Raw genomic sequence first — 70,117 nt, forward strand, 5'->3', positions numbered from 1 at the left:
ACTTGTTCCTGTTTGCAAGAGACAATTATAAAAAAGATGGGTTTGTCTCAAGTTGGCATCCACTTCCTCCCCCTTGTTGGAGGAAGTGGGGGATATTACTCCTATCCCTACTGAAAGGGATAGGATGGTGCTCTATTGAGTAGCTCACCTGCATCTCGTCCTTACCCAGCAGGGTGACGACCGTGTCCCTCTACCCAGAGGTAGAGGGGAAGAAAAAGGGAATGAGGAGCCAGTCACACTCTCATTCACTCATCCATTCTTACGGTCACACCAGGACTCGATGCTGTTCAGCCTGCGAGGGTCTGGGTTAACTACACAACGTGTTGAGTCACCACCACGGTTCCCAAGGAAAAAGATCCAAGGACCTGTGGGCAATATCCCGAAGGTAGAAGGAGGTGCATGCGGTCCGGTTGGACCAGGCCCCTGCCTTCACTACCTGCGCCACGGAGGAAGTTCTTGCGAACGCGAGAATGATGGAGAGGCGTCCACACTCATCCTGGGTGTCGAGTTTCTTCAGACAGCTCCGTCGCGCCTTCACAGGACAAAGCAGCATAGCCTTCGTATCGGAGGCGGTGAAGTCCATTAGGGAGGGTATTGTGAAGGACTCGAACCAATCGTCAGTTTACCGAAGGGTTCTGAGTCTTCGCTACGAAGATCGGTACGAAATCGAGCGTCACAAATCCCCATCCCCTTGTGCTTACTTCGCAAGAAAAGTCATGCAGTTACCTAAGACGAAAAGAAGGGAATAGTCGTATGACCTATCCCTCTTCTCGACTTTGGTTATGTAACAGTACTCATACCGACAAAGCTATAAGACGAAGTAATGATTGCTCTGGAACAACCGAACTAAGTCCACAGCATAGTTTGTAACTGACTCGGGCGCTTTGACAGCTGCCGACTGACTGGTTCGGAATCGGTAGAGGCAAGTTTGTCCAAGCATCCTGGTAAGTCACGTGACCTTCGCCCTTTAAAGAGTTTATGCTGAGAGACCAAACAAATAATATATTTGTTAGTCACCGATGCCGGACGGCGCGGTGATGATTCTCTTAATGCATAAGCTCAAAACAAAACGAAAGTCAATTGCCTTCAAAAGACTGAGGTCCCTGATGGCAAGATAATCTCATAGACGTTGAATCTCAGCTTAAGGAGAAACAACACTATGTGACGTTGAAGACGAAGGTAGGCAATGAATGCAACCTACGTCTTCCAGCTGAATCGAGAGAAGGAATCTCAGATTCTGAACCTGTGCTTACAAGCCATTTCATTGCTGTCCGGTGTGCAATGAAAGCGGGGAGTTCTTCAGTAATGAAAACACAGGGGAGAGCCGCCTGAAGAACTGCTTCTCATGGGCTGAACGTTTGGAAGTAGAGCTGGCAGGTGTGGGAGTAGGCGATGTCTTTCAATACATCTGCTATCCGGGTGGACAATTAACAATTTGCACACCTCCGAATACGAGAATTTTGAGGACAAACTCAGATTCCGCAAAAATCATTCGCATTATCGCGATACGATGCAGCAAGAGACTATTACAGAATTCTGTTACCGTGCGGTAAACAGAAAGATGAGAGTCGAATAGATATCTCTGTTTTAAATTCTCGCAATACCGAAGACGATGAATACTAGTGTCACAGCAGTAGATGTCATTCATGTATGCGAGAATCCCCGTTAATCAAGACTTAAGTCTGTGATGTTGTTGGGCAGAGATACGGTTGGTATTCAATCAAAGCAGGTGAGAAAGACATAACCAACCGTGCATCTCGAAGCGCCAGCTGGTACTGAAATGCCTCTGCAATTCAATACGCAGTAGCTGTCGCTGACACTCGTCATCCTGAGTTGCCAAGTAATCCTTTCCACGAAGGAATGCGTTCGGCTAGAACCCACCGAGCATAAAAAGATATGCTCGAGCAATTATATTTATGCGAAATGAATTTGTTTCGGTAAATATAAAGCTTAATTGGTTGTTGTTGTGACAACACCATACGTATATTAAAATTGAAACTGGAAACTCCAGGCAGGTTGCAGGCAACCCCGAGTTGCAGTTCAATTAGAATACTTCTCGTCTATGTCGCAATCTGTAGAGTAACCAGGATAAGCGCCTACCCCTCGGACCATTCAACTGCTTAGCAGAATCATGTCGCGAGGTTAATATACATAGTATATTTGTAGGATTCTGAACAACGATCTCCATCCTAAATTCTTTCCCTTCAAGAAAACAAAATAAGGATTGGAGATCGACCGCCTTCGATCTCTAAGAAAGAGAGAGAAGGAGAAGTCTTCCCCGAAGGAAAGCTTCAATGGTGCACAGAATAACGAAGACGAAAATTCAAGCCAAACTGGATATTCCCGTCCGTTCTCTCTAATCCAGGGCTGGCCGCCACTGTGAGATATCTTCCTTGGGCGACAGTCTTCTTCCAACGCTAAGAACTCCAGGAATTCGAGCATTCGGCGAGATCCCCTATTATCGTGGTAACAATTATCGGGAATACTCGTCTAACTCCCTTGGACAGTGGTCTCGCCATGTGTGCTAGAAATTCTGCAGAATTCTAAGCGCCCAGCGAAACTCCCACCGGATTCGTTAAACGAATATCGGTTGGTTGTCCTCTCGATTCCCGTAGAAATCGGAGATGGTGTAGGTCCCTCCTCCACGACCGGGGTTACGTCAGGTAGGACCCGAAGGTCCCCCCGGCAGCGCAGTCCCCACCTCGTGGAGCCTACAGAGAAGTCTGTAGGAATCCTACCCCTTTCCCTCGTAGTCGTAAGGAGAGGGAATGGGGAAGGAAAAGGATATTGCTCGCCGTTCCAGCGGCACTAGCATTTGGAGACGAGAGTAGGAGCAGCCATCACCTTGCGGCGATGGCCTTCCTCACGCACGGGGGTGAGACATGCCCCACCCCGAACGCAAGGAAGACCCCAAATACAAAATACAATGAGGAAGCTGAGCGGGGGTCAGGAAAGAAGATGAAGAATTGGATACCAAGGGAGTCGCGGGAGAGCTTTCCGACGACTTCCCGGCAGACCTTCGCTTCCTCTACCCCCGCACAGCAGTGAAAAGTAATATGAAAATGAAACAGAATACTGCACTTGCGATTCACTTCATAGAACTTAAAGGGGGAAAGATCAATTCCCGGGTAAGAGCGGAAACTTGATCCTTAATAATATGATGCTATCATAAAAAATATATGAAAATGAAACAGAATACTGCACTTGCGATTTCACTTTCACAGAAAATAAATCGTAAGGATCAATTCCCGGGTAAGAGCGGAAATTGATCCAAAATTAAATTTGATGCAATTAATAAATGAAAATGAAAAGAATACTGCATTGCGCATCCACTTTCATGCATTCTATCCATAAAAATAAGAGGCTCGTGCTGAGCGCAATCACGCTCTCGGCAACGAACGCACAGGGCAAAATATAATGAAAAGAGTACTTACATCTTTCAATTACACACTTTCGCCCAAAATACATGACTCGGGGCGAACGCACCCGCCCTCGGCACCGAGACATAATTCAAGGTTATCAATTTCATGAAAAGAGCGGAAATCGCCGCATCTACGGCGATAGCTCCATGTTGGCTCATAATTAAGTAATGAAAATGAAAACAGTGTACTTACAGTTTCATTTTCCAAGTCAAACAAACCATTAGTAGAAAACACAATATAAACAAAGCATACGACGATGAAGCGGGCAGAGAGCGATGACGAACACGTCCTTCACACCCGCGGCCGAAAGCAAAAGTGATTCTTCACCTCTCGGCCGCACGCACGATCGGACAAGCAGTTAACTACTGTTCTCCCTTTGTTTGAAGCTTGCGACCGTCCCAGCTGCCGCTAGTTACCTTCCTATTGTTAAAGGACCGAGGGTTTGTATTACGTATCGGAACAAATAATATTTTGCACTTGTGATGGATATAATTTATTTTCTTTAATTGTGAATAAATTATTGATACAGATGTATGTTTTCAGTGACGCCTTGGATGCCCTCGGTCTAAAGCGATATTGTTGCCGTAGGATGCTCCTAGGCCATGTTGACCTTATTGAAAAGTTACTCAACTATGCTCCTTTGGAAAAGTAAACAGGTAATTATTATTATTTTGTTCAACTGTTGTTGTCTTATACAAAAACCCTTTACAAGGAACCAGGTTTACAAACATATACCTATAGATTTCCATAGTTCACTAGTATCTTGTCTTTTAAAGTTGTGTTTGTACAATGAAATAGTTGGGAAAGGTCATGAATTCACATTAATAGATCATGTTGGGCTTGTCAAAATGATTCCTTCTTAATATGTGGAAAAAGGGATGTAAACTTGCTATCCATGCCACTAGCATCTTCATTAAATAGTATTTTACAAGGATGGTGACTTAACATATAGCTTAAGATTTTATAGTCAAATACATGCAGCATCTAAAGAGATCATTCACGTTTGAATAAAAAGTATTTTTATCCTCTTACTCTATTCGCATTTTATGAATAAAAAGTATTTTTATTATTCGCATTTTATGAATTAAAAGTATTTTTATCTGCTTACTCTCATCAGTTTAATATTTGTATCACTGTTGCTACAGGAATTAGTAAGCATGGTGTATTTTGCTTATATTGTTCTGTAATTTTGTCCACAGATTCCAGAAAATGGGTTTCATTATGCATCACTTTTCTTGCCGTGTGTTTGGTGCAGAGCTACTTCATATCATTTTATTGTAAGGTATTAGTAATAAATTTTCAAAGATAGTGTATATGTGTTGCATTTTTTACCTCTGTAACAGAAACGTAGTTTCTGTATCACCCTGTTAAAGTACCATATGACACTAATAATAAGAGCTATATTATTTGGATAGATATATTCATGATAAAACATTTTTCCAAAGATGTATACAATCGACTGCATTAAATAAAACACGATTTCAGTTCAAATTCTTTAATAATAATTAAAAAACATTCTTATCAAAAGAATTTTATAATAATTAAATGGTACACTAAATAAATAGTCATTAATTTTTCCCCTTGTCAGCTTTGATTTCACAAGTCCTGTTGAACACCAAGTAATCTGGCATAGAATCAGGATCCACACAAAAGAACCCAACCCGCTGAAACTGGAATTTCTGGTACGCTTCTGCTCCCTTAACCGAACAGTCTGCGAAGGCCACTTTAATTGTCAGGGAATTAGGATTGATATCCGTCAGGTATCCACCAGGAACCACAGCTGGGTCCTCTGGGAACTCGTGAATGAACCTAAAAAGGGTAAACAAATAAAAAGTTATAACACTGATCTCATGAAGCTGTCTTGCAAGGACTACTCTCATGACAGTCAAAATGCCCTGTCTGCTGTCTATTTCACTTTTGTAAAAAAAAGAAGAAAAAATGCAATTCTTCAGCACTGGTTAATCATGCAAATGAAAGATTGTAAAATGTTTACATATCTCAAACATTAAAAAACTGTGGGTAAGTATGTAATGTTTAAAATGAAAGCCAAAAATTTCTGTACATAAACTGTACTTGGTATGTTAGCTTCCAATATGACATTTTAACTGACATATTCCCTATTTTACTCATATCCAATTTGAACTTTAAAAAAAAAATCATAGGGTCTAAAAGACTTCCTTTAAAAAAAAAAATTGGAACAAAAATTAAAAATAGGGTAAAAAGAAAACTTCCTTTAAAAAACAAAAAAAAAATTGGAACTAAAAATAGGGTAAAAGCTTCCTTAAAAAAATTAAGTTTGCACTTTTAAGGTTTTAAAACAATTCAGTACTCACAACTGCTCATACAGACGAACTTCACACTTGACAGGATGTGCAACCCAGTGAATGAAAGATTTGGGCTTATTCTCCTCTGAAACTGCTTCGCATGTGACTTTCAGGTAATCTACTTCACCTGATGGTGTCCTCACAACTTCCTGGAGCTTGATAATAAAGCCACTATACTTGAGGCCAACACTCTGCTCGGGGGTCAGCCCCCGGTAATCTCCATCTGCGGTCTGGAAATGAAAATCACAATCTTTTCCAGCAAATTAAGAGTATGAGTATGCATATTGTACTAGAGAGCCAATGACCCAAGGTAATGGGCCAGCTCTAGAAAAGTAAGACATAAATCTCATCCTCTGAGAACTGCTTGTTTGCCCTCTCTGAAGATGCAGCCCAGATGCAAATTACTTTTAAATGAACGCACTTTCCTAGATATTGTCTACAATGTTTACGATAAGAAATGTTATTTCAAACCGCATTTTCTGCTTAAAAACGAGATTATGCTCCAAGTGGTTGCAACTCAACACCCTTTCATCCGATATCAATAGATTTTGGGCTCCAAATATGATTGAATGCATCAACTTCACAGATGAAATATTAAACTGAATGCCTCCAAAAAAAGTAATATGAAAGGCAAAGTATATATAAGCTGAAAATGGGGAAAATGTCTTTTCATACAACAATGATGTTTCAAGGGCCACCAGTCTTGTATTGCACTAGAGAAAAGACCCACTACTCTGGGTCCTCAGCCAAGTCCTCCACACTGGAAAAGTATGCATTTTCCTTTAACCAAAACACACCATTCAAAATATATGGGGATGATCTTGACAATGCCAGGAAGATGGTAAAAGATTGAAGTTCCATATACTTAACTTGGGATGGGGAAAATCTATAAACACTGAATTTCTCCTTCCTTACCTCACGGAAATCAGAGCGCTCTAACCACAGCTCCTTGTCGAATGGGATTGAATGTGAACCTTCTTCATCCAATCCAGGAATATTTGGAACGTCTAACATAACAGGTCCGTTGTTCGGGTAGTTTGTGATGACTACTTTCATGGGGTCCATCACTACCATAACCCTGAAAAATAAGGAGAATGATCATATAAATAAATAATAAAATTTGGAAGCTGTAAATTACTGAAGACTGGACAAAACTGAATTGTAAGACCGGACAAAACTGAATTGTAATTTTCACAGAACAGAAATTTTGTGGTTTCAGAATCAAAGTTCTGTTTAGCAGAACTATTAGGTTTAATTATTTACATCCTTCAACAGTTTATCATTATAAATGACTTGAAGAATGCTATGTCCACAGTTGGTTCTAGTTACCTTGTCCCTAACAAATTTTGGAAACCCTTAAAATCTCCGATTTCATATGTAATCTATTGCACTACTGTTACTGTACTTGTAAACTGAAACACCTGCATATCAATAAAAGTAATGGCAATAGCAGTGGCATAAAACAATACAAAAATGAAAAATTACATCACATTGGCATATACATAAATTGAAAAATATTTACAAAGGGATATTAGTAAGAGACCTAAATGTCCATAAACAATAGGACAGAGGGTGATGCCTTACTGGAATTCTGTCCAAACCCAGGATTAAAGTTTCTATACATAGTACTGTTCAAGAAAGCTAATAAGATACAGTAATGAAACTGAAAGCATGACTGATTCTTCCCTTTGAACTGATGTGATTACTGGATATAAATATTGGAAAATAAGGCAGTCAAAATAAACCTGAAGAAATAAAAATAAACTAAAAAAACAAGGAGTCAAAAGAAAAGAATAAATATAGAACTGAATAAATCAAAGGAATAAAAACACTAAAACTAAGAAGGAGCATTTGGCACATCCAGAGTCCAGACTATCAGCAAATACGGCATCGAACAGTGGTGAGTGGGAACCACAGAGAGAATATACGTAAATAAAGTAGAGCAGAAGTAAAAGTAATATGAAGTGTAACACTGAAGATGGGACAGATACAAGATCCTTTAAATTCAGGCATAGGACAGGCAGGGAAGATAATAGAGATGTATAAAGCAAGGTGGTAAGGGCAAAGAAACTTTGGAAAGAATGAAATTGGAATCTTTTAGCAAGAGAGAAAATGTAAAATATCCAGGATAGCAATGTAGCCAAATGTGAATGGGCCTCTGGGAATGAAAAATGGTGGAGGAACCCAAAGACCTCCAGAATAACAATTGGTATACATTATAGCACAGTATATAATATTACGCTGATAAGGGGAAAACACCAACAACATGAGACACCTTTTGTATGATTATCACAAAGGTATTAACCGATTAATTACATCACAACTCAGGCAGCAAATCCTCTCACTTAACCTCAGGGCTAACTGCTTACATTAACAGATAGATGGGAATTATAAGAATGTCAAATGAAGACAAGAGAAAACATTACTATTAAGAGACGTTAAAAATACAAGGTCAAAACCAGTTAAGTAATCCTTATGAGAAACTGAGGCTACTACTAATTAACAATAATAATAAGAATGATTAGTTTTTCCATACCTCTGAGTCTTATATAGACTCTTCTTGGGCTGGCTGCTAATTTACATAAATTTTAATAACTTAATGACATTCAATGATTCTTACAGAACCTTATTTTTAATACATTACCTGCGTGCTGTCATATTTAAAACCCGGCGAACACAGGCTTCTAAGGCCCTTGGGTGAATAGAGATCTGAGCTCCAGTTAATCCCAGAGTGGCACAGAAACTGTTAATCGCTTCAGCTGGGAACCCTCTTCGTCTAAGAGCAGTTAAGGTAAAGAGTCTTGGGTCATCCCAATCTGAAATTTGACGAGCAAGATGAACAGGAAATCTATAGATTTTTAAGACTTAAAAAATTTATGACAAAACTGCAACTGGAATATCGCTTTGCATGAAATAAATGCGGGTAAAACTAATTAAAAAAAATAGCTGCATGTAACATTAGCTGGAAACTTAAATGGTAATATGATTTTCTTGAGATTTCAACTGTTCAGAGGCAAATAATGATTGTCAAAATCACTGGATAAATCTTCCCTGCTATTCAAAGATTGGTGATTCAAAAAGAATACTACAAGCTTGAAATACCTACTTTTAGAATTCCACTAAATAATTATCAAACTAATAGCAAGTCTAAGTGGCAAGCATATGAATATGTAACCTGAGTAACACATTAAGGTCCTTGAATGCTTCAAGAACCCTAAAAAAATCTAGAAAGATGGCTTTGCATTCCATCAACCACTTTTCAGCCATTTTTACTTCTGTGGAATGATTACATTTCTTATTTACGATACATTTTCATATTTTACTGTTCTGAAGCAATGTTAAGATATTAAGCAAATCTAGTTTAATAATATTAAAAAAATGTTAACCTGGTTATATGTCAAAAAGCAACCTTTCCCAAATGAGAATGTTCAACTCCGTTGCCATGATAATTAGCTAGCATTCTTTGTGTGCTCCACATGTATGAGCATTAATGGTGCCATCATAAATAGCAGGACAATATAATTATAATAATAATTATGTGTAAAATCAGGGACTCCTGAATTCTGTAACTGGGTGTGTAAAATTGTAAAAAGAAAATGATGCCAACAGTATGTCAAAAATAAAAACCAAATTTCAAAAGGATTCTACTTACCTCTTACATGTCCCTCAGATATCAACTTTGCAATTTTCCTTTTAGAAACTACAGTACAGTTCATATTCAGTCTCCCATACTCCCACTGGACGGGGCTGTAAGTTTCCACTGCATTACAAAGCCAATAATATGAAGATCGTCTGTGAAAAAACAAATACATCGACTTGAAATTGACTCGGGATTCTGGAAATTTATGCATCTTAGATGCAAAACACTTTTAATGTCTAATACAGGCCCTTATGCCAAGTTCTGAATTGCAAGCCATTGCAGTGTATGCTTCTTCAAAGATGGTCACTCTTGTATTTGAGGACAGAACCAACCCTGCTCTCTTCAATGCAAAGGGAATGACCACATCAATAACCAAAGTCATATGTGGAGGGCATCACTTTAAAATTATCCAGATTTAACCCTTCCCTTTTCCAACCTTCTCCCTTTCGTATATTCACACCAACCTCCGTCAACAAACCTTGTGTGACCTCAAAAATGCTGACATTCCAGCTCTCACACTTTTCTATACGGCTCAAAAATGAGTAGATGATTTCCAAAATTGCTCTTAAAGGATTATTACCTGTTTGCACTTTCTGTAATGTGTCATTTGTTTCCATTCACTTAGCTTTTCTCTATTCTGATGGTGTTTTGTCAGGATTAGTGAACTTTTGTTTACTATAGGACAAGAACTTCCAAGATAAAAGTGTAGAAATGATTTGAGATTCAAAGTGCATACTAAAATAACTTTGCTAAACAAAGATTGGTCTTACCTGGACTGGAATTCTTTTGTGCACAGGCTGTGTGTAATATTTTCTAGGGAGTCACACAAACAGTGAGTATAATCGTACGTTGGGTATATACACCATTCATTGCCAGTACAATGGTGAGGGAAATACTTGATTCGATAAGCCACTGGATCTAACTTGCCTTCCTCCAAGGTTAACTTCAATCTCAATGTTGCTTCCCCTTCGTCAAATTTTCCATTCTTCATATCCTGAAATGCATCCCAAGTAAATTTATGATGTTTGTACATAACATTGAAAAACAAACCATAATATAGTCATCTAAAGAGGTTTTGCAGGTTTCTCTATTTCCTGTGGGAATCCTTGCAAAAGTATGATGTGAAAAAGCACAGAAAATAATCTGAGTAAAGGAGACCAAACATCAACATCTTAACAAATATAATAATTCTAAAAACCAACTGATTGTTGTTAAACTTCTACTAGGTTTAAAACAGCTTACAAGATGATATTGTTAGAATACAATAAAGTTTTGTACATACTTACCTGGCAGATATATACTTAGCTGACGTCAGAGACATAAGCTAAGTATATATCTGCCGGGGAAGTTGCATGTACAAAATCATATTTTCCTGACACATTTAAATAAATCAATATGAGCCGCCTCCCACTCTTCAAACGCTCACTCAAATACAGAAACTCGCTCTTAAATAAGTAATGACAGCTGGAACACAAAATAGTTGAGGCTGGATAGTCAGGTTTTAGGAATGCAAAGCAGAAGATAAATCACAGAGAAGATCATAGAATTTAGGCCCAAGGCCAAGTGCTGGGACCTAAGAGGGCAATTAGCGCTGAAAGGAAAATAGACAGTTCAGGATGCAAACCTCGCAGTTGCACTAAGAAACAATTGAAAAGAGAAAGTGGAAAGTCAGATGGATGAGAATACGAACGGAGGTATATATTAAAAGGAATGGAAGAAGGTGATGAATCATACGATACGTAGAAAAGCAGCTGAAAGCTTCATGAACACTGCAAAAGACATTTAGTGGCACTTACAGATCACCATATAGGGTATATAACAGTCCATTGATTCCCGACTGTCACCCAAGTTCATTCTTTGTCTGCAGTACAAACCACATATTGTTCCTAGACTGTTGTCAATTACAATGTACTGCCTTTTTCTCTCAATCCATTTTGTTCTGATTGACCATTGATTGTAGTGTACTTGGTAATTTTTGTCGTTTATTAATACCTTTCGTCTTTTGGTCTCCTTTCTTAAAGTTCACAAAGTACTGTACTACAATTATTCGTTGATTGAAAGATGAGAAAAGCTGGTGATTTTCCTTAAGAATTCTATTATTTCAATACTATTTTTAGGATTAGACAATCTAGGTTACTGCTGGAAGAACAACTAAAATACCCTTTGCTAAATATCAACACAAGAAAATAAAAATTCTAACTACAGCATACCTCAAACAACTGACGTGATTCTTCAACAGGCCTCTCCCTCCATGGTGAAGGCTTGGGGTTAAAGCCTTTAAGTTCTTCAGCCTTCTGATGGCATACATAGGCCATATTTTTCTCTATTAATAACTTAGCCCATTCATACAACTGATGGAAGTAATCGGACGAATGTGTGATTTTGTACGGTTTGTAACCTGAAAATTACAACCAATTAAGAAAGATTAACTACAGTAGTATTTGAAGGGCTTAGATAGGCAAATCTTCAAAATAATGTTTTCATTTGCTTCATGACCTAAAATGTAACAAATGTTATACAATATATGTTTAACCATTGCTTATAATTAATTATAATCTCCATTGCTTACACCTGATAAATTCTTGTATACCCATTCTTAGCATACAGTTATTCATGCCGGTGGTGCTTCGGATAAATTTTGGGCTGTCATTTGTGTTTCATCCACAATGTATATGAACCACTAAATTTGTGATCCCTTGATATATATGAACTGCATCTGATAAACCTCTATTGGAGGGCAAACAACCTGTACTATATACTGTATATACTCGAGTAACGTGCGATCTCGCATATCATGCGACCCCAAAATTTTCACCAATAAACAGTGGTTTTGTCATGTATCTCATGTATCATGCGAGTTCCTTTTCTGAGGTCAGTTCATAAGGTTGGTGGTTTAGCCTGCTAATGGCCGAGTCGTTCAGATGTGTGCTGCTGCTAGTGAAGTTACGGTAATTTCTTACTAATCTCGAGAATTGAATAGAAGATCTCAAGATTAAAAAAGAATACCAAGATAATAAAATAATTGTAAAAAATAACACGCCTTGAAGTCCTAAATCATTCTCTCTCTCTCTCTCTCTCTCTCTCTCTCTCGCTCTCTCTCTCCTCTCTCTCTCTCTCTCTCTCTCTCATCTCTCTCAGAAATAAATACTGTAATTTGAGTCTTTCACCAACGGGTATCAGTAAATGTGTAGACATTGTGTGTTTAAAAAAAGTGTAGTACACACACATTCCGATGTTTCGGTTTTTGGAATTTTACAATTTCGGAAATGTGAGGTCAGATGCATAATCAAACAAACATCACTACTGCAGAAAAAAATTTTCCCTTTATGTTTTTCATTATTGTTATTTATTAATTACTGTTTATTTAAATAAATATTAATATAATACTGTTACATGAATGTGAGATAATTAAGATCACCTATAATAAAATAGTGGGACAATTAATATCATATGTTCACTAATAGCTATTATTTTCAAAACAAACATTCCGTAAAACACAAAAAATATATGTACATAACAATCAAAATCTAATGTTTTGCAGTTCAACTTGTGAATTTCAACAATAAGTAGGACTATAATAATATTATTCACCATATCGATCTTGCAGTTTGAAGAGTCGTAAAATTTTGAGGATGGTCCGGGAAAAGGATTTGTACTTTGTGATTACGTATCGCTACAACACCATGCGGTATTTTCATACCACTATATTGATGACGCATCGCTACGACACACTGGTATTTTTCATACCACTATACATTAAAGTTAAAATGATCATATTATATTATTGTTTTCACGAAGAAATAATTATATAAAGAAAATTATCGAGTAATTTTTGCCGTCAGCAGTCAGAAAATCACGAACATGGTAACGTTCAAACCTAGTGTCATCCACGGCATATGTCTATAAATAGAACAGAAGCAGAGGGCAGTCATTGGATAACAGATCTCCATGGCTACCAACCAGCCAATCAGGTGTTAGTTATACTACTCTGTGAATTTCTTAGAATGAACGTTTACACGTAACACACGGGAAGCTAACGATGATGTGTGTGCTTTGCATACAGTACTTAGTTTTGTTTTTATTAGTGTATTTTACTGATTACATGAATACTCTCTCTCTCTCTCTCTCTCTCTCTCTCTCAGGAAAGATACCGTCAATTCAATTTATCAGTATCTTCCTGATAGACAGAGTAAATATTTAGGACTCCAAAGCTTGGCATATGTCAATTATTTTATTATCTTGGGATTTTTGGTTAATCTTGGGATTTTCCATGGTCAACTCTTGGGATTAGTAAGAAAATGCGATTATTTGAGTAGCGCACACCCAAATGAATCGGGGTAAGCCTAGCACGCCAAACAATAGTATTTACAAAATGAGCGGAGCTCTCTGGCTGGGCTGTTTTGGTCCACCCACGTGTTTGATCGCATATCTGCCAAATTTATAACAACAACAGAGATAAAACCATTTCTCCCATTACAGATTTCAAATATTATCTTTTCAATTGTGCAGAATTCTAAATAAATTACGTAGGTTCACGATTGATAAAGTTTTTTTATGCAATAACAAGAACGGAGTCAGATATTCTATCAACAGGGCATCTCATTTTGGTGCTGTTGCGAATATTTCAACCAGTTCCACGTGCGTTTAAATCCATACTGACTGTACAGTCTGGAGGCATTTCTCCCTTCTACACATATCTTGATTTCTTAATATCGTAGGTATAGAATAAATTGGTGAGCAAGGAAATATGAAATAAAGCATAACAGTAAGTTTGACGAGTGAGAAAATAAACAATCGTATACAGACACTCTCTCTCTCTCTCTCTCTCTCTCTCTCTCTCTCTCTCTCTCTCTCTCTCTCTCTCTCTCTCTCTCTCTGAGAAAATAATAGATAGGAAACAATGACTGAATATTGCTTGAAAGCGATATGGCCAAGTTTTGGCCTGACTGAAGAGTGGAGTGACTTTGACACCGACTTACAAGTTATTCCTGGTCATCTCACAGCCATAGATAGATATCAACTTCACAGCCGAGAGAGGGCAATCGTATACGAAATAAATAGGTATGGAAAATGCCGAAATGGCGGGCCTATGTTGTCCCATAAAAAAAGCTCTTGCTCCGACAGCTGTAAGATTTAGGAGAGAGAGAGAGAGAGAGAGAGAGAGAGAGAGAGAGAGAGAGAGAGAGAGAGAGAGAGAGAGAGATGATGACAGGAGAGAGAGAGAAGAGAGGGCCGAATAGGAAGGAGATTAAAGTACCTGGGAAGGAAAAACCCTTATAATCTTATAATTATAGCCTCGGGGTTTGTCTCAAGGACATTCAAAGGTCTGTCACACACGGGCAGTTGTTGTTTTGTAAAATTAGCATAAGGGCAGATCTTTAAAAGCCACGCCAGAGAGCTCGCCACGGTGACAAGACTATACCTTCCATATGAATTGACGATGTCCTATACGAAGATGCAGGAGATGAGGATGAAATGATCAAAGATCTGGAAGATGACGAATACGATGACTGCCTTGATGGCAAAGAATTCAGAGCAGTATTTGATGATACGGACACAGAGAGCGACTTTGGAGGATTTTAGTTTATTAATTTATGCAATTTTTTTTACTTTAATCAATTTTCACTTACCTGCGTATCCTAAAAGGAAAATAATAGTTCAAGTAACAAATGTTTCTTTTACTGAGTAAAACAAAAAGATTAAAAAATCCTTCGGTGTTGTGCCTTAACTGATTGGAAATTATAGATGGTTAGTCTAGAACAGTTAAACATGTTGCATAAACCAAAATAATGCAAATGGCGCACGATCGCTCTTTTGTATTTTAAAATACAATAGTAATATGAGAATGCATACAATATTATTGGATATAGTGAAGTACAAGTAAAACATAACTTTTTAAAAGATCTACTGTTTTCCTCCAGTAGTAACTATCGCGATCTGCCGATTTGGGAAAGCATAGACGGTACGCTAATTTTATACCGCGTGTATGATGCGACCCCTTTAAAATTAGCTTAAAAATTAGGTTTCAAAAGTCGCATAATAATGCGAGTATATACGGTACATTAAACTCTAGTAATCCTACTTTTTACATTTTCATATGTAGGTATTAAATCCTGGAAGTGTGGTAAGCAAGTTTAAGGGTCTTTGATACTTTCTTCACGAATGCAGTCATACATTATGAGAAAAATACTCCAGCAGTCATACAACATGAAAAAAATATTCAATCTTGGTTGATTTGTTATGCTCTGAGCAAGAAGTTTAACGAGTAAAGTATAGTAACAACTCAACTTAAAGGACTTTCGTACTTATCCAATACTGCAGCATGATTATCTTTTGCTTTGCTGTCATTTTAGATATGATACATTTTAGATAAATCATTTAAATTCAATGTTAAGTGCACAAGATAGATTAGTTTAGGTTAGGGATTATGTGGAGTGGAACTGCTGTTAGCTGTAAAATATCTGGAAAACATTAAGGTGCATGATAAAAAAACAGGGTGTTTGCTCAGGATATAATATGTACATATACAGTTTTGTTGGCTAATGGAATACTGCTTATCAAACAGCTAAACCCCCATAGCATCTGTTAAATTCAGGTGCTAGTGTAGTATATTGTACTAACACAATAGATAACATTGCATTTTAAAATTAATGTAAAAATCTGTAACTAACAGCAAACCTAAAATGATATTGTTATGATACAATAAAGTTTTATACATACTTACCTGGCAGATATATACTTAGCTATTTGACTCCGTCATCCGACAGAAATTCGAATTTCGCGCACACGCTACCGGTAGGTCAGGTGATCTACCTACCTGCCGCTGGGTGGCAGGACTAGGAACCATTCCTGTTTTCTATCATATTTTTTCTATACCGCCTGTCTCCTGAGGGGAGGTAGGTGGGTATAAATCGTATATATCTGCCAGGTAAGTATGTATAAAACTTTATTGTATCATAACAATATCATTTTTATACATTCAACTTACCTGTCAGATATATACTTAGCTGATTCACACCACTGGAGGTGGGTCAGAGACAGCTAAATACAGATTTAAACAGGAATCACAACAATCATTGTAGGTAATAAATAAATAAAACCTTGGTTCCTACCTGTTTAGACTGAAGACTTCATGAATACAACCCAGAAGTCTAGTCAGTCTCAAGGGCCTCAGCGAGATATTGATCTATGGCTAAGAGTTCGTTGTGGGTCTGCCAAAGGGGTCTTATCCGCTTACTCGGCAGAGCCTGGAAGGACTATGTCAATGGGTGCTTATCCACTTACTTGACAAGAACCTTATACAAGGAGCACAACACCAATCCCGATCACCTTAACCTAACCATGTTAGTTCTAAGATTGCAAGAAGTTATCCCCTAACTCCTTGCAAACAACCACAAACTCGAATCACAAACATTCGTACACTTAAAAGTACAAAAATAAATTAAAAAAAAAATATTTGTACAATCTAGCCAGTAAGACGCCTCCTGATTCCCTACTGACCCAAGCAAGGACGCCAGTGCAACAACAAAGCCATTCTAGTCAGCACAAAAACCAACAACCCGTCTCACAAGGGGTAGATCTACGTACCATAAAAAATTAAAATACAAAATTCAAAATTTTCTAAGGATCGTTATGTGTTCCAAGCCCCAGCACTGTATCCGCTGATACAAAAGGACCCAGAGAGAAACACTTTTCATATGTCACTTTAACGTCCTTAAGGTAGTGAGATGCGAAAACTGAATCACACCTCCAGTAAGTCGCATCCACAATGTCTTTTAAAGACATGTTCTTATGAAAAGCTAATGAAGTGGCCACAGCTCTAACCTCATGAGCCTTCACTCGGAGAGTCCTGAAAGAGTCTTCAGTGCAGTTTACTATTATGGCAGCATCAGTAATAATGCTGCCTAACAAAAATGCGTTACTAGATCCCAGAACTGGCACACCCACAGGCTTTGTTTACATCCCCGGAGTTCGTTCTTCTTCTTTAGATAAACTTCAGGGCTCTAACTGGACATAAGGATCTTTCCAATTCCTCTCCTGCGAGATTTGAAAGCCCTTTAACTTCAAAACTCTTTGGCCAGGGTTTTGAAGGGTTCTCGTTCTTGGCCAGAAACAGAGTCTGGAAAGAACAAATTGCCGCATCACTCTTAAATCCTACCCGAGTATCTAGAGCGTGTATTTCGCTAATTCTTTTCGCAATCGCTAAGGACAACAAGAAAATACATTTTCTCGTTAGATCCCTAAACGACGCGTTGTGAGGAGGCTCAAATCTATTTGACGACAGGAATTTTAGAACCACATCCAAGTTCCAGTTCGGAGTAGAGGAGAAATGGCTTTTGAGGTTTCGAATGATCTTATAAGGTCATGGAGATCCTTATCCTCTACTATCTTCAAACCTCTGGTTTCGAAAAAACAGCAGAGAGCATACTCCGATAACCCTTAATGGTCGAGACTGATAATTGAGATTCCTCCCTAAGGAAAATCAGAAAATCACAATGTTGGTCACAGAGGTATCGGAGGAGGACAGTTTATTCTTCTTACACCATCTTCTGAAAACTTCCCACTTGGATTGGTTGACCCGAATCGTTGAGGATCTTCAGGCCCTAGCAATTGCTTTCGAAGCTTTGCTTGAAAAGCCTCTCGCTCTGACAAGTCTTTCGATAGTCGAAAGGCAGTCAGAGCGAGAGCGGGGAGGTTTTGATGATACCTCTCGAAATGGGGTTGTTTGAGAAGATCTCTCCTGTGTGGAAGAGATCTTGGGAAGTCCACTGTCCATTCCTGTACCTCTGTGAACCAATCTTGAGACGGCCAAAAGGGGGCGACGGAGTGTTAGTCCTCGTCCCTTTGACGCCTCAAAAACATTTTTTAAGACCACTCCTAACATTTTGAAGGGGGGAAAGGCGTAGGCATCTAGGCCTGCCCAGTCCAGCAGCATGGCATCCACCGCTATAGCTCTCGGGTCTTCCACCAAGGAGCAGAAGTTCTCTATCCTTCTGGATAGGAAGGTGGCAAATAGGTCTATTTGAGGTCTGCCCCACAGGGACCACAGAGTTTGACAAACCTGAATGTGAAGGGTCCACTCTGTGGGGAGCACTTGGTTTAACCTGCTTAGCCTGTCTGCTCTGACATTTTTCTCTCCTTTCACGAATCTTGTGAGGAGAGTCACATTCTTGTCTTTCGTCCAATATAACAGTTCTTTTGTTATCTGGAACAGAGAAAAAGAGTGAGTTCCCCTTATTTCCTGATATAGGCCAACGCTGTGGTGTTGTCCGCGTTGACCTGTAACACTTGACCTATTACCTCTGTTTCGAAGGCTTTTAGGGCTAGGAGAACAGCAAAAAGTTCTTTGGTGTTTATATGCCAGTCTTGTTGATCCTTCCTCCATTGGCCTGATACTTCTTTTGTCCCTAGAGTCGCTCCCCATCCCTTCTCTGAAGCGTCTGAGAACAAGATTAGGTTTGGGTTCCGAACCTCTAGAGACAAGCCCTCGTTCTTTTCCAAGGGTATCAGCCACCACTTTAGATGATTCTTCACTTCCAGAGGAATTCCGAAAGTGTCTGAAAAGGTTGCCGTTCTTCCACTCCAAATTCTTCTTAAGAAGAACTGAAGCGGCGTAGGTGGAGTCTTCCTAGAGAAATTAACTGTTCTAGTGAGGAAAGGGTCCCCAGAAGGCTTAACCATTCCCTTACTGAACTCCGTTCTTTCTCTAGGAAGCTCGAGACTTTCTGTAAGCCCCGAACAATTCTTTCCTGGGATGGAAAAGCCTGAAAACCCCGAGAATCCATCCGAAGAATCCCGAATAAACTAAGTTCTGGCTGGGGACCATCTGAGATTTCTCGAGGTTCACGAGTAATCCTAAAGTCCTTGTCAGGTTCAAAGTAGTCTGTAGGTCCTCCAAACATTGTTTCTCCGACTTGGCCCGGATTAGCCAATCGTCGAGATACATAGAGATGTTGATCCCTTCTAAATGAAGCCATTTGGCCACGTTCCTCATCAGATACGTAAATACCTGGGGAGCGGTGGATAGGCCGAAGCACAAGGCCCTGAACTGGAAGATTTGTCCTTGTACTACAAATCTGAGGTATTTTCTTGACGATGGGTGAATCGGAACATGAAAGTAAGCATCCTGAAGGTCCAGGGAGACCATCCAATCTCCCTGACGCAGGGCTGACAGAACCGAAGCTGAAGTTTCCATGGAGAACTTCTTTTTCTCCACGTAACGGTTCAGGATGCTTACATCCAGAACGGGTCTCCATCCCCCCGAAGCCTTTGGTACTAAGATAAGGCGGTTGTAAAACCCCGGGGAGAATGGATCCCGCACTAACTCTATTGCATTCTTGTCCCTCATCGACACCACCGTCTGCAGGAGTCTCTCTCAGTCCATGGTCCTTGTATCTCGTCGACAAATCCTTCGGAGATGTTGCTAAAGGAGGTCTGTCTACGAAGGGAATGATGTAACCCTTCTGTAGAACAGACAGAGTCCAGGGATCTGCTTCTCTTAAGGACCAGGCCTCCACAAAGTGTTGAAGTCTGGCCCCTACCTGTGCTTGGAGGACATGGCTGCTACTTGCTCTTTTTAAAAGAGCGGAAGGAAGACCTTCCTCGCTTGTCGAAGGGCTTTCTCTTCGTAGTAGGTCGAGTCGAGGATGTTCCACGAAAGGGCACAACTGGAGTACGAGAAGACTTCTTCTGAATAGGAATTGCAGGTCTATTCTTCTTCGTGGATTGCACCAGAAGATCCTGCGTTGCCTTTTCCGAAAGGGATCTAGAAATATCCTTTACTAAAGGCGAAGGGAACAGGACAGAGGTGCGAAAAGTAGGGCGGACCTCTGTGAAGGCGAAACTCCTTTTGTCAGAAACGAACTGTAAAGAGATCTTTTCTTTACCACTCCAGATCCGAACAGGGCAGCTAACTCGCCAGAACCTTGCACAGCCTTATCCATACAAGATAGGACACTGTGTAAGGTTTCCGGATCAAGAAAATCTGGCTCACTCGTCCTTTTAGCTAGCAGCCCAAGGGACCAATCCAAGAAGTTAAAAACTTCTAATACGTGGAATATTCCCTTAAGGTGCTGATCTAATTCAGACATACTCCACGATGCCTTTGCAGAATTTAGAGTGTGTCTTCTAACCGACTCTACTAGGCTAGAGAAATCTGAATCCGCAGAAGAGGGGAGCATCAAGCCCATAGCTTCTTCCGTCTTATACCATATTCCTCTCCTCCCTGTCAGCTTGGAGGGAGGAGAGCAATAAACTGTTCTAAGAGTCTCCTTCTTAGACAAAAGCCAGGAATCCAAAGACAGGAGGGCCTTCCTCATCGAAATAGCAGGCTTCATCTTTAGGAAAGCCGAGATTTTGGAGTTTTTGTAGTACTCGAAAACAGCGATCTCGGTGAAGAAGGAGCAGCAGGACTAAGAGAGTCCCCATATTCCTTTAGAAGTAACGAGGCTAAGACTTTATAATTAGAAAGTCCCTCGTTGGTAGAGACTTCTTCTTCAGAAACCTCTTCAAGGCCAAGGTTAGATGGGGATCGCTCTCTCCTGATCGATTCTCTATCATGCGATGTAGGATCTCTAGGAGAAATACTTCTAGTAGGGGAAGGACTAAGTAAGTCAACGTCCTTACAACTAGTAGCCGCTTCGCGCCTGATTGCCTCACGCCCAGTTGGCGCCTTGCGCTTGGCTGGTTGCTCGCGCCTGGCTGGCTGCTCGCGCCTGGCTGGCGCCTCATTCCTTGGAGGCGTCACGCACTTGGCTGGCGTCTCGCGCCTGTCACGATCCTCGCACCTGGATGGCGCCTCGCGCAAAACTGGCGTCACGCGCCTGGCTAACGTCTCGCGCCCCGCAGTATCCTCGCGCCTGGTTGGCGTCTTGCGCCTGGCTGGCGGCTCGCTACTTGGAGGTGTCACGCGTCTGGCTGGCGTCTCGTGCTTGAAAGGATCCTTGCGCCTGGTTGGCGCCTCGCGCCAAACTGGCGTCACGCACCTGGCTGACGTCTCGCGCTTGGTAGGCTCGACGCGCCTGTTAGACTCCTCGCGTCTAGCTGGAGCTTCGCGCTTGGCTGGCGCCTCGCGCTTAGAAAGCTCGACGCTTCTGTCTGGCGTCTCGCTCCTGGTAGGCTCTTCGCGCCTGGCTGGCGCCTCGCGCTTGGCTGACGCTTCACGCCTGGCTGGCGTTTCGCGCCTGACAGGAGAACGGATCTTGCTAGGTCTATGTAAGGCTGAAGAATCCGATTCCAAGTCAGACGATGACAAATCTTGATGGCGAGTCTGACCCCTCGACAGCCTAGACTTCTTTATAGGCAGGAAAGCGTCTTTCCTTCTAGGAGGGTCTCTTGAAAGAACTCCCACAAGCGAAGTGATGGAATCCTGCATGCTACGAAGGATTCTATTCGTTTCCAAATTCTTGTCCAACGGAGGTCTAGAAGATCGGTCTTTTACCGGTTCCCACAAGTCTGTGGGGGAAGGAAGCACATTCTTTGCCTTCTTAATTTCCGTAGGACCATCCTCCTGAAAACGTTCAGGACTCGATGTGATCCTGGGCTCATCCCAACATCTTTTCAGGGGGCGAGAAAGATCCGCCGATCTCCAGCCTCTTTTAGGAGAAGAATTCTCCGAAGAGGAGAAACACTCCCGAAGAACGCTTTTTCTGTAGCGTTCTCTGGCATTCTGTGGTGAAACAGAAAAAGCAGAAGGGACGTCTGACTGTTTGGGGATCCTCCACAACCTCCTTACGGCTTTGACATTCCTTCTCCTCTGGCTTGGGGAGCTTGAAAGAGGTCTAGGCCTGGGAGCATGTGGAGACAATCAGACGCTCCCTCCACAGCACTGGTGACACTTATATCACTATCCACAGTACTTAACTCACTTTGCTTACCTTCAATGGCCGCCATTTTGGTTTCCATTTTCCAAAGGGCGGCTTTTAGATTAGCAATCTCTGATGCCGAATCTGTTGGTTCTATCAAAGGAGCAGAAACTACATTAGATGGGGCAGTAAAAGGAGAAGAGGGTATAACATTACTGATAACCCCGCTAGATACAGAACTAGGCAAGGCCTTGGAAGAAGACCTCCTCACCCTGTCTCTTTCCAACTTCTTCAAATATGAAGTTAGAGATTTCCATTCTTCCGCACTCAAATCCTTGCATTCATTACAAGTGTTATCAAAAGAACATTCATACATCCTGCATTTCTTACAAATAGTATGAGGATCAACCGATGCCTTCGGCATCCTAACTTTGCACCCCACATTCACACACATTCTCACCACACTTCCAGAGTCAGACATCATGTTGAGCAATCCAAATCAAATCCAATAAACGTACCACAATCGCGTATGCCAGTACAATCAATCCAAATACGTCACCGAGAAGTCCAAACGAAGATCAATTGCGATGCAAAATAAGAATCCAGCCGGAGATACCCACAACGATGTTGCCAGTATGGCCGACAGAAAAAATATGATAGAAAACAGGAATGGTTCCTAGTCCTGCTACCCAGCGGCAGGTAGGTAGATCACCTGACCTACCGGTAGCGTGTGCGCGAAATTCGAATTTCTATCGGATGACGGAGTCAAATAGCTAAGTATATATCTGACAGGTAAGTTGAATGTATAAAAATATATTTTTCAAGGACATAAACAACGTTACCAACGAACCCAGAAGAGTAAATATGGAAAAGCAAACAATTAACATACCTAACCATTCCACCATTTCCTTGATTCCCTTGAAGAACTTTTCTTCTTCTTTCTCGGGATTCGTGTCATCGTACCTCAGGAAGCATACACCTCCATTAGCAGCAGCATACCCAAAATTAATGTTAATAGCCTTTGCATGTCCTATGTGTAAAATACCATTTGGTTCTGGAGGGAATCTTGTGCGAACCTGCAAAAAATAATCATCGCCTTTAGGAAAATGTTATTGTTAGTATACAATAAGGTTTTGTACATACTTACCTGGCAGATATATACTTAGCTATACGTCTCTGACGTCACGACAGAATTCAAAACTCGCGGCACACGCGACAGGTAGGTCAGGTGATCTACCTTACCCCGCCGCTGGGTGGCGGCTGTAAGAACCAATCTCCCTTTCCCCCCAGCCAGAATTTTTTCCTTCCACCTGTCTCCTGAGGGGAGGCTGGGCGGGCCATCAATCGTATATATCTGCCAGGTAAGTATGTACAAAACCTTATTGTATACTAACAATAACATTTTTGTACATGAACTTTCCTGTCAGATATATACTTAGCTGATTGACACCCTTGGTGGAGGGAAAGAGACAGCAATATAAATATGGAAAAAAGGGGAAAACAACACTAGTTGTAGGATGTAAATACAACCTTGGTTCTTACCTGTTTAGGCAGAAGACTTCGTAGTTACTGTCTATGAGTCTGCGTTGCCTTAAGAAAGCTTCAGCGAGGGCGTGACCTACAGCTGACAGACTCTTTGGGTCTATCAAAGGGATTTGGTTATCCGCTTAAACTTGATAGAATCCGTGCAGGATCTGTCAATGGGGATTCGCCCACTTATATGACAGAACCTAATCAAGCTATCATTGCAAGGAGCTCAAACATAAAAACCGATCACCTAACCAATCTAATCATTGGTTAGGTGATCGGTGTTCTTTCAAACAACCAAAAACTTACAACCTAACAAGGGGAAAAAATATATACTACAAAGGATATGTCTCAGCTCCCTGCCCCAGCACCGAATCCGCCGATACGTACGGGCCTAACCCGAAGCACTTTTCATACGTAATTTTGACGTCTCTCAGATAGTGTTTGCAAGACTGAGTTGCAACGCCAGAATGTTGCCTTCATAATATTACTCAGGGATATGTTTTTGTTAAAAGTCAATGACGTGGCAATAGCTCTTACCTCATGAGCTTTGACCTTAAGAACTTTGAATTGACTTTCATCACATATCGCATGCGCTTCTTTCACCAGGCTTCTGATAAAGAAAGAAAGCGCATTCTTCGAAAGAGTCCTCCTTGGATCTCTTACAGAGCACCAAAGGTTGACATCATTGCCCTTAAGTTTTTTCTTTCTCTGTAGATAGAACTTTAAACTTCGTACTGGGCAAAGCGACCTCTCTGCTTCCTCGCCTACTAATGCAGACAAGCCTTGGACTGCAAAGCTCCTAGGCCAAGGATTTGAGGGGTTCTCGTTCTTAGCCAAGAACGAAGGAAGGAACGAACAGATAGCTGCATCTCCTCTGTAATCCCACATTTCCTTCTAGCGCATGGAGTTCACTAACCCTCTTTGCGGAAGCCAAAGCCATGAGAAAAATTGTCTTCTTCGTGAGGTCTCTAAACGAGGCAGACTGAGGCGGTTCGAACTTATTGGACCTAAGGTAACGTAGCACTACATCCAGATTCCAACTCGGAATCCCTGGAGAAACCTTCTTGGATGTTTCAAACGATCTTATTAGATCATGAAGGTCCTTATCTTCTGAAATGTTTAAGTTTCTGTGCCTAAACACTGCAGATAGCATGCTACGATAGCCTTTAATGGTTGATACCGCCAATCCACTTTCTTCCCTAAGGAAAAGTAAGAAGTCTGCTATTTGGGTCACAGAGGTACTGGAAGAGGAAAAGTGATGGTTCCTACACCATCGCCGAAAGACGTCCCCAATTTCGATTGGTAGACTCTAAGGGTAGAAGGGCCCTTCTTGCTGCTGCGATAGCCGTTGCAACTCCTTGCCCGAAAAGCCTCTCGTTCTGACCAAACTTTTGACAGTCTGAAGCCAGTCAGATCTAGAGCGGGGAGGTTTTTTGTGATACCTCTCGAAGTGGGGTTGTCTGAGCAGATCGATCCTCTGTGGTAATGTTCTCGGAAGATCTACTAACCATTCCAGTACCTCTGTGAACCATACTTTGTGCGGGCCAGAACGGGGCTACCAGCGTCATCCTTGCTGCCTCCGATTCTGCAAATTTCTTTAGAGTCTCTCCCAGTATCTTGAATGGAGGAAAAGCATACATGTCTAGACCCTTCCAATCTAGTAGAAACGCGTCTATCGACACTGCCTCGGGTCCGATATCGAGAGCAGTAGTTGGCTATCCTCGCATTCTTGGCTGTGGCGAAGAGGTCTATATGAGGCTTGCCCCAAAGCTTCACAGGTCCTGGCAAACATCCTCGTGAAGAGTCCCACTCTGCAGCAGAGTTCTTTTGCTGTCTCGTACAGGGAGAAAGAGCGAGTCCCCCCTGCTTCCTGATGTAAGCCAGGGCCGTGGTGTTGTCCGAGTTGATCTGTACTGCTGAAGCTAGGACGTGGGGCTCGAAAGCTTTCAAAGCTAGCCAAACCGCCATCAGCTCCTTCTTGTTGATGTGCCAGGTCACCTGTTCCTTCTTCCAGGTGCCTGACACTTCTTCCTTGAGCCGAGCGTTGCTCCCCAACCTGTTTCCGAGGCGTCGGAATACAACACTTGGTTGGGGTTCGGAATGTGAAGGGACATCCCTTCTGAAAACCTGAGAGGGTTGGCCCACAAGAGAGGTCCTTCTTGATTTCCCTTGAGATCTCGAAGGAGAACTCTAGGTTTTGCGAACGACACCTCCAGTTTCGATGTAGAAAGAACTGGAGAGGTCCTGAGGTGCAACCTTCCTAGAGAAAGGAATTGCTCCAACGAGAGTGTCCCCAACAAACTCATCCACTCCCTCGCTGTGCATACTTCTTTCTCTAGGAAGGCTTTGACTTTCTCTGACCCTCGGGCTATCCGTTCTGGAGAAGGAAAAGCCCGAAAATCCAGAGAAGCCTCCGAATCCCCAGATAGATACGATCTTGACTGGTGGGGATCAACTGAGACTTTTTTTTTTGCAAAGTTCACCAAAAGTCCCAGAGAACTTGCCATGAAAAGTGTCTTCTGTAGGTCCTCCAAACATCTTTTCTGCGACTTGGCTCTGATTAGCCAGTCGTTCCAAGTAAAGGGACCCTCTGACATTAGGCCTGTGAAGACCTGAGGGGCTGTTGAAAGGCCGAAGCACAAAGCCCTGAACTGGAATATCCTTCCTCCCATCATGAACCTGAGGTATTTCCTTGAAGAAGGATGGATAGGCACATGGAAGTAAGCGTCCTGAAGATCTAGGGACACCATCCAGGTCCCCTGGCCGAAGGGCCGCCAACACTGAGGATGTCGTCTCCATGGCGGAACTTCCTCTTTTCTACAAAGAAATTCAGGGCGCTTACATCCAGAACCGGTCTCCATCCTCCTGAGGCTTTTGGAACTAGAAAAAGGCGGTTGTAAAAGCCCGCTGAGCAAGGTCGCTCACTAGCTCTATAGCCTCTTTCTCGAACATTTGTTCCACTGCTTGTGTTAAAGCAAGGCTCATGATGGGGATCCCTGTAACCTGGCCACCAACTCCCTCGGAGTCGTTGTCAACGGTGGTCTTTCCGTAAAGGGAATCAGAATATCCTTTCCGGATAATCGAGAGGGACCAGTTGTCCGCTCCTCTCTTTGCCCAGGCTTCCGAGAATCTTAGAAGCCTGGCACCTACTGGTGTTTGGAGGACTACTTCCCTACTTCTTAGCTCTGGCAGAGCGTGAGAAGGATCTACTCTCTTGAAAGGTCTATTACCTCTCGAGGTAGATCTCTAGAAGGAGGGCCCCCTCGAAAGGGCTCCTGTCTAGCTGGCGTCTCCTTCGTCTTCGACTGGAAGGAGGTCCTAGGCTTCCGTGCCGACTGCGCGAGCATGTCCTGAGTCACCTTTGCAGAGATAGATCCTGAGATGTCCTGTATTATCTTCTTCGGAAATAGCAGAGGCGAGAGCTGCGAATACAGAAGAGAGGCTCTTTGGGCATGAGAAACAGACTTAGTCAGAAAAGAGCAGAAGACTGATCTCTTCTAAGGATCCCTGCTCCAAACAGGGAGGCTATTTCGCTCGATCCATCTCTAACTGCTTTATCAATGCAACGTTAGCACACTGTTTGAGATCTTCTGGCGAAATAGCATCCGGGTTCTGAGTCTTCTTAGCCAAGACCCCCGAAAGACCAGTCAAGGAAGTTGAAGACTTCCAAGACTCTAAACATTCCCTTCAGCAGGTGGTCAAGCTCGTTCATAGCCCAGGTAGTCTTAGCAGACAAAAGAGCCGAGCGTCGTGCTGCATCTACCAGGGAAGAGAAGTCTGCATCCGCCGATGAAAGGAAGACCCAGGCCTAGGGGTTCTCCAGACTCGTACCAAAACCCCAGTCTGCCCGTAAGCTTGGAAGGAGGGGAAAACACAGTCTTCCCTTTCTCTTCCTTAGAAAGCAGCCAATCACCAAAACCTCTCAAAGCCTTCTTCATTGAGATGGTTGGCTTCATCCTCACACAAGAGGAAACTTTCGTCTTCTTCGAAGTCGAGAATAAAGAGAGAGGGGACGGAGGAGCGACGGGTGTAAGGGAGTCTCCAAACTCTTGAAGAAGGAGATCTGTAAGGATCTTATAGGGACGAAACAGACGAGTCCTTCACCAAATCCTCTTCTGAAGGTTCAACTTCATCCACTGAAGAACCCTCCGCTTCTTTACGAGGGCAGTTAGCCTTCTCTAAAGAAGTGCGTCTGTCTAGAGAGTGTCTAGTAGCAGACTGGCGCCTATCAGGGGAAGCCAAAGTTTCTGGAGAGCTCTCGAATGAGTCCTTCCTACTCTGATGAGTGCGTGCTCTTTGATCCTTAATCCTACTCCTAGAATTCCGGGCTTCCAAAGGGGAGCGCCTGTTAGGAGAGGAGAGCCTACTATGCTCAAGGCGCTTCACAGGATCCATGCGCCTGTTCAAAGGAGAGCGGCTGCCAGGCGGGAGCTGCGCCTACCATGAGGCGAACGCCTACTAGGCTCTTGGCGCCTACTTACAGGAGAGAGAAGCCCTGGAGAAGGTCGCCTACTAGGTGACCGGCGTCTACCATGCTCCACAAACTTCGATCCAGACTTGTGTGTCTCTTCAAAAGGTAGTCTCCCAGAAGAGACATATCTTTCAGGCTCTACACGCCTGTCCTGAACAGAGCGGCTAAAAGGAGAGCCCGCGCCTATCAGGAGAAAAGCGCCTATCCTCCGCACCGCGCTTGGGAGCGGGAGAGCGTCTACTTGGGGAGAAGCGCCTACTAGGCTCAAGGCGCCTAACAAAAGGCGAGATCCTGTCTCTTGACGAATCCATCAAAGAGTTAGGCTCTCTTATCCGGGGAATGAAGGATCTTCGGAAATGAGCGAGAAGACGAGGCTGTACGCCTGTCTTTAGACGAACGCCTACTAGGCGCTAGATTCCCTTCCTACCTCTGGGAGAGAAGTAATCACCAGGAGAAAGTTTCTTGGGCGATTGACGCCTGGAAGACGACAAGCGTCTGCCAGAGGGGAAGAGCGCCTCCTTCCATCCGCTGATACAGGAGAGAGAACCGACTCTGACTGAGACGGTAACACAAAGGCGAAGGAATCCTAGACTTCTTGACAGGGAGAGAGACGTCTTTCCGATGCAGTTCCTCCTGCCAAAGGAAGCCCGCCAGCGCCGAAATCTGCGCTTGCAGTCCAGCAAGAATTCGAGCTGGAGATCTTGCAAAATCCTCCACTGGAGAAGAGGCTCGAAGCCTACTATGAGGCGAGAACTCCTGCTCCATCCTGGGTTTTTCTTGATCTCTACTTCCGGCTCTTCTGGAAAAATTCTTCCGGGCTGGAAGGAAAGGCGCCAGGAGCCTTCCAGGCTCTCTTCAGCGGTCGAGAAGAATCCGAGGCGCTCCATCCTCTTCTAGCGAAGGTGAGGAAGAAGAAGAGAAGCATTGGCGCAATACCTCCTTCTTCGCGCGAACAAGGGCAGCCTGGGTACGAACATCAGGATCTACCGAGGGGACGCCTGATCGGTGGGAGTTCTCCCTAACCTTCCTGCGGCTGTTGACTTTCCTCCTCCACTGGGACTGGGAGTCTGGAAGAGGTCTAGGCCTGGAAGCATTAAGGAGCCGATCAGACACCCTCCACTGCACTGGGGTCACTGCACAATTCACCTTCACTATCTTACCTTGCAACGAACGAATCTTCTTTTCCATGCTAAGGATCGTGGCTCTCATGGTTGCCACTTCCGTAGTCGTATCCTTAGGTTCGATGCAGGGCGCAGGAGCTGAAACTGGAGAAGGTTCTAATGCTACAACAGGATTTTCTACTACCTCGCTAATACGAGACTTACTAGAACTCCTAGACGAAGCCTTTCTCACCCTGTCCTTCTCTAACTTCCTCAAGTAGGAAGAAAGAGCCTTCCCATTCACCCTCATCCAACTTTCACACTCATTACACGGGTTACAAAGAACATTCTTTCCCTCTACATCTAAAGCAAACTGTGTGAGATCTACCGTAGCTTTTCGGTAGTCTCACCTTGCATTCATCCATAGAGCACACCCTAAACATAGAAGATTTCTTAACCTCTAACTCAGACATCTCGAAATCAAAGAAAAATCCAAATCAATATCCAAAAACAATCCACAAATGCGTATGCCAAGCCAACAAGATCAGGTACTTCACCGAAAGTCAGTCCAAATAAATCCACGGCAACGAGAATCGAATAAAGCTGTCAGGAGGTAACAACCACAGGTGTAGTCGTCACCGGCGACAGAAAAATTCTGGCTGGAAAGGGAGATTGGTTCTTACAGCCGCCACCCAGCGGCGGGTAAGGTAGATCACCTGACCTACCTGTCGCGTGTGCCGCGATTTTTGAATTCTGTCGTGACGTCAGAGACGTATAGCTAAGTATATATCTGACAGGAAAGTTCATGTACAAAAATAACTTCTAAGTACAGTATATAAGAAATAATAATAACCATACAGTTAGTAATCAATTAAAATTATCAACAGTAAAGAGTAACCGGTCATTACTTTGCATAGAAAGCTACCATTAAACAAGCTATTAAATGTAAATACTGTATTTGGAGCATGAGCTAACTAAAAGTCAATATTATGCAATATAGCACAGCATTACATGTACATGTACTATGTACTGTATGGCATCTTATATAGATTAAAAAAAACAAAAGTTGAAAAAGTTATAATATTATTTTTTATGATTATCATATACTTTAACAAGCCCACTGGTCTAATGTACTATAATGCTCTCAAAGGGCTGGCTGCTATGATGAAATGAGAAATGATAAAAGAATAAACAAGATAACTAATCGCATTTCACTTCCAGTGATAACAGTAAAAAGTCCTGCACATAATCTACTGTATATATATACATATAAGAATATAAATGTGATTATCCAGCTCCTTATTTCAAGTCCAATTTACATTTGTTCAATTACAAGGTCAAGCCATAAGTTTAGGTTAGTCTTTTGAATATCAATACCCTACAAAATCTCATTTATTTTTAATTTCACCCTTCAAGACCACATACCTGACCTCCTGTTACTTTGAGATGTTCCTTTAACAGGCGCTCAGTCTGATCAGTAATAATATAGCCGTCAGTTTTGTGATTTTCCCCAGGTGCGTGAAACTGTACAGTTCGTAAGAGCTCAGTCATTGTTAAACACTGCTTCTCTGTTGAAAGAAAAAATAAGTACATGGTATAAAGTCCTCAAAAGAAAACCACAGGTATTCCTAACCCAAGATATACCTAATATTTCCCTGTAATACAATATGATCACCTAATTACCTTTATACAGTATTCATGGATGAGCACTGCGGGGAAGAACAACAAATTAGGTGTAACTGAAATGCTGTTACAGCGCCTAGGATTACAACTGACTCTTGTCTTATTGAGAAAATGAACCAAATTAAAGACTTCAGGTAATTCCAGTGAAGAAAATATTTTTCTAACCAGTACTATTGGTCATCCTTTGTTCCATTGTTAACGCTGATGCCCGTAACATGATAAATGGAATAATTACAAGATTTAAATGGCCCCAGTCCAGCTAACAAAACTTTCCTGAATCTACATGAAGCAAACTAGGCATGGAGAATAGTTTAATATGTTATTGTTATTATACAATTAAGTTTGTTCTACTTACTGGCGGAGATATATATATAGCTGTATTTTCTGACGTCCGACAGAAATTTCAAAAACTCGCGGCACACGCAGTGGGCGGCCAGGTGGGGTAGTACCCATCCCGCCGCTGGGAGGCGGATATCAGGAACCATTCCCATTTTCTATTCATATTTTTATTAATGCCTCTGTCTCCTGAGGGGATGGAGGGCGGGCACTTTAATTTATATATATCTGCCAGGTAAGTATGAACAAACTTAATTGTATAATAACAATAAACACATTTTGTTCATGCCACTTACCTGACAGATATATATATAGCTGAATCACACTTCGGTGGTGGGGAAAGACAGAATAGGATTTTTTGGGAAACTAAAATTAAGTAGATGATATACATCTTGGTTCCTTACCTGTTTGCAAAGTAGACTATGTGATTACTGTCACGTAAGGCTGCTTTTGCTTAATTACAGAGTTGCCAGCCAGGTGGAGACCTGTAGTGCTGGTGCGCTCTGGATGATCTGTCAACGGGTGCGAGACCTCAGCGTGACAAGATCATCGAGGCCATACAAATGAGGGCAACGAAGCAACTGACCACCACCTGACCAACTATACACAAACCCCTTAAAACTAGCTAACGGATGGGAGATCTTCACATAAGACTCACCACAACCTAAAAAAAACACAACAACCTAACTTAACCTAACTAAGGAATAGGGAAAGAGCTACTCCGGACCCCAATACTGTGTCCGCAGAAACGTATGGGCCCCAGTGCATTACAATCGTCATAGATCGTTCTCATCCCTTAGGTAATGTGAGGCGAAGACGGAGTTGCTCCTCCAAAAAGTACAATCGAGGATGTCCTTGATTGACATGTTCTTTTGGAAGGCAAGAGAAGGTAGCGACGGCTCGTACTTCGTGCGCTTTTACTCGGAAGAGGCTCAAATCAGTCTTCTGGAAAGATGATTGAGCCTCCCGAATGGTGTCCCTTAGAAAGAAAGCCACTGCATTCTTTGATAAAGGTAACTCTGGCCCTCTTCACAGAGCACCAGAGGTTACCTGAGGGACCTCTAACCTCTTTAGTTCTATGCAGTAGAACTTGAGAGCCCTTACCGGGCAAAGGACGGCTCTCTCTGGTTCTTGGCCCACCAGACTTGACATACCTTTGATCTCAAAAGTCTTCGGCCAAGGGTTCGAAGGAGTTTTCATTCTTCGCCAAGAAAGATGGGTTCAACGAGCAGACAGCATTGTCCCCTTTGAAGCCCATTAACTTGCTAAACGCTTGAATTTCACTAACTCTCTTAGCCGTCGCAAGAGAAGTTAGGAAAAGAGCCTTCCTTGTCAGATTCCGAAGAGACGCTGTCTGAAGCGGTTCGAAAGTGTTCGACATAAGGAATTTCAGGACTACATCCAGATTCCATGAAGGGGGTCTCATTTGAGGAACCTTCGAGGTCTCGAAAGACTTCAAAAGGTCATGAATATCCTTGTTGTCAGACAGGTCTAGGCCTCTGTGCCTAAAAACCGCTGACAACATGCTTTTATATCCCTTGATGGTAGGGACCGCTAATTTCTGCACATTTCTGAGAAATAGCAGAAAATCAGCTATCTGGTTCACAGAGGCGAGGAAGAGGAAACTCCCTCCTTTTTACACCATGCCCTGAAGGAAGCCCACTTCGACTGGTAAACAGCTCTTGTGGAAGCACGTCTCGCATGTGCGATTGCTCTCGCAGCTGCCTTCGAAAAACCTCTCGCTCTGGCCAACTTTTCGATAGTCTGAACGCAGTCCAGACTCAGAGCGGAGAGGTTTTTGTGAAAACCTTTCGAAGTGAGGCTGTTTGAGTAGATCTTTCCTCCAGGGCAATGTCCTTGGAAAGTCTACAAGGAAAGACATGACCTCTGTGAACCATTCTCTTGCTGGCCACATCGGAGCGATCAGGGTTAGCCTTGTCCCTTCCGAGGCCGCAAACTTCCTCATGACTTCCCCCAGAATCTTGAATGGTGGGAAGGCATATAAAGGTCCAGGCCCGTCCAATTCCAAAGCAACGCGTCCACCGCGATTGCCTCTGGATCCAGGACCGGGGAGACAGTAAAGAGGAAGTCTCTTGTTCCTTGACGTTGCGAATAAGTCGACCAGTGGACGTCCCCACAGCGTCCACAGGTCTCGACAAACGTCCTCGTGCAAGGTCCATTCCGTCGGAAGGACTTGGTCCCGACGACTGAGAAGGTCTGCCCTGACGTTTTGCACACCTGCAATGAATCTCGTCAGATCGTTACCTCTTTCCTTTTTGCCCACAGCAGAATCTCTCTCGCTAGGGAGTACAACGCTCTGGAGTGTGTACCTCCCTGGTTTTTTAAATAAGCGAGTGCTGTGGTATTGTCCGAGTTTATCTGAACAATCTTGTTCTCCAAACTCTTCTCGAAGAACTGCAGGGACAGAAATACTGCTGCCAGTTCTTTTACATTTATATGCCAGGCTACCGTGTTCCCCTCTCCAGGAGCCTGACACTTCCTTCCCCCCTATGTGCTGCCCCCATCCTGTGATGGAAGCGTCTGAAAACAACACTAGGTCGGGGCTCAAAAGACTTAGGGACACACCCTCTTGCAGCTTCTGAGGGTCCAACCACCATCTTAGGTGGTTCTTGATCGGAATCGATATCCTCATACTGCATCGAGATCGTCTTTTGCCTTCCACTCGTCTGCCAAGAAGAATTGGAGAGGCCTGATGTGCAGTCTTCCCAAGGAAACAAACCTTTCCAGCGAGGAAATGGTCCCCAGCAGACTCATCCATTCCCTCGCCGAGCAAGTCTCCTTCCTTAGAAAGGCTGAGATCTTTTCTAAGCCTAGCTGCTGACGTTCCTGGGACGGAAACGCTCGAAAAGCCACTGAATCCATCTGAATCCCCAGATACACGATGGACTGTGTTGGGGTCAGATGCGACTTTTCGAGGTTGACCAGAAGTCCCAGGGACTTCGCTAAGGCTAAAGTGAACTGCAAGTCCTTCAGACACTTCTCTCTCGACGACGCTCTGATCAGCCAGTCGTCGAGGTATAGGGAAAACTCTTATTCCCGAAGAGTGTAGCCACCTCGCTACGTTCTTCATCACTACTGTGAACACCATCGGAGCCGTGGTCAGTCCGAAGCACATCGCTCTGAACTGCCAAACTTTGTTGTTCAAGACAAATCTTAGATATTTTCTTGAAAGAGGGTGGATCGGGATGTGGAAGTACGCGTCCTGCAAGTCCAAGGATACCATCCAGTCGCCCGGTCTCAACGCTCCCAGAACAGAATGAGGCGTCTCCATCGTGAATTTGATCTTTCCACGAAAAGATTGAGCCTGCTTACATCTAGAACTGGACGCACCAACCTGACGACTGCTTTGGTACTAGGGAAGATTCTGTTGTAGAAACCTGGAGACCCCAGGTCCGCGACTTGTTCCACCGCTCTTTTGTCGATCATCTGTTGAAGGAGATCGAACAAGACTTCTTCTTTTCTCCTGGTAGGATGGAGAAAGGTCTCGGGAGTCGTAGAAAGGAGGAGGAAGATCTAAAAAAAAGGGGATCTTGTACCCCTGCTCCACGATCTTGAGGGGACCAAGAGTCCGTGTCTCTCTCTCTCCACGCTCCCGCAAAATACTTCAGTCTGTGGCTCGACTGGTGTCTGAAGGACATGCTTTTCACTTGGAAGGCTTTGGTTTAAAAGAAGCTCTTCCTCGTGAAAACCCTCTCCCTCGAGGAGCTGCTCTCGAGGGGGGAGCCCCACGAAAGGGCTTTACTTTCTTCGGCGGACGAACTGCAGCCGAAGAGGTTGAAGGTCGGCCGACCGTCTTGTAGACTGGACCAAAAGATCCTGAGTAGTCCTTCTCTTGTAAGCTGTTCGTCAGGTCCTTTACCAAAGTCTGGGGGAAGAGATGGTTCGAAAGAGGCGAAAACAACAAGTCCGCTTTCTGAGCTGGCGTCACTGAACGAGCTGTGAAGTTGCACAGCAAAGCTCTCTTTTTTAACAAAGCTGTTCCAAAGTGAGATACTAGCTCTTCCGAACCATCCCTGACGGCTTTGTCCATACATGCTAACACGCTGGACAGCTCCCCCAGACTAAGAGATTCTGGGCTTCTCGCTTGCAAATCCAGAACTCCCAAACACCAATCAAGGAAGTTGAAGACTTCCAGCGTCCTGAGCAGACCTTTCAAATGATGGTCTGTCTCCGACGCGGTCCAAGTTACCTTGGCAGAGGGTAAAAGCGACCTCCTCTGTAAGTCTACAAGGCTGGAGAAATCTCCTTGAGCCGAAGAAGGGATACGAACTCCCACTTCGTCCTTGGTCCTATACCAAATGCCTCCTTTACCACTAAGTTTAGTAGGAGGCAAGGCGAAGGTCGTCTTGCCTTGGTCTCTCCTTCTTATCATCCAGTCCTGGAGCTTCTTGAAAGCACGTTTCGTCGATAGAGAAGTCTTCATCTCTACGAAACTCCGGGATTTTCCCCGTTTTCGATGAAGAAAACTGTGAAGGAGGAGACTTGGGAGCTGCGGGCTGAAATTGTCCTCAAAAGAAGAACGCAGAGTCTAACTAGGACTTTGTAATCCGAGGTAGAAGGGGCTGTAGCAGGTTCCTCTTCACCCGATCAGCCGAACTACCTAGTTCTCTCCTCTTCTCTAAACGGAAGAGGAGAACGTCTGTCAGGAGAAGGCGTCCTATTGGCGGGTCTTAGCAAGATCAAAGGACCCTATCCTTGCAAGATGCAGCCTTATCACGGCTGTCTTCTTTCTGACGCTTACTGCTCGCTGATGGAGAGCGTCCTGAGCGGACGAGCGTCTTCCGCGCCTTCCGCGGCAGTCTCACCTGCCCGAAAGAAGAACGTCTTTACCATCTCTTCGCTGGCATACGTGCCTGAGCGCGTAAAAAAGCGTCTTGGGGGTAAGACTTCTTGTTCGAATCCCCGAAAGCGTCTTGAAAGGAGGCCTGAACGTCCTGGCGAGCTTCCTGCCAAGCGTCCTGTCTAGCGTTCCTGGAGATGCGTCCTGCCGAGCGTTCCTGTGTAGCGTCCTGGCGAGCGTCCTGACGAACTCCTGCCTCGTCCTGCCCCAAGCGTCCTGACGAACGTCCTGCCTAGCGTCCTCCAAGCGTCCTGACGAGCGTCCATGACAAGCATCTTGCCGAACGTCCTGCCGAGCGTCCTTGCACAAAGCGTCTTCAAAAGCGTCCTGTCGTAACGTCCTTCTATAAGACGAACGAGATCGGCGAATCGCTGAAGGAGAAGCGACGGCGAACGAGACGCAGGAGGAGAAGGGAGACGGAGACTGCTTAGTCCTCTTGACAGGCAGTCTAAGGTCCTTCCTCCGCTTAGGCTCGACTGCTGCTGGGCGAGTCCTCTGAGCCATAAGCGAGGATAGCTGGTCCTGAAGGGACAAAAGAATGTTCTTCGTTGGAGAAGAATAGAGTCGAGGAAGCAGGACTGGTCCTGTGAGAAGACGAGGGGCGAGGGGACGCCTCCTTCCTTCTCAAAGGAACAGCTACCTGTTTCTCAGGTATACGCGCCTGTGCGCGCAACCTAGCGTCCTCATCGGAGGAGATCCTACCTCTCTTCTGAGGCGGAAAAGACATCATAAGCGTCTTCCGACGAAAGCGGCGAAAGAGGACGTGAAGCGTCCTCCGCAAAGAAACGTCCTCTTTAACGGACGAGAGTCTCTCCGAGCGCTCCACCCCTTGCGCGGGGAGGACGCTTCGGAGGACGAGAAGCACTCCTTCATGACGCGTGCTCGTGCACGGTCCTTGGCAGCCTGGGTCTTTGCTACAGGTCTGCCGAAGGGACGCCAGATCGGTGGGAAGCCCCCGTAAACCCTCTTGCGGCTTTCGACATACCTCCTCCCTGGGTCTTGGAGTCTGATAGAGGTCTAGGCCTAGAGGCATTATGGGGCCGATCTGACGCCCCCTCCACAACACTGGGGGCACGATCACACACTTGCACCGAGCCAGTTTCTAAGGCTTTCACTTTGGTCTCCAGAGTGCGAAGGGACTCCAAAATCATAGAGAGAGCATCCGCTCCTCCCGACACAGAATCAGAGCCCGAAGGCAACACAGGTTTAGGGGTTTGTAAACACTACAGGTGTTAGTGCAGGAGAAACGTTAGTCTTACCTTTGGAAGAACCAACTTCTTGAGGAAGACCTCCTGATCCTATCGCGCTCCAATTTAAGGCGATAGGACTCATCATGCTCTCCATTCATCAATCAGTTCAATTTCTCACATTCCTTGCACCGATGATCAATCAAACAATGAAGCCCCCTACCCCAACTCATACATACTGTGTGGGGGTCTACCGATGCTTTCGGTAGCCTCACCTTACAAATCAGCCCTCACACACACTCTGAAACTCACACCACTTGATCCAGACATATCTTATAGAGAAAAAGTCAATCCAAAATCAAAAAACCGGTCCACTATCGCGCATGCCAATTCAACAATCCAAAATTCAATACCAACAAAATCAATCAGATACTTAAAAACGAGTCAATTTCCAAAAAATCCTGAGCAGAGGTCTGTAAACAGATGTTTACTGACGGCGACAGAAAAAAAAAATGAATAGAAAATGGGAATGGTTCCCGATATCCGCCTCCCAGCGGCGGGAATGGGTACTACCACCTGGCCGCCCACTGCGTGTGCCGCGAGTTTTTGAAATTTCTGTCGGACGTCAGAAAATACAGCTATATATATATCTGTCAGGTAAGTGCATGAACAAAAATATATATAAATAATATAAAATGGAGTTAGCATACTGGTACTTAAATCACATGGTTAACAAGACAAGACTAAGAACAATTTTCTAACCTTGAGGGGCTGAGTCAACCTTATCCGCTTTCTCCTTCTTTTCTGCATTTTTGACCTTTGGAGGCTTCACTAAATCCTCTTCTCCTTTGGGACCAAGGAGTGTCAACACCTGAAGATCTATCTCCTCCTTTACCTTCTTACTATCTGCCCATGGAAGCGATGCTCGGACCTGGCCTATCAAAGGACCAACATTGAAGCGGTACCTGTTATTAAAAATATCTGATGTAAACTACAAAAAAATAAAAATAGAACATTTCACACATTCTCTGACTATTGAACTGTAAATTCCTTGTAAAGAATATTTAGTATTTAAGTAAACAGAAAAAACTTCAAAACGGTACAAACTTCAAGAGCTACCAGAATACCAGGCCACAGCAATGCTCAACTCAAAGAGTCCACTGTCTGCTAACCAACCCCTCTTATTCCTAGGAGGCTTCAATTGTGTCTGCAGCAATTCCAAGGGTCTACACCAAGTTCTTTTCCCAGTTATCATGGTAGTCCATCTATTCTTTCATACATTCTGAAGTGGCTCACGTTTGTATCTTTATCTGGTTAGCTGTACCTCTTGCTTTTAGCTGAAATCTTATTGCCACCAACACTTTAAAGACATTATTTTTTTCCTTTTTGGTATATAAGTTAATTTATTTTATATTCTTGCTAAGAAAGTGCCTTTATTTTTGCCTTGATATTTCTTATGCTGTAAAGTTATTTCCCATGACAGTAGGCAATGTGTAATGCTGTGTTTGATGAATGGTGTTTCTGGCCTTTTCCTCTTCAGTAAAACAAATCTCATTTATGTTTCAAATCTAGTCCAGAGAGGCTTTAGCATTTGGACTGGACAAAAAAAAAGAAAAAAAAAAAAATCTGACAGCTATTCAAACAAGGTCACAAAAGTGAAGAAAAAAAAAAAGGAAAAAAAAAAAATTTAGTTACCCTGTGAAACTTCAAATGTTTCTATGAAGATAATGCACTAAGTTTTAAATATAGAATGAAAACTACCAGAGGGCAGGCAATTGTAAAACAACAGTTAGTATTTCATTTGAATATTCAATATTTATATAAAAACAGACAATATTTGTTCAAACATACAAAGCCAACTGTATCCAGAACTTACCTCTGAGACAGTAATGCTTCCTTATGCTTTCCAATTATATGTGCTACGCTTGCCTCAATCTCATCCTGTGACACTTCTACCCCAACTCCGCAAGATTTTTCAAACTCTTCAATGTTGATGTTGCCTGACACACTATTCTGTTGGGATAAGAATAAATTTTGAAATTTTTCAAACTTCTCACTAACATATGGTCATATTCAAGATATGTACATTATCAAAGAGCAAAGATATTGGGTTTATTCATTTATGAACTTGAATTCAGTAATCGATCGAAGGCGTAACCTATATAAAAACATTTAAACTGATAAAAAAAAAATTATTCTACAGAAGTGTTCTTACAAATACAATACAACACACCGTACCTGAACAAACTTAATGGCCGCAGTTAACTTTGCTTCCTGGTTGATGCGTCCATCCACTAAGTAAGCGACGAGTAATGGTATGTGCTTGTGAAACTGCTGAGGTAGTTTTGTGCCGAGATGATAAAGTAGATTACCTACAGGTTTGGTTATATCACCTTTACCTTTGGCCTAAAAGAATAAAGAATAGTATGAAATGAATTTTTGTGTGGCCATGCTTTGGTTTAGTTGATGGATTTTAAAACACATGTACTAAAGTATTGTAAATGTGCAAATACAAAATACTACCCCCTTGGTAGAAGAATCTTGAGTTGCAGGCAAATCGTAATTTCTGTTTGACGATAACACAATAAAAGTACTCTTTTCATTCACAAATTGAAATCTGTCAAAATATTTGAAGGAGAAAAGTATGACACTTATTCACCAAGGATATTTGGAAGTGTATAAGATTTTCCCATAACACTAATTCCTGCCAATGACGCCAATATACAAACACTTTGGTATTTCCTCTGGCTGGACATGGTAGGTTTGGCTAAACTGTGGCTTGGCTATGGTATTCAGCACTGCAGTGTGGTTTTCTGATAATTTTTCATATTCTATAAATTATTTTAACATTGCCCTCTACTGAAAATACTTCACTAATGCAATAAGGTTTTAAAATGGAGAGAAATGAAAACAAGTAAATTAAACAGATATATATAATAACCCAACACCTAACTTAATCAGTTGGGAGAGTTTCTGGTTTCCCGTCTGGCTGACCAAAAAAAAAAAAAAAAAAAAAAAAAAAAAAAAAAAAAAAAAAAAAAAAAAAAAAAAAAAAAAAAAAAAAAAAAAAAAAAAAAAAAAAAAAAAAAAAAAAAAAAACTATAAGGAACTAAAACGTACTGGGGTCCGTTCGATTGGGATGTAGCCTAGCCTACAACGTAACATTTTACTTCAAATCATTATTGCAGTCAAAACTTAAAAAATAAAATCATACTATATTTTAATGTATTGAGCTTTTCTGATTCTCCTCATTGCAAATGACTGAACCAACCTCGCCCAACCTAAGGTACCCAGTCCCCACACTAGTGCATGATATTAGTTTGAATACATTCCATAATTTACTTTACTCTGAATGAGAACTATTAGTGGGATTCCTAATGTCCTTGTATTTCTCTCAATCTGAATTTTTCCTACCCACATAGGGTAAAATACTGAATAACAACCCCCTTCCTGAAAATTGGAAATTATGGCATTACCTAATTTGTGACTTGGGAGAAAACACTTATTTTGAGAGGAAAGTAGAGGTCTCGAGGTGTTGCTTCAACGGCTGCTGGCTCTTGATTAATATCTATCCTGGGTTACAAGACGTGTTAAAGTAGTACTTCTTCAGGAAGGTGGTCATGCTATGGTAGAGGCCAGGTAGCAATTCAGTGTTTTACCTTAGTATGCAGAGTAGGGTGATAGGGATTGGTGTTTTCGTCTCTTAGAGACAACTTCCGCAGAATAAAAGTTACTTTAAGCACTCGAAACCAACCCAGTATGCAATGTTATTACTTGGGGATTCCAGGGGTGTGAAGCCCCCTCTCCCAGGTCAGGGTACGATGCCTCAAAGTCAGGTTGAAAAGTTAAGGTCTGGTTAGGTCAGGGCATGGCATTCTAAGAAAGGTTGGGTTTGGCCCGTTTTCATGATCAGATTTCTCCCACCTCATAAGCTAGCCTACCCCTGGATCCTTCTCTATACCTACTACCCATCCGGTCCCACCCCCCTAAAAACCAATGACCCTTCTTTCCGACTGTAGTTCCTGGAATTGTAGATAGGACCTACTGGGGTATCTTTGGGTAATTGGTGAACGTAACAAGCATCACAATTGTTCTGATCACATTTACACTGGAAAATGATAGCTACTACTACTTTTAAAAGTACAAATGCAATATTGACTTAAAGTAAAAAATAAGGTATTATTACAGTTTCAACCTTATGGGAAATCTATTATATTGATATTTTTCCCGAGTAAGCACTTGATAACAAAACACTCTTCTCAATACATTATTGTCGCTAATGCATACTTACAGAGAAAAAAAAAAAATTAAGTTTTTACCTCAAGAATTTTTCCTAAGTCGGGAGAGGTGTTTCCTCTACGGTAATGTTTACTTTTAATGAGCCCTCTAACTTATTTCTTACGCAAACAAAAGCTAGTTCCAGTTACTCATTATTGGCTGAGAGGTGTGACATTGTTATGACGTCATGGGTTTCATAACCAATACGAACGCTTTAGTCGAAAACTAAGTTCACTAGCATTTCAGCGGAGTAAAAAAGTTACCTGTCTAGTGTCCACTGGTATCCTTGTTGACTGAATACTCGAATAATGAAGCAAAAAACGGCATTTTGTCTTCCTGTACTTATGGCAGAGGTAGTGGCTGGCCCTTCTGGCATTATTTTGACAGACCTTCGATTTCCTACCGATTGTTTTGCAGTGCATGTGGTCGTCGGGTACCTGGCCACGTCCTACTTTAAGTTGCATGTCCAGGGAACCTTGCAACGGCTTCAACGTTTTCCTCAAAGCAGCAGCACATCTTTATCAACCAACAGTTTTAAGGTAAGCTTCATTTATTTATAGAGTATATTATAATGGTGGTAGTATAATGAATGTATACAGCAGTACCATCACTTTGGATTTGGTTTGATGGATGTTTAGGTAGTGGCCTTAAGGGGGGTTCGCAGGGGGGACGGACCGCGCCCCCCGCTAGGCCTAGGTAGGGGTACAGGGCCCTAGGTAAGGTTAGGTGGTTGTATTAGGTTCGGTAGTGCCCCGAAAATCACTTTTCTCCTCCCCCCATCCCCCCACCAAAAACCCCGCTTCCCACTGGGAACCCCAATAATTGAAGTAGTAGGTTTATGCTTAGATTTGTGTGTAGAGTAACTCTTAAGTTTCTTTTTTATTCATTTCTCGTTTCTATGCGATGTGCAACACCAATCTGGTCGTTTTTTGCCGTTTTTCGTCGTTAATACTTGAAAAACGGTGCGGCATTCTCCTGGACATTACCTTTTTCTTGAAAAACTCGTTTTTTTAACTCCAATTACATAGTAAATCTCTAAATCGGATGGTTTGCAGTCAAAATAAATGTTAAATCCGTTGGAACTACATTATTTCTGATGCAACAAAATATATTTTTATTCCAGTTTTCCCATAATGGTTGAAACTGTAATTTTACCGGTGGTTGTATTAGGTCGGTAGTGCCCGAAAATCCCTTTCTCCTCCTCCCACCCCCCACCCAAAAAACCCCGCTTCCCACTGGGATCCCCCATAAATTGAAGTAGTAGGTTATGCTTAGATTTTGTGTGTAAGAGTAACTCTTAGTTTTCTTTTTATTCATTCCTCATGTTTCTATGCGATGTGCAACACCATCTGGTCGTTTTTCGTCGTTAATACTTGAAAAACGGTGCGGCTTTTTCCTGGACATTTACCTTTTTCTGGAAAAACTCGTTTTTTTTAACTCCAATTACATATAGTAGAAATCTCTAAATCGGATGGTTGCAGTCAAAATAAATGTTAAATCCGTTGGAAACTACATTATTTCTGATGCAACAAATATATTTTTATTCCAGTTTTTCCCATAATGGTTGAAACTGTAATTTTACCAAAAATAATACTGCACATAGGCTACAAGAAGCTTAATACCATTACTAGCTATTTTTGGTAGATCAAGGGTACCTATCCGCGGTGGCCCAGACTATGGCAGTTGCGGTTTTTCTATGCAGTTTTACCTACTGAACAAGAATTTTAAGTAATATTTATTCGGACAACTGTAATTAACCCCCAGGGGCCAGTACTAAACACGGCGAAATACATTGGACGCCCCAATCCCTGTTAGATGTCGTATCCATGGTTACGTTTCTTGCAGGCTAATTCTAAAGAATAGCCTAGTAGTTCTGCACGAACTGCAAGGAATGTAACCGCGGATATGACATCCACTTGGGATTGGGGCGTTCAATGTATGTCGTCGTTTTTAGTACTGGCCCCTGGGGGTTAGTTACAGACATCCAAATAAATATTACATTAAATTCTTGTTCAGTAAGTACTAAAATAACATAGGAAAACGTCAATTGCCATAGTCTAGGCCACTGCGGATTGCTTCTGTAGAAATAACCATATTTTTTTTTATTATTAATAGTTCCTTGCTGAATTTAAAATAGGTATAGCATACCTAAGGTAGGGTATAGGTAGGCTAACATACGAGCCTAAGCTAACTAATTTAGGTAGTAGGTAGGTTAGTAGCTACCCTAAATAGACTGGTTGGGCCATACTCACCTCGTCTGAACACCTTTTAAAATATTTGGGTGATTTATTCTTGAAAATTCTACGAATTTCCAATACGATATAACAAATACATTAAATATTATTAATTAAAATACCTTAATGAATTGACCCCAACCAACGTAACACCCATTACTAGGTAAATACCCACCTCATCTACGATGCCCGCTAACAAGGCCGACAGAGGTTTGTTCTTGATGGTTTCGTTGACTTTCGTGTCCGATAATCCCAGGAGACTTAATTTGGCCGAAATGTCCATTTTAACCGAATAAATATGGCCCGTGGGTAGGGGGTAAAGATTCGTCGGCCGCCAGTCCAAGTTATTATGAAGAAGACCCGTCGCACATGTCAGAGGCCAGTGTTGCCAGAATCGAGAGGTGTTTTAACTACTTTGACATATTTATACGAATGTCTCATAGACAAAATATTTATGGAGATGTAGTTAATAGAATATTAATGGATATGATACTCAATCATGAATGGTTTGCAAAAATGCCATTATATGTGCTGAAGTTTATCTTTGAACAACAATTATTCATAATATGGGATTCAGTTTCAATGACATTGAAAAACAAATAGTCAATAAAAATAGAATATTAAAAATTTTATTAATATTATATATATATATATATATATATATATATATATATATATATATATATATACAGAAAAGATATACGTGATGACACTGGAATGTTGGGGTATCAGCTGCCACCTTCATCGATCTGGTAACACTGTTCGCGTGAAAAACACCAGATGACGTAACATCCCACTAATATTTCAGCTACAAAAAAAAGAATGAAAGTAAAAATAAAATGAAAAAAATAGAAGAATTATTCAAAATTGATTCCACGTTGTTTTACACGAATTTAAAGACTCTGCGTTGATATTATAAAAGAAAGTTATGGCATTTCTCTCATGACCCAATTACCTGAATACGGTGAAATGCAGAGAAATGCACTGAAATGTTGCCATATTATGTTGAAGTATTACTGTAAATACACACAAATACAACTTTTTTTAAAGTCTACCCATACTATAATTTATTTCTAGGGATTAAGAGGCTAAATTCGGATGAAATTAGGGCCATAAGTAGCCATTTCTTTTAAATTTAAGTAGCCAGAGGAAGACCGGTTCCTAAATTCCCACGTAACAGGTATTTCTTGTCAGAGACTTCGCAGTTAACGATGTTCAGTTAAAAGAAAACTAGTTTGAGTGATTCGACTCAAAGAAAACGAGCCCTCATAGACATACGAAATAAAAGTTGTTAATTTTCCGTTTTTAATCTTTTAGGCCTAGCTGTGAAATACGATGTTTATAAGATGATTAACTCTAAAAGTAGTTTAATTTTTTTTATTTGTAAGATTTGTACTATCGAGAGAGATAAATACTGATCATGGTGCAATCATATGGCACTACTACATTCATTCACCGCGCAGGGTTGCCGTTTTGAGGAATTTCGTCTATTAGTGTGGCTTTCTGGTGACATCTGGCAACCCTCCGTGGCTTTTCCGACCACAGGCCACGGCACTGAAGGAAAAAATTCTTCACTTTGCCTTTTTATGTTTTATTATGAAAATAAAGATATAAAACATATCCTGCTTATTTATACAAGTTAATTTTATTGAAATCCTTTATTTTTCTTCGTCAAAAATACTTTATATTGAGCTAGTGACATGTAATTTTCTAACATCACGGGAAATAATTATACATCGGAAAATACGCATTCTAATTATTAAATCATAAATATACTAAAAAAAATAAGATGAACTGCCTATGGTAACACTTGCTGAAAGCCAATGTTGTGAAGAAAAAACAGCATCACTGTCACCGCACCGCGTAATGTCTTATGTTCGCCCAGCATTGTAATTCGACTCTTAAACGTTTTGTAACTGTTTGGATAATATGAAAAAACCAACACATTCAAAACTGATCCATATATATTTACATAATCTCAATTTACCATGCTTCTGTCAATTCAATAAAGGGGGCTCTTTCATTTTTCTGAGGTTGTTTGATAAGCTTTTTGGCTTAAATTTGATAATTGAGCATTTTTGCTAAAACATTACAAGATTAGGGACGACTAAACATAGGCTGGCAGCAAATAATGACCAAGTATGTCTATATAAAATAGCTCGTAAACTCTGTTTAATTTTTAGCGAAAAAAGTGATTTTATGGATAAGTTATATATCACCACGAATACAGAACTGACTTACAAAAATTACGTGAACATAAAAAAAACTTTAAGAGAAATCTCAAGTTCGCTATCATAAAAGATAAATTCCAAACATAATATTCTGTAATTTCAACATATTTGTTAAATATAGTAAATTAATTGGTGGTGTATGACTATACAATTAGGGATGATATCATGCCCATAAAGTGCACACACACACACACACACACACACACAGAAACATCCATATGCTTCATTTCCCATCCTCCTGACCTCTCCTAATGGCTTCGTTGGCGAGAGATAGGTACAAACAAGATCTGTAAACACCTCCAGCTATTAGTACCATACGTGACATGTGCAATACATTCACCGAGAGCAATTTCATGTGTGTCCTATGCATCTTTATTGTACACTTGACAAGAAAACTGAAGATACAGTTTTCATTAGCTTTCGTTCATCGAATTTCCTATTTGTTTATACTGAAAAGACATAATATCGCTAAATTTAATCTAGAATATGAAAGTACACTGCAAATTAGATCATATTAGTTAAAACTGCAAAACAAAACCGTTCAGATACTTAAAAACATGATATGTGTCCGAAGTAATTGGAATTTCTCAGATGGATTCGTTCATAGAGATCTGGTAGATAGAATGTGAATTTCTGATTGTAGTACTATGTATCACGACGACAATATATACTCGTTTTCCTTCATGAACGGGGATATTATTGTATCATTGTAAGTGGTGAATGCAATTATTTTTAGTTTCTACAAACTCATGTTTGTATTCCAAAGCGTTTAATGTTAGCTGGCGTCAATGGCAGCCAATGTTGCTAAGGCTAAGGTGGGCTGAGCAAATCTAGTTGTATCCGCAAGAGCGTTTTCTATGATGTGGAGCAGCCCTAGAACTTCGAGCGGGAAAGCGCAAGTCACTGGATACTGGCTTACGTAACGGAAAAAAAATTTCACACTTTGATTTACTTTGACGTTGACATGGATCGAAAGCTAGTTGCTATTTACAAGCTACGTCTTTAAACATAAATCTTTATCAAGGTTAAAGTAGCATGTCATCTCAAAGATGTTCTGGCTAAATCCTTCCATTACAAAGCAGTTCGTAGTAGCCTACAGCCTACACGACTGCATTTCTTTGCTGCGAGGCTGAAAGATCTCCCAACACATCAGCATTATTTGCACGATATAAAACTTTAATTGCCTGTGCAATACATATTGGATTATTTGTGGTAATAACTATTTTGACTCAACACAGCTTTTTTTCGGAAATTTATTTGTGAATGAAACCCGATTTTTCAAAAAAAGTACAGATTATATCAAGAGAGCAAGAATGACCGCAGCCTGTGTCTAAAATTTCCACGTCTTTTTACAATCTTTGAATGTTATGGCAACTGTCGAATGAAATCAGATTAGGTTATGAATTTCATAGAGAATTGACTTGAATATTATGATCCTTCAAATTCTATCTAGCATAGTGTAGCACGATCTGGCAGTCATATCATCCGTTTACCAGGTATCTGTGGCACCGACTCACAGCTCGTCATTCTGCCTTTCCTCGTCACAAGTCAGTACGCCAATACTATAATTCTCTCTATCTCTCTCTCTCGTCTCTCTCTCTCTCTCTCTCTCTCTCTCTCTCTCTCTCTCTCCACTTCTAAAACATACTTTAAAAAATATATATTTCACCACTCAATCTCCCCCCAAAAGAAAATATAATGAAATTAAGTAGTTATAAATAGGCCTAAGCTTTCACGTAAGCAGATTTTGTTCTCTCTCTCCTCTTTCTTTTAAAACACACATTTGAAAAAATATTATCACTCAATTTTTTCACAGTAAATATAATGAATTAAGTATCTCTACAGATAGGCCTATGATTGTGCTCTCTCTCTCTATCTCTCTCTCACTTTTAAAACATTTGTTAAAAAATATTATCCAACTCAATCATTCAAAGTAAATATAATGAATTAAGTATATCTATAGATAGGCCTATGCTTGTGCTCTATCTCTCTCTCTCTCCTTCACTTCCAAGTCTCTCTCTCTCTCTTTCTCTCTCTCTCTCTCTCTCTCCACTTTTGAAACATTTGAAAAAACTTTGTCACTTAATCTCTCAAAGTAAATATAATGAATTAAGTATCTCTATCGATAGGCGTATCTTGCTCGCTCTCTCTCTATCGTCTTAATATTTCATTCTTTACTGTATTGTTTCCTCACGATTTCCACAAGTACTGACCAAATTTTTAAAACACTTTTTCTCATTGTTTAAGATCCGTCTTCAATTACGCATGAATGTTTACGTCAGTTGAGTGTCAAACATTACTTATAAATAAGGTTTCACAGTAGTTTTAAAGAAGATGATCGATATTCTACCCTGAACTGGACGTTACCAAACCAACATTAACGAATAATATAGAGCCTGTTTCTACATTCAAGTATAAATTATTGAAGGACCTCTACAGAATCTTTATGGTGTAAAGTTAATGGAAACAATCTAGAAAGCAACAAACGCTATGATTTTGAAGCTCCGCCCCCTTTCTAGAGTTGCCAAGTGTGGCATTATTGAACACTATATGTCCGAAGAATTAAAAAAACTGTATCTTAACATTCCTTGCCGAGTGTACGTTTAAGGAACGTAGACTAGACTTATCAAAAACTACGTATTTACTAGACCTAAATGAATATGTGAGAAAGTCTCCATGCCCCACACAATCTTTTTATGATATATATATATATATATATATATATATATATATATATATAGTATATATATATATATATATATATATAATTGCCGTAGAGTTATTTGTACCGTCTGTTTTCATAATGAATTATTATTTAATTTTTGATTGTGAACTACCTTATATTTACATCTGCTATTCATGTGAAATCAAAATGCATTCGCATGTTCATGACTTTTGTAGAAACGTGTATAGCCTACGTCTCTGTTGCATGTCTAGTAAACTAATGCCTTTCGTTCTGCTCCATGAAAACGTTTATAGGCCCATAGTGTCTCCGAAGGCCCTTTTACCAGCATTGCGTAGAATTCTCTTATGTATCCATTGTATATTTCTGCAGGAACCCCTTTTTACATAATCTAGGACCTTGTTGGTTTCTATCATCAATGTCCGATTAGGAAAATAGTTCATCTTGATTTTTATTTTTCACGAGAGCTTCATTTTAATAGGTTTACACAACAAAACTAAAATAGTTAGAGTCTATATTTATTACATCAACCGTAAGTGACCTCTATTTTAAATACCATATATTTCGGCGTATAAGTCGACCGGAAGATAAGTCGACCCCCCAATTCTGAGTAAATTTTTATGATTTTAACTAATATCGGGTATATTAGTCGACCTATAAAATGTGAGGCCAACCTTACGCTCAACATAAGCAGCAGGGTAAAACGTATCATATAAAATAACCTGAATGATATTACGGTACATATGTTGCTCTAATTATCATAAGAAATACAGGTAATATACTCGGTATATTAACAAATCTGCGTAATATATAAAAGATGAATATACCGGCAAATATGATTAGAAATGACGAAACGAAAGATACGTTACTCGAGTGTATTGTAAACAAACAAAGCGCTAAGTAACGCTGCATAACAGCCTACGTATATATGTATGTACAAACTGCCACTCAAGTTAATGTTTTGATTGGGTTGTTAAAACGACGTGCCGGTATTTTATTGTTATGTTGGAATATTCCTTGACCATTGGTTCTTCTATGGCATAAACAGGCTCATTTGAGGGAAAACGAACTGCAGATGATTCACCAGATTCAAACTGGGATCCTGATGAAACCGTGAATGATAATTGGTTTGATGAATTGTTTAATTCAAGTGACGATGACTCAAGTAATTTTGAAGGATTTAAATACGGATTTATATTAAATACAATATTTTACTATTAAATCAATTTTTTTTATTTATTTAGTGATAAATAAAGATTTCATACCATAAATGTTTTTGAACAATACTCCGGTAAATACAAAACTGTCAGTGAACGCATCCTTCTCAATTACTGTGGCTACGCAATGTTTACACTTGCTGTGCAATTGGGGTTTCTTCAAGTTACTTTGATTTTTTTCATTTTATTTAAGGTAATGGATGTTCTAATGTATTATTATTGTCGTATTACAGTGTGAAATGTTTTTAATACTGGTATTTACATACATAGTTACCTCAACAAGGCTGTCATTCTTATTAGCCAACTGTAAAGCCTGGATTCCTGTACCGATATGCCAAAATAATAAAGATTCACTTTTTTTTTACCGTTAGATAAGTCGACCCCCTAATTTTGGCATGATTTTTTGGGGCTAAAGGGTCGACTTATACGCCGAAATACAATACCTTTTGCATTTTTTTTGTGGTCGTCTTTGGGTAACATTCTTCTTTATTTATATATTTATTTATTTTTTGCATCATATTTGTCGTTATGTTCACATTGTTTCACGCCGACAGTAGGCCATTTATTATGAATTTATACATCAAAATCTATATTGAAAGATTGTTGAACGCTCCTACACTAAAAAGTAGGTATATGTTTTTTAAATCTTACAAAGAAGCTTAATATAATGTGCATGAGTCAAATCCGCAAAACAAACCGCATTTTTTCTAGACATTCATTAATTTCCAGGTAAATGATTCATCAACCGATAAAGCTGTTTCAAGGTTAATATGATAATTTACACCATGACTGGTATAATACTAGGAATCCGAGATTGCAAGCAGTAGGTTGGTATACGTGTTCCATTCGTCAGAATTATCTTCTTTCAAACGCGTCCGGTCCTTAGTACTATAAACATTGGGTAATCGATCTTCTTCTTCTTTTATCACCAAGGCCATCCCGAGACATGGCGCCATCTCGGTATAGTTGCCACTTACTATATAAATTACTCCTTCCTCATTCTCGCTCAGACTTGAAAATGAATAAAGCATCAGGAAAATTACTATTATAAAGTAAACGTTAATAAAAATGAAGATAATAACAATATGACACGAATCTGATTACGTTAGATGACGTAATGCCACAGCTTGAATCTTGTTAAAAGCTCGAAGATATAACTGAGCAGCTGCGCTAACCGTACAAGCCTATTAATTTATATATAGAAGCCAATTTATACCTCTAAAACAGGAAACATGGGAAAATGAATGACAGAACAAGACCTCCCTGTTGTGATGACACGTTGGATAGATCAAGAAATTTTTACTTTGTTACAACAACTGCCTTGTTCCGGTATATATGTGAAAAAGTTTCTGTAGAATTTTGTTTTGATGTCCTCCCCCGTCAAGAACAAAGTCGTATAATCGGTTGTTATAATATATTTTAGTTGTGAGTGGTGTATTATAAATAGGCCTATACTCCACCACCACACATACGTATATACTGTATGGGTGTGTACATTGCAGAGAAATGTGTATATAGGTAAAATAAAAGAGACTACGTTTTTGTCAGGCGTAACGTAATTTTAAAGTAAAATCTCTTTTGTTTTGCCTTTTTGCACTGATGGCTTTTATTTTTCTATGATTTTGCAATTTTGTAAAACTAAGTTAAGTTAGGTATTTTGCTATTTGTTTTACGTTAGTATAACATTTTGGTTAAATGTACTGTTAATTTGCTTTGGTTGAAAAAAGCTTAAGTTTTGTGGCACATCTATTGAGTGCAGTTTGAAGTGCGGCCTTCCTCAGTGTTTTTGCTTCCTTGCCAAATTTGTAACTCTGTTTATTTTTATTTTTATTGGTGACTGGGAGTGTGGTAAGGAGAGGTGACTTGTGACTCTATCCAAAGTATTCTAGAGTCTAGTTCAAGGCCGTTGAGGACTCTGGAGCTGCTGATCTGTCTGCTGTTGTGGATTTATATACATATATAACGTCCTATTCTGAAGATTTCTCGCTTGTTCTCTTGAGAACAACATATGCTGTCATTGAGCTGCTTCTTAATGTGAAAGGCAGTTATGCATGTGAAGCTACATGTGGGGAGTACGACGTGCAACTGTGATTTAAGAAGGGCCTACTGGCTTAAATCTTGGCGTTGGCTGTTGTGTGGTTGGTTCTGGGCTCGAGAGCCTTTTTTTCGTCTTTTGATGGATGTATCCACTAGTGTCAGCACAAGAGTGCCTTGTTGGAGCAAGTAGGGTGTCTTCTCTCAGGTAAGAGGAACATCCCCTGTATCTTTGGCGAGCCGTAGACTAAAGTGTGTATATCCACCAACGGTTTTGAAGTGCAGTTCTTCTGATGGGAGTGACGTTCTGTGTCTGCATTTTTTGAGCGATATATGGACTCGTCTGTATTAGTACGGTCTGTGTCATATGACCAATCTGTGTGTATTTTTAGATACACCCTAAAGTGTGTGTAATTATATGTCTAAAGTGTTTGATAGTATATTAAGGTTTAGATTGTTATGATTTTAGGTAGGATTGTTTCTTTTTGTATGTCCTTCCACTTCTTTCCTTTCTATTTAGTAATAGGTTAGCGTGGTGGGTAAATTTATTTGGGTCCCTTATTAAGATTAAGATTGGTTTCTTCTCTATGAGTAGGGTTAGCTTTAGTTATAGGTGACTCTTTGAGTTATTTGTGATGGCCTTTTGTGTTTGACTATTTATTACTTTTTGTGAGCCATCAGTGTACGTATATTTATTGTAATAAATATTGTGAGATTTTTTGCCTGTGTCTTTCTGATTTCCTCGCCCATACTGATTTGTTTTTTTGTCACTGGATTTAAGATTAAAAATAAAAGAACCCAGTTATGACTTCCTCCTTACGAAATCAATCACATCCAGCTCTCTCTCTCACAAAAGAAGAAGAAGAAGAGGATTTCGAAAGGTTAAAAGTACACCTATGACCATAACATTATATGCAAGATAACGAATGTGCATTTTCCCCCTATATGCAATAATGCAAGTAATAAACATTGCTTGCCTGGAGAATAGCAAACAAAATGGTTACAAGAAGAACCTATAGGCGCTTGTTTTTTGTACTAGAGTCTATACGTAGTACTAGAGCAAGCAATGCCCCCAGTTAGCTCACACACCTTTTTTGTAATACCTGACGCAGTATGAACATGAAGGGAGAAGGAAAGAGGGCCAAGCAATTTAAACATTACACGTTCAGTCACGAACATCGAATTTCAGGCGTGAGTGAGCTTTCTTAAAAGGAGAATTAAGTTAGATTTATACTTCTTTCAAACAAGATTGGCAAAAAATATGTGAGTAACAACAACGCTTCTCACAATACATTCTCAAACAAGATGATATGATTGAAGCCAAGAGTATTTAAAAAATTAGAATGAATTTTAAATTTTATACTTAAAAAATATAACCAGTGAAAACTTACAATCTCTCTCTCTCTCTCTCTCCTCTCTCTCTTCTCTCTCTCTTTCTCTCTCTCTATATATATATATTTCATTTTTATGGCTCTCACGTGATTGATAACATTAGGATTAAGGATATCTCGATTGCAAAATCCCCTTTTTACACGCAACCACCATCACTTACGTGACCTTGACAAAAGCTACAATTCTAGTTAAAGACGTTTCATAATGATTTAACACAATATATTCAATGGTAAAATGTGTATTTTTATGAGAAATATAGAATAAATTCAGCGTGGTTTAATAATCCTTGAAGAATGTTAACATTAAATCGTTTCGTTTGTACGGCAAATTCCTTGGTAGTACTACAAGCTTACGTAGTATGTGATGTATTGTTCAGCGAAACGATATATGTGATATATGAATTCCTCATATTGGTATGACATCATGACTGAAAAAAAAACATACCTTCAACTTATCAATTCACATACAACACTTACATTAACAAAACGAAGTAATGCAAGATGGTAAATGGGGCAATATATTATCTATTGAAACAAACTGAAGGAAATGGCGAGTTACTAATGACATTTCTAGATACATTTCTTCGTAATTAAGTTGGCCAATCAGACAGGAATATAGCAGATTGCATCATCCTTTTAATAATATCGACAGGGAGATGTAGAGGCAATAGTTTTATTTGCAGAATATGAATAACGTAAGAAGAAGAACGAAAAAAACAATTCAAAGTGGCGAGTCGGACATATTCCTTGACGAAGCCTCAAAAGGCGACGCACAAAATCAATAGCATTCACCACTCATGACGCTGATGTAGAAGATTTAACAGATTAAAATGGTCCTAATGCTTATATATGCTATATATATGTGTGCAGGCTGGTAACAGGCCTATAGATTACTAATGCAAAGGCCCAGCAAATCAGCCTGATAAATCAGATACTTTTTGTAAGAGTTGTTTGCTTTCTAGTATGATTTCATGTCTATTCTATTGTTTACATCAGCGGCCGCTGGCTTGTGTGACCTTCATTGATTATCGTCGCCAGGAGGTCTGCAATGTTATTTGGGCATACAATTGGTCTTATTTGAGAAATTCTTAAAACACTTAAGTCATGTGAGGATCCATACGTGTCCTATTGACGCGTAAACGTACGTATCTTACGTCACCTCACTGAGCTACGCAGTTTTGATAAAAACGTTTTGGCTGTAACCTTGACAATTGACAGGGTGTCCATAAAGTCCCAGTACCATCACAAGTCTATTACTTTTGATGGTACTGGGACTTTGTGGACACCATGTATTTTTGGCGAGAACTATAGATCTTGCATAATTTAATCTCGGCTTATCGATTTACATCCTGTCACGTTTACCAGACCGTATATACTCGTTCGGAGCGTGTCTGACGGGTAATCTGTCTGCAACCTTGACTGTTGCGTCATGATTTGCAGGTAAAAGATTTACCCGTAAGCCTTTCAATCCATTGCATTTTAAAACGTTTTCTTCACCTTTCATCACGTAACGTTCCGTGAAGACGTATGCCTCGACAGAAGAGTGAGAGTACAGATAGCTAAATTCCTACGACTACGTAGGTACGTACCACCATTCGCGACTCTTGATTGCACTACGTTTCGGTACGGTACGTGTATCGGAATGCGGTAGCGCAGTATATAAGTGATGGTAGGCGCCGATGTACGTCGATACTCTAGTGAGCTCTTACGGAGGCAAAGTTACTTAGTGTGACTTAGTGCTATTCATAGTATTAGTGCTATTCAGAGTATATCCAGATATTCTTTAGTGGTTTCCCGTATTTTAGAAAACCCGAACGCGATGGGTAAGAGTGAATTTTAATTATTGTTTTCTGTTTATAGGCCTATCAGGCTCAACATCGTAAGAATTTAAAATAAATTCGCCATTGATTGTATTTCCCACAGAAGTGGAAGTTTTCAACATTTGCCGTATAATTTCTTTTCCCTCATGGGCTTAGTGAAAATTTGTATAATTCACTTATAATATTTTGCCTCGCGTCCTGGCCAGTGATAGAGCTTAGGTAAGGTAAATGATGTTTATCTGCGTTGCTATGGTAACCTAACACCGTTTCCCACTCATCTGTCGGTTTAGCGGGACTTACGTAGGAAATCTGGGCAATTTGGTAGATAAAAAGTGATTTAAGATAGTGTGGCGAATAGCAATCATGGGGACACATTCTATCTTTCCGTAATTGTAGTGTTTAGTAATCCTGGGAACACATTCTAACTTTCCATAGTTATTTCTTAGAGACATTATGCCTGGCCCTGTCTTTTCACTGTTCAAAACGGTTAATTACCGCTAATGACAAATGTGAAGCGTTAATTGTTAGGTTTTCTGAATACTCCAAAATTATTGTCTAATGAATACCAAGTGTTTTGTTGTCGAAGTGTTACTGTATAAGGAGTATAAAGCGTTTAGTGGAACAAATCTTGTCTTAAGGTCAGCGAACTAGAGCCTAATGTGTTAAAAACTGTACCCCACAGAGTTGCTGATACAGGTATCACTGGGCCTACTGACCATTGGGCTGTGGATTGTCAGGAAGAAATTTGGAGACTGGCTTAGGTCAAAAAGCAGAGAATGGCTGAGGTCGAGGTCAAAATGCATCGAGGAGAGGAAAGTCGAGAGAAATGAGGAAGAAAACAAAGATTTGACGAGAACAATTCCGACGAGTGTAAACTACCATTTTACAAGGCAAGTTTTGAATATAACAATTTATTTCAAATGCTCATATTTTTTCTGATTGTTTTATAGTACTGAGTACAGTATTAGTATTAGTAGGCTAAACTGCCATTTTACAATGTAACTATTAATATATCAAACTATTCCAAATACTTATTTCTCTTATGTTTTGTATTATACAGAGAACTGTATTAGCATACAATTGTATTTGTAAAAGTTTTGAGGTCTGGAGTTTTATTACCTTATTAAAACCACTGAATGATTACATAACAGTAAATCATCAACAGAACAGTTGAAGTTGAAAAACACAGCAATTGCCAAAATTGAAAAGCTGAATGTATAGCAACATAGTTATACTTAGTTTATTTTAAATATTACCAAAAGTAGAAGTTACCTCAGATTAAATGTATGCATATCCCTTAACTTAAGCATTGTGTATACTGTAATAGTTGTCTCTTTCCCCGAACAGGCAATGCAATTACAAATGTGGCTTCTGCTTTCACACAGCCAGCACCTCCTTTGTTCTTCCTCTGGAGGAAGCCAAGAGAGGCCTGAGGGATGCTCAGAGATTGCAGGTGAGTAGCTACTTTGTCACAGTTCATATTAGGGGGAGCTTTGTCACTCTATTAAGTTACGCTTTAAACAAGGTGTCTTGGTAGATCTATAGTACTATTCCACGGCGGCCTAGACTATGGCAGTTGCGGTTTTCTATGCAGTTTTACCTCCTGAACAAGAATTTTAAGTAATATTTATTCGGACGACTGTAATTAACCCCAGGGCCCAGTACTAAACATGGCGAAATACATTGGACGCTCCAATCCCTAATGGATGTCGTATCCGCAGTTACGTTCCTTGCATTCTGTGCGAAACTATTCTGTAGATTTACCGGTGTCTTAATAGTCTATAGAACAGTAAATTTTTAGATCATATCATCTGTTCAAAATGGAGTGTCAGTAGTTCATTGGTATATCAAGTAGTAGGCACTCATTTTTATTTTGTGGGTATAATTGTTATTGAAGGAAAGTGACAAAGAATACGGTGCTAGGCATATGTTTTTGTTGGCAGACTACAATAAATATTGCTGGTGTACGTATTTTCTTGAGACGTGAAATATGTGGCTTTGTGATGTCAGTGGATAATATTTAGGGGTAAAACACAATTCATGTCATGCGAGTGCTTGATGTATTTTCCTCAGCCCATTTGTTCATTGCCATAGACGAAGATGTGAAAAGGAGCATAATTATGCTGGTAATTCTTTCCAGTCAGCATCTCTCAGAAATATGGTGTATGGGTATTGCATTTTCTCCTGTGTTTTTATTTTATACTAAATTGTGGAGCACACTGTTGTATGTGGTGTGTCCATGATTGATTTCTGATTTCCCCATCCAGGAAATTAACTACATGTAACATTTCAAGAGTAGGAGGCAATACTTGAGGTTCTTTGCAGCAAAGCTGCCACCTCTCTGTCTTTTCACTTTACCTCATTCATATTCTCTTTCTTCCAGCCTACTTTCCACGCTCTTAACAATTGTTTCAGCATTATTTTTCAGTACGGAGTAGGTCCCAGTGGTTGGCCTTTGGCCTAAGTTGTATATTCTTTCAAATCCACAGGCTATGACTGGTTTCTAACAAAACCAATTCGAAATTGCAAATGCATTTTCCAGGCATATGGAAAAGGTGAACCATTTGAGATGGCAAATGTATTTTCCAGGCATGGAAAAGGTGAACCATTTGAAATTGCAAATGTATTTTCTCGGCATGGCAAAGGTGAACCATTTGAAATGGAAATGTATTTTCCAGGCATGGAAAAAGTGAACCAACTGACATAGCAAATGTATTTTCCAGGCATGGAAAAGGTGAACTTCAGTGGTGGCGAACCGATTCCATGCATGAGACCGTGACGTTACGTTGGGGAGATGGTCCGCTACTCTGTAAAAGGGAACCTTCACTGCCCTCTGTCACGATAGTCTCCAATGGCAGTTTGATCAAAGAAGACTGGTTCAGGGAATTTGGTTAGTATTCTCTTGTCCTCTCTTAGCCCACTTGTCCTTTACACTTATGAATATTGAATACAAACCTTTGCTGTATTGTATTTTTTCTTGATATAAGTTGTTGATAGCTGGTCCTTATGAATTATACGTTTATATTTTACAAGTTCTGTGTACACACACACACAGATATATATAATTTTGAATGGTATTTCTATTATTTTCTGACTAATGGTGGTTTATTTCATTATTTTCTGACTAAAAAACAAAAAACTAAACCTGTCATTATTTTTTATTGCACATTTTTCTGTGTATGCACCCATACATATGCTGTATATGGTATATCTGCTGTTGGGTACTGATTATAACCTAACCAATCATTTCATTTTAAACAGGAGAGGACCTTGACATTCTGGCATTGTCTTGCGACAGTTTTGTGCCTGAAACAAACGCCCTGATTGGTCGTCAGCAGGGAAAAAAGAATCACCTGGACAGTCTGAAGAAAGTGAGGCAGTGGTGTGCGCAGTATAAAGTAAGTCGTAGAAAGTTGTAATGCTATAGGAAGGTTATTTTGATCTTTATTTTAATTTGGGGTGATCTTCAATTTAATTTGGGGTGTAATGTGGGTTCACACGTGAATGGTAAAAAAAAATACTTTTTATAAGTTATCCCATATGTAAAGGGTGTGGGAATTCTCCAACCTAAAAAGACTATTTGCACATATGGACATCTTATTTGGGGATATGGGTGTATACAGATATGTAATCCATACTGTTTATCATTGTAAATTTTAAGTTTTACTCTCTAAAGCCTGAAGTCTGACATAGAACAAAGCATAATCCTGTTTAAAATTCGAGTAATTTTGACTTTAAAATGATAGTAATTTTCTTGTTTTTTATCTGTTGATTTTTAAAATGGATAGACTGTGACAGGACAAAGAAAATGAACAGGTAAAGGATATTTTGGTACCTTAAAAAAAAAAAAAAAAAAAAGTCATATCACCCTCTTATCACCCTTAATGCATATTAAACTCCTCCATTATTGACTAGTTCATTTTACTCTTGTACAGGTTGCCTTCAAGCTAAACACAGTCGTGAACATACACAATAAAGATGAAGATATGTCTTCTGAGATACTGGAACTTAACCCTTTGCCGTTGGAAGGTAAATTATTGTATATTTTGTTGCTTAATCTATACAGTACGTATTCGTATGACAGGAAATCTAGGCTATTTTGGCACCAGAATTAACAGTGAATGAAGCATCTAGAGGAGCCTTTTGAAGCTGCAATTATAATTTGTAATTCACTAGCACAATTCGCACAATTCACATCATATAAGCCCTCGGGGCATGACCTCAAATTCAAGAAATAGTTAATATCCTTGGGGTCTGGCTAGAATTCAGCAATAACAATTTCAGAAACTGGTAAATTTACCCTCAATAACAATTTCAGAAACTGGTAAATTTACCTGATGGCCAGTCAATATTCCTTTACCAAATGACCTCCCAAAAACCCTGGCAGTGAGAGAGGTTGCAGTGTGTTATACAGAATAATATTGGTTGCAAACATTATTGGATTAGCAATGCAGCGTCTCCTAAAACATGTTTTATTATGTAGAAATCTTTCCTCCTTAATTTAGTTATTTAGTTAACAGTGAACAAATTGTCTTCTAAAGGTTTGTTTTTTTCTTTCCCCAGGTCTTCCAGTGCCTTCCTCATAGATGGAGAGAATGCAGGCGAGGAGGCAAATCCGGCATGCAGAGGAGTTCGTCATAAGTGACGAAGGAGTTCCAGACATTCCTGGACCGTCACAAGGAAGTTCCTAGCCTGGTGCCTGAATCTAACGAGGCCATGCGTTACTCCTATCTCATACTTGATGAATATGTGAGTTGCTGGCAGTTACTTTTTTTTTTTTTTTTTTTTATTAGTGCGTTTTGGTGGCATCAGCATCGTTTCTTTTTAGCTCAGATTTCCTGTTCGTAAATCCAGATTTGATATTTCATAAGATGCTGTAACCTCTCTTGGCTCTGAAGAAACATTTTAAAACCTCCCTATGACATATTTATGTTGTGACCAAAGGATATAAAATTTAAATTTGTTTTTGTGGATTTTGATAACTAAAATCACTATTTTCCTTTTGCGACCAAAGTTATAAAATGTAAAAATTATTTTGTTTTGTTTTATAACTAAATCACTTAAAAATGGATGGGCGTGTGCTACTTTTGAAGTATCTGCAATTTTTCTAATTCATAGATTTTACCCAGCAATGTTATTGTATAGCACAAAGTTTTAGTGATTGGCTTCCCCAACGTATGACTAATTTATTACTCGTGTGTGCAAACTCTATTAAGCAATTTATTTTCCAGATTGCGGTTTCTAGACGGAGGCAGTAAGCAGCCATCCAAGTCCATCCTGGACGTGGGTGTGGAGAACGCCATCAAATTCTCAGGCTTTGACGAAATTATGTTCCTGAAGAGAGGGGGCAAATACAAGTGGAGTAAAGAAGACATGTCACTGGAATGGTGAAATGTCTGTGGTGATGTTACGTAATACCGAAAATGCTTTCATTTTGAATTTGATCTCGGTTTGATTTGGTGGTTTGATCATTGTTACGAAAAAACGTTATATATTGATATTGGTTTATAGTTGTTGCAAATGGAAGGGGAATACTGTAATGTAAAACAGCAAATTAGCTATTTTATTTTAACACCAGTCTCTCGGTTGTGAGGTCAAGATGCTGTCTAATGGAAACCAAATTTTATGAATAATTTTTTCCTATTCAAGTTTCAACGAAAATCCGTCAAAAACAGCTTCCCTGCCATTGAGTGACTCAAGCGATGTACCTGAAATAAGATGTGGTTTATAGTGTAAACATTCCTCTGTTGTATTGATGTGATATGGCTTTTGTTTGTTGAGTGTTACTCTCTTGCTGATCTTAATAGATTTCAAAATATTTAAAAAAATATCTTTTCAATGTTCTTTCATCAGAAATGATGCCCTGTGTGAATTTGTCATGATGATGTATACATATGTCTGTGAAATTTAAAGTTAGAGTTCTTGCATTTCTTTCCATACTTACACTGGAAAGTGAATTTTTAAAAAATTTGCAGGTCTGCATTGTGAAGTACCTCTGAAACTAGTAGCCACTGTTAATTTTTTTTTTCATTACCGTTGTTTCACGTTGTTTCATTGTATGACAGTGTAGGCATGGAAGAATGCATCATGTGATGAGTACAATGTAGTTTATAATCCACGAACTGTGTGTGTATACCAGTGTAAAATGTAAAAGGGTCTCTCTCTCTCTAAAACTCGTCTCAAGAAAAGTCCTCTCTCTCTCTCTCTCATCTCTCTCTCCTCTCTCTTCTCTCCCACCAAGGGTCTCTCTCTCTCTCTCTCTCTCCTCTCTCTCGTCTCTCGTCTCTCTCTCTCTCTCTGATGAATTCGACTTTCAGATTGACTAAGTTTGATCATCAACCACTAACAGGTACAAAAACGACAATTTCCATTTATGAACGAACTCTGATTTTGTGTGGTATACAAAAAGATTTTCTATTAATATTACGTAAAACTTAAAACTATTTAAAACGTGCTATTTACTAAAAACACTATTTTGATACTAGATGTGTTGCAGCTTGAAACTGTAATTGCAATCTATACCTCATGCCTGTAATGTAGATGTTAGCGGAAGATGCTGTATATATGATGGTCACAAAGTCCTTGGCTACGTGATTCATTCATAGTATTATTCCCAGCGTTTTACACACACAACTTGAATGTTATACTTGATTTATTAGTGTCATGTCCTTTGGTAAACGTGTTTTCTTGCCCAAACCTCTGTCTCTATTGATTTAGCAGAGACTTTTTTCATTTCATTTTTATATTTAGGTGAATAATAATAGTGTAGTATGATAATGCTAAATAGTTTAATTGATTGTCATGTGTTTCTGCTTATACATCTGTCCATCTTGTTACAGTTTGCAGTAAATTGTTTACTGCACTTCTCCACAGTTTGCAATATATTTCTACTGCACTTCTCAGGTAGAATGTAATTTTTACAACAAGACCCCTTACAAATAAAAGTTACACCCTATATTGTATTTAATATCCTCCATTGGTAATTATATTTAGGTATGTAGAATGTAATTTTTACAACAAGACCCCTTACAAATAAAAGTTACACCATATATTGTATTTAATATCCTCCATTGGTAATTATATTTATATATTTAGGTATTTCATAAATAAGTTAATCAGCCAGCTTTATCGAAATTGATATCCTGGTTGTTTTCTTACTTTTTTTTTTTCTCCTGATTTCAGTGTTTGAATGGAAAAAACGCATTCGAAAATATAGTTGAAGTTCAAAACGTCAATATGTCTATAACACCCAAAAGTCTTAAAAAAACCTTGTACTCCGTTTTTCAAAGCAATTCGCCAGGTAATATTTTGTTTTTATTACACCCAAAAGTCAAAAAAAATCTTGATACTCTGTTTTCAAGCAATTCGCCACCCGATAATAGGTTGTTTTATTACTGTGAATCTTTATGATAATTCTAGACATGTGATGCAGACCTAAACCTCACTTTCTCTCTCTCTCTCTCTCGCCCAAACACACACACAACCACAAAGGTTCTCCTGAACTACAATTTAGTTTGTATAAGCCATAAAATCATATATATTTTTGTCCCTATTACTCATTCACGTATCAGGGAATACGATTTGGGATAGACCCACCTAAAAAATATGATTTTATACGTTTCTTCTTAACGGTAAAAGTTACCTCAAAGAAAACGTATTTTTCAAGTGGGTAACTCTTGTGAAATCTCTGACGGCTATCAGAATTTTCTATGAACCTACATGATCTTTTTTAGCTATAATAATTAAATATACAACAATATTTAAAAAAAATTATTACTTAGCACTTTGTGGTTCGGTCTGAGAGACTAAGTTTCGATTCGGAGGGAAATAGGCCTACTGCCTTAGTAAGTTTAGTAAAGGTTTTTGAAGACTTTAATTTGTCGGAGTTCAGAGGTCCACATCACGTCTCTTTTCCACCCACTTCACAACCTAGGGGCAAGGACTGTTGCTGCAATGCGTCTAGCTAAACCTAAATCAATCATTTTTTGTTTTTATATATGACTTTACCGTGCTAGATAAAATTTACTGTAGGTTAAACAGTACTAAAAAACATGAGGACATAGGCCTATTGAATGTGTGTTGTGTTTGGCAGGAAAAGATATTATCCACTTCGTACTTCGATTCACGTAAGTAAAAGAAAGGAAGAATAAGAAAGAAGGGATTTTTAATCCTCACTTCTTACCTGGAGAAAAAGAATGGAGGTCTATATACTATTTTTTTTTCGTCGTAAAAAAGAGCCTAAAAAGTAATGTATAAAATACACTAATATAATAATAGAAAATGACTGTGAGATACCAACTCTGACTAGACATTGGCGCCATTTTTTAATCTTAGCTTCACGAAAAAAAAAAATGAGAAAGAGATACGTTCGAGGCCTCAAGTGAAGAAGAAGAAGAAGAAGAAGAAGAAAGAAGAAGAAGAAGAAGAAGAAGAAGAAGTTTTTTGCAATTATACCCTCAAAAGTTTCAAGCGAACATTCAATGCCATAACTGTCCTAAAGCAATTCATTCACCCTGTACTTTACTGAGTTTATATTTTTAATCTCTCAATTTATTAACTTATCCATTTTCCTCTTTTTATAATAATAATAATAATAATAATAATAATAATAATAATAATAATAATAATAAAATAATAATATAAATAGATCTGAAAATAGAAAATAAGAAGGATATGGATATGCCAGTGGAAATTCGTACCCATAACCATAGACACTAGGCACGATCCCAAGATCCCTGAAAAAGGAATCTAGAAAAACTAGAGGCTGAAGTAGCTCCAGGACTCATGCGAAGAAGGTGTGATCCTAGAAACGGCGCACATAGTAAGAAAAGTGATGGACTCCTAAGGAGGCAGGATGCAACCCGGAACCCCACACTATAAATACCACCCAGTCGAATTGGAGGACTGTCCCAAAAAAAAAAAACAAAAAAAAAAAAAAAAAAAAAAAATTAACCACATTCTTTGGAAGGTTGAATTTGAGGTCAACGTAATATAATAAAATAATAATAATAATAATAATAATAATAATAATAATAATAACTAATAATAATGAAAGAAAAAACAGAAGGTTAAAACCCCAACACATAATCTATCTCTCGCTACGAATTCCCATGATGACACCATATCCGCTTGAATGCCGTATTGAAAAAGGAGAGAGAGAGAGAGAGGAGAGAGAGAGAGAGAAGAGAGAGAGAGAGAGAGAGAGGAAACAAATGCGCCACCATCTTCTTCCGCACCCTGCAAAGCGGCCACCCCCGCCCCACACAAACTCCTTTTCGCTATTATGCACGATTTTATAAAGAAGCCTCTTCTATAATAAGAACAACACCAGCTAGCCCGAAAGATATTCGCTTCTGTCATAGGGCGAGATCCTCTCTTCTTTCTTTCTTCTTCTTCTCCTCCTTCGCGCGTTCTTCCGGTACCGCGCGCGCGGGAATCTTTCGGGGGGACAAAAGAATTCAATTACAGGTAATGATGGTGCGCCGTTGGCAACGAACGACGTGTCTGTTTGTGTTTGTGTGTGCTTTACGGTTTGGTAATCGAATGGGAGTGATTTTATACTTCTGGGAGCTGTGTCCTTTTTATTCTTTTTTCTATCGGGTTGTTCCATTGTCGTAAGGAGAGAGAGAGAGAGAGAGAGAGAGAGAGAGAGAGAGAGAGAGAGAGAGAGAGAGAGAGAGAGAGAGAATTTTATTTTTCATTCGACACATGCAAGAAATCCCTTTCGATAACCGAACGGTAACCAGCAGACCTCACGTACAGTTTGATACTGCCGAGGAGAGAGAGAGAGAGAGAGAGAGAGAGAGAACAGAGAGAGAGAGAGAGAGAGAGATACAAAACCCAGTGTAACCTTTGACCTAAGGAGATGATAGAAAGGCGTGCAAAATTGAATTATACAACACAAGTCATTCCAGCATTCTCTCTCTCTCCCGCAAGTGTTTAGCTCTTACCTTAATTTACTGGTCCTTCTCGGGAAATGTCTTCTTCTGTCTGTCAACCGTCTGATCTCTTACCTTCTCTCTTATCTTCGAAAATGAGATTATTTAGATGCCAACACGAGCGACTAATGTATACGGTCAGTTTACCAAGATACAATGTAAACAAACATTATCCGATGGCATTATCCTAAAAGAACGACGTTGCCTTTTCAGGATTTGTTTCTGTTCGTGGCTTGTAAGTAAGTTAGTGAGTAAGTAAGTAAGTTATTAAGTAAGTAAGTGACTGTTTACTCTACCTTTACTTTGGATATACAAGTTCCAAGGATGGTTCACGTCCAGTCAGTCAATGATGGTTTTAGGACTTGATTTGAGTAAATTTAATTTTTTCGTCTGGTCGACAGTTCTTTTAGGATTTACCGTTGCTAATGCCTATAGAAAATTATACATATTTTTTTCGCTGTTGAACCGTTTTTTAAAGATTTGCGTACTAGGCGAATACGTTTATTATTTCTAGTTCGTTCTGAGTTAAAGTGAAATGACAGAGACTATTACAACGAAGAGATTAAAGGCAAAAAAAAAAAAAAAAAAAAAAAAACCCGGAAAGAAGTGTATTAAAACAGTGGTAATTATTATCACTTTTATAATACAATTCTTTCCGTTTTTTTGCCTTTATCTTTTAATTGTAATAATGTCTGTTATTTCGCTTTAACTTAGAATAAACTAGATATAGTAACCTATTCGCCTAGAAACAACAAATCCTTAAAGAACGTTCAACCTAGCCCAAAAGAAGAGAAGAAAAAAATGTAATTGACGCGTTCACAATGTTAAGGGTCATTGAAGATTCTTCAAGTTTGCTGTAAAGTGAAATTCGGAAAATTCTAATAAGGCCTGTTTTCATTTTTATCAGATTGAGTGTATAATTTAGTTCATTGTAAGACTTCAATATGTATAGCCTGTCATTATTACTTCATACAACTGAAACGTAGATGGTTGAATATTTGAAATGTCTTTTTATACACGCCTCTGCAAAGCGTGTTTGTGCGTTCGTGTGTTGGTTCGTCCTTCCATCTCGGACTCTCGTGCTCGCGATATATACAGCTGCCGACAGTCAATTGTCCGCCAACCATCATAGAAATTGTGTTTCGATGAGTTCTGCCTGGAGGGACGCATACCCCCCACCCCAGGGCCCACCCATCTCCCCACAAGCCCACCTCTCTCTCTCTCTCTCTCTCTCTCTCTCTCTCTCTCTCTCTCTGCTCTCTCTCGTTTTGAATAAAACCTTTATATGAAAATACAGAGAAAGGTCCAAGTTTTGATTCTTGACTATAAGGAACTGCTATCCTCTCTCTCTCTTTTTTCTCCCTCTCATTTTGATAAAATTGTTAAATACAGAGCAATGATGATTCACTTTGACTTAATGCTCGGGAACTGCGCTCTCTCTCTCTCTCTCTCTCATCTCTCTCTCTCATCTCCTCTTTGAGGTAGAAGTTTCCAATTTCTGTGATTAGCAAGAAAATTTTTGTCTCTCTTTTCTGAATGAGTAGGCAGAATTCGACTCGATAACTGGTCGTAAAAAATTTTCGTCTTCCTCTCTCTCCTCTCTCTCTCCTCTCTCTCCTCTCTCTCTCTCTCTCACTCTCCTCTTACACAGGGCCTAGAGCAACAGAGAACCATTCGATTCAACAGATTAACCACGCTTTCGTCCCTTTGCAACAAGTTGCCAGGGGGCACGAGGGGGCCACCGGGGGCACACCTGGGCCATATGGAAGAAGAAGATTTCGGCCGGATGGTTGTTGATTGTGGCCTCTCCCTCGAGGGCCACCAACCAACGGCAATTAGTGCGCGATTTTTTTTAGGGGCCTTTGGAGGCCATTGATTCCTAAAAACCCCTACACCCCCACCCCAACACCCGCACCCCCTCCCCCGATCCACATACATTCGGGGGAAATGCGACTCGATCGAGATATGTTATTTTCCCGTTTCGTTTTTTGATGTTCCTTTCTTTTGTTTAGAGTGTATACCAAGATGGCTTTTAACCTAAGCAGATGACAATTCCGATGGAGAAAGAGAGAGGAGAGAGAGAGAAGAGAGAGAGAGAGAGAGAGAGAGAGAGAGAGAGAGAGAAGGGAGTTCACGAACGTATAATCAGAATTAGTAATTGCCTTCCATTTAACCAATAGGTTTTCTTAATAGAGAAGTTTACAAAAGATCTATCGTTTCTATAAATTCTATGAATCTATTTACGAAAACGATATAGTAATGATTTCGATGGAGAAAGGATAATAGTGAGAAAAAATCCGAACTGGTAAAATGAATAAAAATGAGAACAAAAAAAAGGAATATTTGTTTCTTTTTTTGAATCTATACCTTCGTATTTCATGACACCTACCATGAACAATTAGTATATTTTGGCTCGTTCGAAACGGCGACCCCGACTGAGGATCAAGCCAAGAAGAAGATGAAGAAGGAGAAGAAGAAGAATACCTGATTGCTCCAGTCTTACCTGACAACATTGCCTTTAGTTTCGCGGTTTCCGGGAACACGTAAGAGGTAGGAGCATTCCGGAGTAAGAGAACTTGAGATATTGAGGTCACTGTTGGCTGGAAGGTGAGAGACAGGGAGATGGTCCACACTAGGCCCTCCTAACCTTTTCAAACCTTACCGTTTAATATCAAAATAAGAGGAAAAGAAAATTAATAAATTCCATATTTTTGAATTATAATTATAATCAATATAATATGAATTATAGCAATTGTTCTAATATAATAATTCTTAATTATAATTAATCATTAATTGAATTATAGGAATTACTATACATAAGTTTCTCTATTATATTAATTATTAATTGAATTATAGGAATTGCTATAATTTTTATATTTTTTATTATAATAATTAATAAAAGAATCATAGGAATTACCATTTAATAAATGTTTTATTATAATAATTACTAATACAATGAGGGTTACTATATAAAAAATTAGATTTAAATAAAAGAACGAATAAGAAGAGATGACGGACAAATAAAAGAGAGAGAGAGAGAGAGAGAGAAGAGAGAGACGAGAGAGAGAGCGAGAGAAGTGAGAAGTTTTAATGAAAAACTTCTCGAGTAGTTCGGAATATATTATGCGCTTTCATTTTGGAAAAGTTTTTTTTTTTGAAAAAATTTTTTTGAGTCGCATTTCATTCCATATTTCGCTGTTTTTTTTTTATTTTTATTTTTTTTTTTTATCTTTATTCTTCATCTGCTTTTCATCACTGTTTATAACAAGTTGTTGCTCAAGTAAGTTGTCTGGTTAGGTACATTATTTTAGGCTGTGTATATATACTTTAATTATATATATATATATATATATATATATATATATATATATATATATATATATATATATATATATATATATGTATACATATACATATAACTTGTAAGATATCCTTCTTTTTATTTACACCAACGTTTCGCCAATCCTTACCCCCATCTTCAGGGCCATAAACGGAATTATTTTTTGTGCAATATTAAAAGGTATGCTAAAATAAGCTAATGATTATGAGACATCTGGTTTTGTAACATAACAGTCTTTAACGTTAAGCTTAAAGTAAAATAAAGACTACAAAGCAACTGTGAGCTAAAAGTAAATTAAAACGCTATGTAACTCAGTAAAATAACAGATTAAAAAGCCAAACAAAAAACAAGTATTGGAAAAAATAAACAAAAAATAAACAAGCAAAGTGTTTTGCCTAACTTACTGTTAACAGTAAAGTCTTGGGCAAAAACTATAAAGAATATTAAGAATCTAAAAGCAATACTAACCTAAAAAAGTAATATTCGAATCTAAAAATACTAACCTAAAAAAAGTAATAATTCAATCTAAAATGTATTACATTAATAAAAATTAATATTTTTAATCTAAAATGTAATATTTTAATCTATTACATAATATTTTAATCTAAAAAGCAACATTTTAATCTATGACGTAATATTTTAATCTAAAGAGCAACATTTTAATCTGTGACGTAATATTTTAATCTAAAATGTAATACTTTAATCTAAAAAGTGACATTTTGACCTAAAAAGTAATATTTTAACTTAAAAAATGGGTAGTATCTGAATCAAAAGCAGCCAGGCGTCAGCCATCTTGAAGTGCCTGTCTTCATCTCTGGCTCCTTAACTTCTCTTTTAAACTAAACTCTCCATTCCTCTCCCTCCTCCCTTCTTCAACAACCTCAGCCTCCTCCTCCTCCTCCTGCTATTCCTCCACCTCCCTCAACCTCAACCTCCTCCTCCTCCTCCTCCTCCTCCTCCCCACGGAGACCAGGGTGAGGGTAGAGTAGAAGTTTCACTCACATTGGTCTTGTGTCTAACTTCATTAAAGAATCGCCCAGGTAAGTTCTAAGAGGTAACCTTTTAGGCCTCTAATGGAGGAGGAGGAGGGAGGAGAGGAGGAGGAGGAGGAGGAGGAGGAGGAGGAGGAGGAGGCAGGGAGGGGCGGGGGAGGGGGGTTTGGGGGGTGAGCAGCGATAGTTATATAGCCATAATGGCCAAACCTCTTTGAAGGCAGAGAGAAAAAGTTCTGCCGTTTTATCCCGTGTTAAAAAAAAAAAAAAAGATATTTTACCGCTTAGCTGAGGAGACGATGTCCTTATTACCATTTGGAGTTTAATTTCCATATCATTCACTCTCTCACCCTCTCACTCTCTCGCTCTTTCCTTCTCCCATAGTTGCGCTTTCCGAGGTTCACTTGCTTCCTGACAGATGGCGCCAGCGTTGTCGGCAACTTTCTTATCTCTCGGTTTTCTGTCATGGACGGGGAATTCGCATGATTAAAAGCATGAGGATTTGTGTGTGGATCTGTGGGGTTTATATCTGAGAGAGAGAGAGAGAGAGAGAGAGAGAGAGAGAGAGAGAGAGAGAGAGAGATATGGCAACGCTATACTCG

At 39.9% G+C, this 70,117-nt stretch overlaps 2 protein-coding genes and 1 long non-coding RNA gene across 4 annotated transcripts; 2 read left to right on the forward strand and 1 right to left on the reverse strand.

Moving 5' to 3' along the window:
- Positions 1–4,901: 4,901 nt before the first annotated feature.
- LOC135197292 (probable glutamine--tRNA ligase) lies at positions 4,902–44,254 on the reverse strand. 2 transcript variants are annotated; one of them, XM_064224425.1, is made up of 13 exons: positions 44,045–44,254; positions 39,596–39,763; positions 39,234–39,370; positions 38,120–38,322; positions 30,716–30,858; positions 23,079–23,265; positions 11,597–11,784; positions 10,157–10,380; positions 9,399–9,538; positions 8,391–8,562; positions 6,662–6,824; positions 5,756–5,976; positions 4,902–5,231 (listed from the first exon to the last, which is right to left on the reverse strand). In XM_064224425.1, the coding sequence occupies exons 1-13, from the start codon at positions 44,150–44,152 to the stop codon at positions 4,991–4,993; spliced, it is 2,295 nt and encodes a 764-aa protein (XP_064080495.1). In that variant the 5' UTR covers positions 44,153–44,254; the 3' UTR covers positions 4,902–4,990. The 2 variants fall into 2 exon arrangements, with proteins under 2 accessions (XP_064080495.1, XP_064080496.1); XM_064224426.1 differs by lacking the exon at positions 39,596–39,763.
- A 10,837-nt stretch (positions 44,255–55,091) lies between these two features.
- LOC135197294 (uncharacterized) lies at positions 55,092–56,693 on the forward strand. Its single transcript, XR_010310588.1, has 3 exons — positions 55,092–55,248; positions 55,928–56,135; positions 56,593–56,693. It is a non-coding gene; the product is annotated as an uncharacterized LOC135197294 (long non-coding RNA).
- Positions 56,694–58,027: 1,334 nt separating this feature from the next.
- On the forward strand, positions 58,028–59,583 carry LOC135196670 (S-adenosylmethionine-dependent nucleotide dehydratase RSAD2-like; the record flags this gene model as incomplete). Its single annotated transcript, XM_064223505.1, is given in 5 exon segments — positions 58,028–58,051; positions 58,054–58,135; positions 58,507–58,643; positions 59,181–59,274; positions 59,564–59,583. Coding segments are annotated over 5 exon segments (357 nt in total), but the record flags the coding sequence as incomplete, so codon positions are not given.
- Positions 59,584–70,117: the final 10,534 nt, after the last annotated feature.

This window comes from Macrobrachium nipponense, chromosome 18 (assembly GCF_015104395.2).
Source record: "Macrobrachium nipponense isolate FS-2020 chromosome 18, ASM1510439v2, whole genome shotgun sequence".
In the NCBI taxonomy this organism is placed as follows: domain Eukaryota; kingdom Metazoa; phylum Arthropoda; class Malacostraca; order Decapoda; family Palaemonidae; genus Macrobrachium; species Macrobrachium nipponense.

What these genes read in the sequence shown, in the direction of transcription:
- LOC135197292 (XM_064224425.1), bottom strand. Translation starts at nt 44,152, where the DNA reads ATGGACATTTCGGCCAAATTAAGTCTCCTGGGATTATCGGACACGAAA. An exon ending in GGTTGACTCAGCCCCTCAAG is followed by an intron (nt 30,859 to 38,119) that starts GTTAGAAAATTG and finishes TTCTTTCAACAG; the next exon opens with AGAAGCAGTGTTTAACAATG. An exon ending in GGAAATGGTGGAATGGTTAG is followed by an intron (nt 11,785 to 23,078) that starts GTATGTTAATTG and finishes TGTAATTTTCAG; the next exon opens with GTTACAAACCGTACAAAATC.